The sequence below is a fragment of the Prosopis cineraria genome, unplaced genomic scaffold, assembly GCF_029017545.1.
Source record: "Prosopis cineraria cultivar Desert tree isolate PC_DT_omini unplaced genomic scaffold, ASM2901754v1 PC12, whole genome shotgun sequence".
NCBI lineage: Eukaryota > Viridiplantae > Streptophyta > Magnoliopsida > Fabales > Fabaceae > Prosopis > Prosopis cineraria.
Window position 1 is genome coordinate 8,601,102 of NW_026555343.1, and position 52,949 is coordinate 8,654,050.

A 52,949-nucleotide genomic window follows, 5' to 3' on the forward strand; every position below is an offset into this window, starting at 1 on the left:
ATAATTTTCTTAAGTCATCCTTAATCTCAAAATTCCAACATTTACAATACCTACAAAAATCACTGATAACAAACCTCAAAACCAATCCATTTTAATCATCAACATAACTCCATTAACCTAAAATAAACCATTAAAGTCAAAATACATAAACCATTAAAGTCAAAATACATCACTACCAAAATCATAAATCACAAAATTTCAACTAAACCCTTACTTTAATTCCTCAAGTGAACTAATTAGGCAAAATGTACATCATACAAACTCTTATTCCAACATTATTAGATCCATTAAAAACCAGATTTAAACCCTCGCATTCGGCTTCTCACTATTTCTTGCCCTCTATTTCTCGTGTTGCGCACAGGGAAAGAAGAAGAAGAAGAAATGATGCGCACAAGAAAGAAATCGAACAGGGGTACTAATCACTTAGTGGACTTAGCCCACGTAACCAATTGCATGCTTGATTTTGATTAAGGAAATTGAGTTCAAAATGCTGGTTGTTAATGGTAATTCCATTAGTCTTTGGGTAGATTTAGCTAGCAAAGTGCTTAAAGGAGGTGCTAGTCCCGTATGCAGGCCAATGTACGTGGAATGGACAGATGGATATCCACAAGTATTGTACTCATGCGTATGCCTATTTTGTGGGTTTCATGCTTGCACTTGTTTCATAGCTTTTAGCCATGCTTGATTATTTCATGGCTTTAAACCATGCTTGTCGATGACTTATTCTTATGGACTATGTGTCCACACTTGTTGGTAACTTACCCTCTAGACTATTTGTCTATACTTATTAATCATTCTGATTAAGTCCTACTAAAATATAAAATTTTGAAAACTTATTATTTTGAAATTTATTCTATTAAATACAGTGTTGTTTGATTGTATATGATTTTATATGGTAAAATCCTTCCTAGATTATATTTAAAAAATTATTTTTTTATATTAGCTATTTACAAACAATTTTTATTATATTTTCATTTGAATTCTTTTTGTAAATTTTTTTAGTTGTACAATTTTTGATAACATATAAAATTCCAAAATTATTGGTTCATTTCACGATTATGTCGTTGTGCAACTTTGTCGTTTATTGTTAGTTATCCATTGATTTATTTTAAACCAAATCTTATTAATTACTACTTTTACATGTCTTATCTATAATTTGGATCAGAACGCTACTCATTGAAAATTTTTTTAGTCTTAGATAATATAATTGACACTGTACAGGCTTACTGATCATTAAGGGGCTTTATTATTATTTTTTTGGACAATGGAAGCATGCTTCAATCATTTATTTTAATGCAAATACTCATTATATTATGTAGTGATAGTTAGTGCTTCACATATATCATAGGTAGATCCTGGTTTGAATTTGTTTGTATGTAATTTGCTAATATAGAGCTAGTCTTCTTTGCTAGATTGATTGACAGGTTTTGTTATTGTAAAAATTTTTTGGGGTCCAAATTACAGGGAAGTCTCTGCTGATATTTCTAGAGAACATTTAAAACTTTATGAATTTTATTATTTTATATAACTTATATATCAATATTTTAACTTAACCTTTACCTAATCAATGCTTATAGAATATGAGTTCACCTCATATTTTATGCCAATCATGCCCTTAGTGTCGGAGTGTGACACCCTACTCATAAGGGATGTTCTATTCTTCTATTAAACAAAAAAAAAATGAAGATATAACAGTTGAAGATGAGCCATTTGAAGGGATATCAAATCAAAGTAATGTTCTATAGATGATGCTTTATACATGAGAAATGATTACAATAAAGGCATTTAAATTTCAAAGAGGGGTAATGTAATGATTTAGGAATTTATGATTTTTTTTTTTAAAATGCAATGAACAATTAATGGACAAAGTAAATCGATAATTGTAAAATGAAAGAAAGAAAGAAAGAAAGAAATGAAAGAGAATGTAATAATCAAGAAATGTAAGTTAAAATTAAAAATTTATAAGGGTTTTAAATGTATTTTTATTAATTTTGGGCCACATATAACAAGAAAGATGTTGGCCATTTAATGGAAACTCTCTTGGTGTTTACTCTCTTGTCTAGGGTTCGAATCTTGAAAGATTAGTTTTATTTTGCTTTAGCCTATGCAAAATTACCATATTGCCCTTCACTTGAACTATCAAAATTTTTTCCCTTCTTTCTTCTTCCCTGATTTGGTTCACATTTGGTTTGTATGAGAGGAGGATAGTTTAGAAACTTCAAACCCTCCATTTTGCAACCACTACCTTCATCTTCATCCTCCATTCTCAGCATCACCGATATGGGTGGCAAGGACGCTGTTCACTGCTGCTCTTCTCCCTCTGTTTATTTTCCTTTTCAGTGTGAGTTGCTCAGCTCTCTGTTTCCTCTCGGCTCCTTCGCTTTCTGATCATTGTAGCTAGTTGAAGATCTTTCCCTTCTTTCTTCATTGGCATCATCCATGTGCTGGTGTGAAGCTCGACTTTCTTGTTCTATATGCGATGCTTAGTTCTTCTCTCCTTCTTGGCTATCATGATTATTCTGGGAATCAAGGGATGGAAAATATTTCAAAAGTGGCTAAATAAGAGTAAATTATATGTTTGGGAATGTCTCCAATAAGTGAATAGCATCCCAATATCTGCTAGCAATTCATTTTCTTAAAAATATTGATAGAGTTTATTCATGTGCCACTATTTTATTCATATAACCCCTTTGATTTTCAAGAGCAAATGACAGAGTATTTTTAATTTTATTCTTATTTAATTATTTATTATATTAATTCTATTCTCAACTTTTATGTATGGAAGTGTTTTAATTATATTAGATTTTGTAGAAAGAATTGGAATTATTGTTTTACATGAATATCTAAAGATATTTGCTATATTATAATGTTTGATTTTGTGCTTAAAGAATGATTAACTATCATGATTCATGCATGTTACACCCTGGTATTAAAGGTATAATTGGTATGAAATTTGAGATAAACTCACATTCTATAAGTCTTAACTAACAAGAGATTAAACTAATTATTGATAAATAATTCATATATAGTTATAAAATTTGTAAAGTCTTAAATGTTTTGTAGAAATTTTGGCAGAGTCTCCCTTATAATTTAAACTTTTCAAAATTTTTATAATAGCAAAATCTGTTAGCTAATCTAGCAAGACTAGCTTTATACCAACAGATTACATATGAACAAAATAAAACTAAGATTTAACTATAGTATACATGAAGCATTAAGTTACAATTTGTCTTATACACTACACATTTACATCACAAAATGACTAACATGTGCTTCCACCCTTCAAATAGCAATAAAGCCTCTCAATGATCAATAAGAGGCACAGGATCAGCCATAATATCTGATATCAAAGAAAGTTTTCAATGAGTAGCATCCCAATTGAAATTTAAGGGAAAAAATAAATAACAATAATAATTAAAAAGCTTAAATTAAGAAAATCATATATGTATGAATCCAATTAATAATGACATAGCATTAGAATTTCACTTCATACTACAATGTGTATTATAAAAAATTAAGAGATATAAAATTCTTTTCAAAATCTAAATATAAAAAATACAACTCATTCAACAAATATTATTTTGAATAAACGTAAACTCATTTTCATTTTCATTCATTTTCATTTTTTCATTTTTTTCATAGGATTTAATCAAAACAATCCATGTGCGTTTGCTTTCACACGAGGCTTGCACCTCTTACAAACATCTTGCTACCTAGGTGTACCATAGCATGCCAAGAGTTAACAATACTATTGTTATCATCCAGCATTCTAGACTCAGTCTCCTTAACTAAATCCAACATGCATGGAGTTGAAACATTTATTAAAAATCATTCCTTTTAAAATATAATATTTAACTATTAAGTTTTCTTGTCAATTTTTTCCATGCATGAATCATTGTATTAACAACTGTGATGTAAATTATAAAATTTAAACAATAGAAATGTTTAAAATAAATAATTAGTTAATAATGTACCAGATCCAAATATTCCTTAATAATAGCATAACTCTTAATGAAAATAAAACACATTCCATAATAGGCCAATTAATATAAAAGTAAGATAAGTAAGAAGAATTGTATAAATCATAAAAATAGAATTGACAAGAATATTTATACAACTTATAAAGAAATGCTATAAAAATTTAAATAAAAAATGTTATAAATAATTTGCAAAAAATTATTTGTGATACTACTAACTCACATGAGAGTTTCTAAATTTTTTTTATATAGCCCGATTCTCTTAAATTCCCATTTACACTCCAATGCCCAAATAATCTGGCACATAAACTAACAATCTTTGTGTCAATATGATTTCCCTTCTTAATATAGGTAGGTAAAATTAACATTCAAGCCTTTTAAAATAATTCTTTAAATTTTTCATTAACCCCTTAAACTCTTATTGAACCCTTCAACAACTTTCATCAAGTAGTTCAACAATATTTAGCAACATTCAACCTTAACCGTTAACGTAGCCCTTATTCCAAGCTTAACAAAAATCTTAATTATCATCTATTTTAATAATTTCCCTTTAAGTGCTACACAATTTCAATAAGTAGTTCAAATTTACAATTTGTATGTAAAGATATATATTTCATGAAGTAGCATTTATAATTCCTTTAGGTCGTATTATGAAAATTAAATAGTCATATTTCCATCAAATCCTATGTTCAAATACCTTAAAATATAATGTAAATAAAATCATATGCAACTTCATATTTCACAATATATCAACAATTGATTTGCAAGCAATAACTAAGATAGCACTGTCTTCATTTGAGTTTTAATTATACTTGAGTTAATTAAACTATTTGACAAATATTAATTCATCTTTATGTCTCTTTATAACCCATCCTCAATTATAAATTATAATACACTATATCAATTATTTTTATGCTTTATGTAGACTTAATAAAATACTATACAAGCATCATATATAATCTTTTCTCCTACTTTGCTATTTTAAAATTCCAAGCAGCAGCTTAAATCACCATACATATATAATCCTTCAAGTTATATTATGCCAGTTTGACAACATTCTTTCAAGCATTTTCACAAAAATTTTCAGGCATTCATCAAAGTTCAATTCACAATAAGCATCCAACACATTTAACCAATACCAACATTAATTTTATCATCATTATTCGGCCGAATATCCAAATAAAATGGTGTACAGCACCCACCAAAATAGCACCTCAATGTCCCAAACAAATCGCGACAGCAACAGTAAACAAAAAAGCAGAACCATCAACTAAAGAGGGAAGAGATCAAGCTTACGACACACAAACGCTCTACTTCCAACAGCTAAGGAGGAAGAAGCAAGAAGACAAGTGGCTGGATATAAGGAATTTCTCATGGCAGCCACGAACACGAAGCTAACAGACCCCAATTCAACAGGACTTCTGCACTTGAAGGAAATAGTGGCTGAATGAAAAATCAAGGGTTCGAAGGTCTCAGCTCAGCAACCAACAACAACGAAAGAAAGGAAGAACAACAATCTACACACATACTGAACTCGCACGACAGCAACTAAGGAAGAGAGAAGAAATCATTGGATTTTCACCTACTGAACTCCCAACGGCAGCACAACTTCGGCGAGTACAGGAGAAGGTTGATGGCGAGGAGGGAAGTCCGATGGTAGGGGCGGAGTTTGACGGTGAGGAGAGGAATCCAACAGTGAGGAGGGATGAAGAGCACGCTGTCGGTCGATGAAGGAGACTGAGGAATGGAATGCTTTGTTTTTTTTTTTTTTTTCACGGAGAGAAGAAAAAATCTGGTTATAAGAATAATTGGAAAAATTACAAGAAGGGGCATAACAAAAGTTACAAGAAAGGGAACAAAATTTTTTTATAATTTAAGACAAAATAAAACCTAACTTTTGCTCAATATAATTTGATACCAGGACCTTCAAGAAAATTGTTAGCATAAGTTCTAATAAACTACCACTCTTCACTTGCTATAAAAATAATTTAAATAAAATATTATTTGGAAAAAAAATTAATTTAATTTAATTTAATTTAAAATCTTGGATCATTACAACGCATGCTTAATTTATAATGTGAGATTGAATTAAAACACTGATTACTAATAGTAATATCATTAACCCTTGACACATCATGGTTAAATCTTAGCTAGCTTGGTATTCATGAGCATTGCACTCACGGTTATTAGTTTTGAGCTTAATACTTATACTTATTATTCATGAGTTACATATTTAAGCTTGTTTCATAGCTCCTAGTCATGCTTGTTGGTTATTTATTTCACACTCAAAAAATTAGACGTGACTGGCACGATATATATACGCAAACATACATTCCTTAAGCCTTAATCAAGAAATTTTAATCGAATATTTTAATTCATTTAAAATAAGATGGAAAATCATTATAACATTTTTATATAAACAAAAGATTCCTAGACTACACTTTTATTTTTGTTTTTAACATCTAAATAAAGCATTAAAAATTTTAAATAGTTATAAAATATAAATTATTATTTTTACAAAATAAAGTTATATTATATAATTAAATTTTTTTTAAAAAAATATTTTTATAAAATATAAAGTACTTTCAAAATATTATATTTGATATTTTATATATTAAAATGCTAAACACTATTGTAAAGTTAAAATTATTACAAAATAAATAAAAATACAAAAATAACAACTATCATACAATTTTCGATTATAAAATTTACAGATATTGTTAATTGTAAATTATTTATAGAAATAAAATACACATACCGGAACGTTTTATAATTGAAAAAGCTTTCATAGACTACACTTTTATTTTTATTTTTTAACATCTATAAGAGCTTTTCTTATAAAAAAAGCTCCTGTAGGATGACAGAACATGGGAGCGTTTCTTTCTTAAAAGCTTTCATAGACTACACTTTTATCTTGTTTTTTTAATTTTTGAATAGCTATAAGAGCCTTTCCTATTGAAAAAGCTCCTATAGGTTAGAGGATACGAGAGCATTTTGTCTCTGAAAAGCTCCCATATCTTTTTTTCTAGTTTATTTGTGCAGACCACATTTCTCCTGTACCAGATCCATTTATTCGACTCCACACTTCTTACATATCCTAAGCTCCATTTCTTCGACTCCACATTTCTTCTGTATCAGCTTCGGCCTTCTTATCCGTTTCATCCCTGGCTCCGTCATCTGCGTTTCTTCCTCCATTTCTTTGAATACCCAACTCCATCTTCAAATACCCAGTTCAGATATGGAGTTTGGTTTGCTTGATCGACGTCTATCGAGTCTAGGTTCGGCACCAAATTTCTAGATCCGGAGGTCCATCTCCCGTTATCTGTGTGCTGCTCAACTCTGAGTGGTTCGTTGTCTGCGTGTGCATGTGCTCGAGTCTAGATCTGGGTTCCGTGCTTGCGTCTCATACCATTTTCCTCACGGACAGCGCCGCCTCTATTTTCTGCATGATTCCTTGCTTTTGCAGATCTGAAACCAGGTTCCTCTTCAGCGCCCTGCGTCCATACAAACTTTTTTGACTTTTTCTTTTTCGGAACTAATGTCTAATGTTACCGTGACCATTGAATGGATTTCCTTTTATGCTGACCATCGAATGGATTTCCTTTTATGCTATCTATTTTGGAAGGAGAGCATTTGCTTGCTGTGCTTCACGCTTATTCAAATAAGAGCATAGACATGTTTAGTATTTGGAATCGAGAGGTGATGCTGTGCCCATATTACTGTTTCTTTTTCTTGTTTTTTTATGAATGCATTTACTGTTTCTAAATTCTTTCTGCACTCTCTTGAAATTGTGATTATAATCTCTTGTACATGTTTAAATATTGATTTAGATGTTTTATTATGAGAATTGTATTGTAATGACTTCAAAATTCAACTTAAATTAAAATCTATAATTATATGATTTAAGTGCATCTTATTAATTTTTGAGGAACTTCAAACAATGCAATAAATTTTATTTAAGCATCAAAAGAGGAGTTGGTGTAAATTCAGAAAAATTTAAGGTAAATAAATTAATTAATTAATTGATAAAATTTTTTTCTTGGTATTTTGACTTAAATTTTTCTAACCCTAGAATTTTAGTAGAATTAAAAATTTATAATAAGAAATTTTGAATGTATTTTATTTAAAGTTTTGGAGTAAATTATAATGACTTAGGAATTTAAGTAAGATTAGAATTAATGATAAGTTGTTGATTGTATTTCATTAATTTGTGGAACAAATAAGACAAGAGAAAAATTGTGTTAGTAATTCATATATTGAGTTGTTGGTTCGAGTTTTGCTGATGTTTGAGGGGTGTTTTATTTTTCTAGCCTTGGTGAGATTGCTATATTGCCCCTTTTGTAAACATAAAAAAAATAAAAATAAATAAATAATAAAATAATAATAATAAAAATAAAAATCTTATTTGGTAGATTTCGCAAGGAGTTTACTATATAATACTCTTCCCCCTCCTTGTCGGTTAGAAGTTGGAGAACAGAGTAAAGGAAAGCGTTCGCGTCCCTCTGTGTTTCTCTCCATCTTTCCTGTCGTGTAGGCTTCATCTTGCCGTCGGTGTGCTGGTCTCTTCATCGCCAACAAGTGTCCGTCACTTTCCTTGGCTATTCTTCCATCTCTGTCCAGTAAAGTAGCTGAAGTTCTTTGTTTATGCTCTGTTGCATGGCCGCCGAAGGTGTGTGCGTGTTCAATCTTTCTTCTTCCTTTCCTTCTCTGCAGTTGAACGTCCATGTGTATGTGCTTAATAAGCTTAAGTCCTTCCTCTTTTTGATCTGTAATTTCAGTTTTGTTTCCTTCTCTTGGGGCAGCCAAGCGGAAGCTCTTCTCCTCTTCTTTGTGTGGTCCGTGAAGTATGGTGTTGCATCTCTTACTGTGCTTTGGTTGAGGTAAAGTGTTGATTCTTTCTTCTTATGTGAGTATGACCCTAATAACAGTGTGAATCACGCTTATTCTTCCCTGAACCGATGCGTCCCTGTTTTTCTTGTTGCTGTTATGATTTCTTTTCCTTATAAAATAGAAATTATGTGGCAATTTCGGTTGATGCTGTGCATGATTTCAGTTGGTTAAGCTAAATATTGATGTTGAGAGATTTTGAAAAGGATGTTAAGGATAAAGAGGCTTGGTGTTTATTTGAATTTGGATGCATGTAAGATATTCGATAAAATGTTTAAAAGGAAATTGAAATTACAAATAGAGATTTTTAAAGAAATAACTTCTTTGACAATTTAAGTATTGAATTGTTATGTATGTATTGATCTTTGGAATATCTATTGAATGTTGTAGTAATGTTAGAAGGAAGTTTGTTGGAATTGTAGGAGGCCGGATAAAATTTTATTGTGTGTTATAAGAAGATTAGAAGAGAAATGAACTTGTTGTTGTGATTTAAGCAATGATGGCTATAAAATGTTTGATAAAGTGTCTGTTAGAATGAGAATTTTTAGATATTTCATTAACTTTTATAAGCACATAGTTGGTTTAGGTGTTAATTATCCATGGATTTAACTTTCAGTTTTGTGAAGATTTTTTTCATAAAGCTATTGCGAGACGAATTGGCTTTTGGAAAATTGCATGGCTGGTTATAAATAATAATGTTGTTTTAAGACTTGATTTTGAAAACACACCTAAGGTGTTCGATAAAACATGTGATAGAAGAACTTTAAAATTTTAATGTGATTAAAGGTGGTGTATATATGCACAAGTTTAGTTGTGTGTGTGCACGTGTGCGGGCGTGCGCTCGATAGAAGCAAAGTGTTAAATAGAGGGATATATATCTATATATATTAAGTTTAGTAGATATTAGAGGAATCTAGGCATAAATTATATTTAGTTGAAAACTTAAGTGATCTTAGTGGTGTTGATATTAAATTCAAGTAATAGATCATTGAATTATCTTATATATTGAATAGGTTGCTTAAAAGAAAAAAGATTTGACTGTAAAGAGTGAATTTACACTCAAGAACATTATAGGTAAGTGGATAACGTCCTAATCAATTTATATATTTAAAATTTTTTTTATCAACTATTTTTTTAATAATTTACCGTCATTAATATATGCCACTCTAGCATTGATTAATGTTGTTGATTAAGTTTCTTTAGCTCTTGAAGTTATTATGATTTATACTTATAAGATTGGTAGAAATGCTTTTATAAATTCTAGTATTCTTTTATTCAATAAAAACAATCATGGAAATGGGTGAAGAAGTTTATGAAACGTTAGTTGTGAATCTTCATATTTTAAAGGATTGATATTTTAAACAGTTTATGTGAGTTTGATATTGAGAAGAGAAAAGTTTATTTTGAAAGTGATGATATTCTCACATGTTTGAAAATAAATTTTAAGGGGACTTTATACAGAATACTGGTTGGTAATGGCAGTTCTGTTAGCTCTTGGTGTGCCATGGTACACTTGGCTAGTAGGGTGTTTATAGGAGGTACTAGCCCTCTACGACAATCAATGCACATGGAACGGAGGGATGGTTATTCGTGAGCATCACACTCACATTTGTTTCGTGGCTTTAGTTGCATTTGGTTACTTACCCTCGTGGACTATGTGTCCATGTTTGTTTCGTGGTTTCGCCTGCATTTGGTTATTTACCTTTGTAGATTGTGTGTCCACGTTTGTCTTCATGGCAAGAGCTGCATTTGGTTATTTACCTTCATGAATCGTGTGTCAATGTTTGTTAATTGTTCTGATGAGTCCTTATAATATAAATTTGATTATTTAATGATTTTACATTCTATTGATTTTTAACTGGTAAACTATTTACAATTATTTATTTTATTTATTTACTTTCTTACAATCAAGTGATAATAATATTTGATATGATATTTTAATAGTTCAAGATTTTATTTAAACTTTATAAAATTCTTTTATTTCTGAAGATTTTTAAATTTTTATGAAAATCATTGCCTCTTTAAATTGCAAAATTGTTTCAAACTTTTTTTTATTCAAGTTCAATTATTTATTGTTGAGACGTTATTCATTGAAAAAGATATTTTTGATCTTAGATGGTATAGCTAAACTTGTGTGTTGAGGTGTTTATTGAGCAGTTTTATTGCTGAGTTGAAGCGGAAGGATTACTTTAGACAAATCCTAATTTGAGGAAATTTTGAACCTTGTATTTATGTTGGAGTTTGATCTTAGGTGCTCCACATAAATTACGGGTAGGACCCTCATATTTCTTTTAAAAGTGAATATCTAATTTAATATTGTAAAAAAAAAAAATTAATCACCCTATTAATGTGTTCAAAGTATTAACCTAAAAGTTTCTCTGATCAAGATTTAAGGAATGTGAGTTTTGTACTCATATTCCATGCCAGTCACACTTGATTTTTGGAGTGTGACATGTATGACTCCCAACTTGAGGGATTTTCACAGATTTCTTATTATTCATGAATTTTGGCAGATTTCCTATTATTGGTTTTGGCTAGTTGCCTCATACCATTTTCCTTCCCAAAATTTCCTCATCGTCATCAAATAATGGCTCAAACAGAGATGCAAAGCAATGGCTGTGAAGTCATGGAGCCTTCCCCCAATATCCAAAAGGTAGAACACAACGGTGTCGCCTAAAATCCTCAAGCCTTTGTGCAATTATAACGCCTGATCCAGCTAGTTACTACAAGTGAATGAGAATAAAGGTATGTATCATTTTATTACTTCTAAATGATTGTTTGACTGATACTTTTAATATTTTTCTCTCTAAATATGTTGTCATGGGTTGTTGTAGAATTACTGAAATACTGCGTTTTAGGGGAGACTCTGCTCCACAATTTTAATTTGGTGTATTAATTAATACTTGTTTAATTTTAATTCGATCTATAACATGACAAAATTTGGACATTTGCTTTTTTTCTTTATTGTTTTTATAGGAACCAAAACAAGGGAGTGCAGATATTACATCATGAAATCCATGAAAGATGTTGTCACACATGGAGAAATAATCATTCCAGAAAACGTAAGTATCTTAAAATCAATTTTTATTAAATTTAATAACTAATTTAATTAATTATATATTATTTTATCTTACAGTTCTTTGAAGATGCTTCATGCAAGTCTTATAGGATGAAAGAATTAGATGAGTTTATAGAGGAGTGGTCAAAATATGTTATGAGATCTTTACAAGGTATTCAAAGTGGTTAGAATTTGTGGTTTAGGTATAAGTGTAGAAATATTATGAAAATTACATTGTTTAGTTGCTTATGAGTTTTGATATATAAAAGAAATACTTTGATCTTTACTTGAAGTCGTTCCTTAAAATTAAATGATAGTTGCCTTGTTGAAATTTGTATTGTCTTTTTAGATTGTTGTGCTGTTGGGTTTTGTCTAAAATATTGGTCATGATATACAATATAAATGGAATGGAAAAGAGAAAATGAAAAAATATAAAAAAAAATAAAATACCTACCGATGCATTTTATGGATAAAAAGCTCCTATAGATACCTTACAAGAGCTTTTCTAAAAAGAAAAGCTCCCGTATAAGGAAAGAGAAAATGAAAAAAATATTAAAAAATAAAATACCTACCAAAGCATTTTGTGGATAAAAAGCTCTTGTAGGTACCTTACAAGAGCTTTTTTGACAAGAAAAACTCTTATAGGGTCAAGCCTATCGGAGCCTTTCTTTTAGAAAAGCTCTGGTAGGCCTAACTTTTGGGAACTTTTCTTTCTAGAAAAGTTCATGTAAGGTATGCTTACAGGAGCTTTTCATCCTACAAAAGCTCTTATAGGTCTCCTCTATAAGAGCGTTTTACACGCTCTTGTATATTCAGGAGCTCCTCTTTTTTGAGCACTTGCAAAATGCTCCGAAAGCTTAAAATGGAACACTTTGAAAATCTTTTTTTTTTTTGGTAGTAGTGATACATATCTAACTTTTCTATTGTATAGTCGAGGGGAAAGAGCTTCCTGAAAGGCAAGGCATCGGACCATACTAAAGAATTATCCACAATTTCATAGCATTCAACATCAATACATGTTATAGAACACAAATTAAATATTGTGGCTCTCTTAATTGAGACTAATGCGATAGCTACAAGGATGGCCCGTCAAGTGGCGATTAATTGGGGATATCATCAATTTTTATGATGGGCTATATAGTAGAGCAGGTTAGTTTGAAGTCATTCGGGATGAAATGTTAAATGAAATCCTCAAGTATGAAATGGGAAGCACTAGTTTGATGAGTTTCTACTTGATGTAATTCTTCAATAATGCTAAGTTAATGACTTGAATTTTATATATGTGTGTGTGTGTGTGTGTGTGTGTGTGCATGCATGTGTGCGTACTAACTTGTTTATTTTTTCACACAAGTCATCTTTATACCTCATTTGTGGTTCTTCATGGTCTTGATTTGAGGTTCAATAATCCCTATGTCATCTCTCCCCATAATGATATTACTAAGGAAGCTCTTGAAGATCAAGAAAGTAAGCTTTTGGATCAATTCAAGGACAAGGGAGTAGATAATGATACCTTATTTCTCACTCCTTACTATCAAGGGTGAATTACTTTCTAGCTACTTTCAATATGAGTAAATATTTTTTGTATTTAATTGTTTGATAATACTTGTTATCTCTGGTTAGGGAGAACTAAATGCTTATTGTGATTAATCTTGTTGCTTTTAAAATATGGTATCTTGATCATCTTAATGGAGAACCAAACAACAAGTCAGATATGGTAGAACATTTTAATAAGTAAGTTAAATTTTTTTTTTCAGTTGTTATTTTTCATGTTATTTTAATTTTCACATAGAGAATTTCTCACATTTATTCTTTACTTCCTTCTTACAGTTATGATATTGTATCAGTCTATGACCAGCAAGACCTTATCCCACATATTGAAGGCATTGGACTCTTGCGATAAATGGGTCATAGTTAAAGTATTCATTTAATTTGCTAAGTTTTTAATCAAGAAATCATCGCCTGTTATACCATTCATTGATACGTGGTTTTTTTTTTTTACAATGCTTACTCCAGCCATATAAGAGCAACAATTGTGGTTATTTCCTAATGAGATTCACAAAAGATATCATTACCCATGCCCCTATCACATACTTAACAAGGTATATATTAAATTTAATCACACTTAAATTATAAATTTTAACCAACTTTAGTTAGCTAGCTATTAACTTGAATTTATTGTAACTCTTTGCATACAGTACTTTGAGGATATTTATTGCATATGGTATGTAGCCATACATGTAAAATAAGTTCTTGAAGAAGTAGCCTAAGCCATGTTAAATAGCAGAAATTGTTAGGCCCAGTAGTTAGTTTAGGTATATGTATATAACTTACACATCATTTGTTTTGCCAACTTTTACATCTTAGGCTACTTAATTTTGAAATTTTAGTTTGCAAATTAACCAAGATTTTAGATTTTTTTATGGTTTTTGGTTTAGGATATAGGAATAATATAGGAATTTTAATGTATTTGAATAGTAATTTTAATAGAAATAGTGATTGATTTGTTTATGGTTGTTGGCTAGCTGATACATAGTTGGTTTCTTTGTAAAATTTGCAGGGGGTTGCTTGCATAAAAAATACCACAAATACTTAAAGATCATAATAGCTGTCAAGTATTTAATAATACTTTATAATTATTTTAAAATAACCATCAAATATTAGCTTTTAAAACTGGTCAAAGCCTGAACCTAAAAACTAATACTTGATAATTTTTAACCATCAAGTAAGGGGGCCCTAATATATGGCACCCCCTTACTTGACAGTTTAAAATTGTCAAATATTGGTAAAAATAACTATCAAGTAATTGGACCTTTTGTGATAGTGTTGATTTGTTAAAATGGCTAGGAGGAAATTTTAACATCAAGATGTCGCGTTAAAATGAATGGTTAATGTGTTAAACTAGAAGATACCTAATGACGAAGTCTTGAAATCCTTATGATGCGTTAAAAGCATCCATTAACACGTTAAAAGAAAGGCAACGAAAAATGATAATTAAAGGGTCATTTTAATAACATGATAAACTTATGGTAAAAAAAATAAAAATAAAATAACATGATAAACTTAACTGCAACTCAGTCCCTTCATCCATTCATGCAAATATCTTGCTTTTGGGATCCTTGAATGATATTTTCCCTTTGACAAAAGTTAGATGCTATGTAAAATACAAAAATATCCATGTTTTTCTGCATTATAAACTAAAAGTAAGAAGCTTAGAGAGAGAGAGAGAGAGAGAGAGCCACTTGAAGTGCAATTTTATTTAATTATCACAAAGTGCAAGGAACTTGCTAAGCTTAATCCTGCGCATTACTTATTCATAGTTGACTACACTTCACATGATAGAGGCTCTACGTGCATTATATGATTCAGCTTTGATGAACACAGCAATAAGCAGATAATCATCAGTGATAACTAAAAGCGAGTTTCCATCATTGCCTCTGGCAATCCCAAGATCTCTGCAAGAATCACCATTAAGGGGACAGAACACAATCTTATAAGCGAAGAGAGTATATGGTTGAATCCTGAACGAACCCTGCAGAGTTTTCTCGTACCCACCACTGATTTTCACGGACTTCACCCCATCTTCTTCAACAATAGTCCACTTGGACGGCACAAGAACACAGGATGGTACCTTTCCCTCAACAGAGAAGAAGTCCACATTAATGCTTGGTGTGATGTATCTAATTTTTAATGGGGACGTAACTATCCAAGGCAAGCCGTAGTCGGTATCAATGGAATATGGAAGTTGCACAACACTATAAGGGCAAGTTTCATTTCCAGTCTTGGCGAGATCCAAGCCACCGCCTATTGGCCAGATATGTGGAAGGATGTAGTATGAGCCACCATTCTCAATGGGTTCGCCTTGACTGTCAAGGAGAAACTTGGCTGTTGTTAAAGAAGTGAAGAAGGCAAAGAGAACGAAGAGGGAAAACAAGGAAGGCTTCATTAAATTGAATGTAGAGCTTTTGTTTCTTGGGATGTGTTGTGTGGAAACGAGAGGATGGAGGCTTCTATTTATAGACCTTATTTCTACCAAAAGGAGGGGTAGTTTAGATATTCATCGATGCAAATTGACCCAAATAAAAGTAATATATCACATTTTGGAATAGGCACAGGCAGTGAACTCTATCTAGACTTGTGGCTTAGGATACAAACTAGGGAAGCAAGATGAGGAGATATATTTTGGGTGAGTTGGACTGACACAGAAGGCTGACTAATATAATAAAATTGATATTAATACCAATATTTAATAAAATGAAAGTATCCATAACCTCTTGCTGATTCCACTTCTCAGGAATGAGGAGCAACTATTCAAAAATAGGAGAGAGAACAAATGATTGAAGAATATTGAAAAAACACTACATCTTAACTCAAAACTTTAAGGTTCAAATTGATGAGTCCTTTCTTTTTATTATATATTAGTCATCAAGTTCAACTTTATCCAATGAATGTGGAATTTTCTATATCAACTCAAGTCCACTCATAATTGGACAATCTAACAATTTTAAGTGAGTGGGTGGAAATAGTTCTTTCAATTAAGAAATAGAGTGGAAGGACAAGAGCATTTGCAAGGAGGTATTTGTGAAATTATAATAAAAATGTTAAGAATTTTTTCTTGCTTAATGTAAAGTAAATACTTTTTGTGGCAAAAAAAAATAGATAACTTTATCTTGTAAAAATATCCGAGAAAGTATAACTTATAGTGTGGATGGAAAGGCCAACCGACAATTGTGTGGAAGGAAGAAGAGATTACATAGAAGCATCTCAGTTGGGAATAAAAATTTCTTCTTGTTTCATAGCGAAGCTTATCCTCAAATAATAAATGGAAACAAATAATACTTATGAGACAAATTATGAACATTGATTGTGAAAGAGAAATATGGAGAAATGGTCCTCTGTTTATTTTGTCACGAGCTTATTCACGTGGGGAACTGAAAACTACGTGTTTGTCTGCACCTACACACTTCCTTCCAGCCAACACGTTTAGGGACTAAAACTTTTTGTGTTATTTTTTGAACCGGTAAATTCCACCCACAAGCGAGAAAAAAAATCGTCTATAATATATTGGGATATGTTTTTTTTTTTCTTTTTGGGGGGAAAAAATGAAAATTGGAGTATCACAACTTCCTATATAATGTTGGTATATCCTGACACCAATGTGAGCAAGTGGAGAAACATAACTTCGCAGTATCAGCTTTCGGATTCTCATGCATTCGGTAGAATGTATTTTTCGTTGAGACCTCCATGTTGTTAAATTCTTTATATTTAATATGTTTGAGGGTAATTTACTTCACTAAAATAGTTTAAGTCATTTAGTTAAATATATTCTGACTTTTATATATTCTTAATCTATCTTCTAATTCATAGATGTGAGACTTTTTATTTCTTTATATATAGTATACTCTCTATTACTTTTCTTTTCTCGTTTTATTCTTGCCTAGCTTGTATGTCTATTCAATTTTTTTCTTTCTTTTTTGAATATCTTTTTTTTTTTCAGCTTTCATTCATTCTTTTTTCTCTCTGTTTTTTTTTGTCCCCAACTGAATGGCTCATGATGCCGTGCTAATGCTAATCTCTTTATATTAAGTAAAGTTGAGGATAGTCTACTTCATCAAAATAGTTTAAGTCATTTAGTTAAGCATACCCTAAACTATATACTCCCTCCGTTCAAAAATATAAGGCATTATTAACAAAATCTCACTCCTAATAAAGTAGTTACTTACTTTTAAACTAATCTTATTTTTTTATATTTATTCCTATTAAACATCCTACAATAAATATAAAGTCATTATCAATAGGGGCATATTTAAAACAAAGCCAATGATTACACCTCAAAAGATTAAAAATATTTTATATTTTTGAGTATCCAACTTTTCAAAAAAATACCTTACATTTTTTAACGGAGGGAGTATATTCTTAATTGATTTTTTAATTACTAGATGTGAAATTTTTTATCTCTTTTTTTATATAATATGTGCAACCGTTCCGTCCACAATTCAAGAAAAATGGAAATATTATACTTAAAAGCCCATCTTAATTACACTTAAGAACACAGACTTTCCCTATACGCCGGTAAGGCTCCATACCATAATTAGGCTTATATATGGACTGGATCCACCAACAATAGATAACCCAATAGTTAGTAGATAAGAAAATAAATGATAAATAATTATATAGAACATGAATAACCTTATAACAATTTCATTATTTCAAACTCTGATAAAATACATGTATCTTCTTTTATCTTTTCATCTTTTACTTGAAAAAAAAAATTAAAAGCAAAACAATCTCGTTATCTTCATAAAATATGTCATATTCTACTAGTTTCATGCTCTGATTGCCTCTCCATGATGACTGGGACCAAGTCTCAATATATCTCAACATTAATTCACCAAACATTTTATTATTGTTATCTTCATGAAATTTGATTCCAAAGAAGCGCCGCTTATATTATGATGTATGGAGAGCCTATATACCTAAAGTGTATTCTATAAATTTTTCATTCTAAGAAAGATAGAAAATTTAATGTTTTATAAAAAATATAAAAAATTTACATAAATTCATGTATACAATTTTGGAGGATTTGCTCTCATGTGATCAACTATAAATCAATAAAGTGCAAGAAACTCTGAAACTTCGTTAATTCCTTGCACTTTATCATAAATAAATGAAGGGCCCATTTGTTCAAGTATTTTTTGGGAAAGAAGAACCTTTTTTTTGTGAAAAATAATCACTTAAAACCAATTTTAACATGTTTGTTTAAGATTTAAAAAAATCAGATATTTGTTTATTTGGAGAAGTTAAAATGAATAAGTTTTTAAAATAAGCCCTGGGCAAGATGGGAGAAAATCTAAAAAACCACGGCTATTTTCACGGGGTCCTTTTCAATGTTTTGTGATTTTGCCCCTTCGCATCGTCTTCTGTCTTCTCTTCCTCTCAAGCCTCAACGTTAGTGATCTTCTCCTCCCTCTCCTCCAATCTGCTTCACTTATAGATGTGCGCGCGCGCGCACACGCACACTTCAACCATAACTGCTCGGCTAAGACTGATTCATATTCCTGACTTTGCCATATTCTATTCAAGAGGGTCTTTGCACCTCTCTCTCTCTCTCTCAAATCTGCTTAAATTTTTTATGTTAGTTTCTTAATTTATTGAGTTCTTATTGTTAGAAATGATAACATATATAAGAAAAGGTGACCTGGGTGTTTATCAAATTTTCATTACTTCAAAACTTCTCTAGAAAACAAAGTATAAGTGCATACTTGAGCAAATTTAAGTTATAAGCCTTGTTTTCTATCCAAGAATACTTAAACAATTATTACAAGATTGACACTTGTATGAATGATGGAAATCAAACTTCAAGTGAAAACTTAGAGTATAAGAATCAAATTAATCCTGGTTCAACTCTATACAACTTTAGCAATTATCACTAGTTAAAAAAAATGACTTTTTACAGCGGTTAAAAATGACTTTTTACAACAGTTAAACAGGCAATGTTATTCCAGAGGATGTAAAAAGTCCTCTTTTTACATCAGTTATAAACTCGATTATAAAGCCGATGTTGAAAATTATATACAAAAAAAATAAAAAAATTACTTTAACTTTTAACACCAGTTGGGCTTCCAACCAATATTAAAAGTGAACTTTTAACACCGATTATTGCCATAACTGATGTAAAAAATATTATATTCTACAGCGGTTATGGTAATAACCAGTGTAAAAAGTATTTAGTTTTTCTATACTATATTTATTTTATCGATTTTACCCATTCCTGTGCATAAAAATTGCCAAATCAGACAGCTCAATTCATTTACAATTGTTTATCAAGTATTTATCAACTATATAAAGTTATTTAACTACTAAAAAAACTAACAATTGTCTAAATTATCAAAATTGCCATTCCTGTGCCAAATCAGATAGCTCATTTCATTTACAATTATTTATCAAGCATTTGTTAACTATACAAAACTATTTAACTATTAGAAAAACAAATAATTGTCTAAATTGTGTCAACTATCAAAATTAAAACATGTCTAAAAGTAACAAAAAACCTCACAAGTTCTCCACAAAATAGGTTGCCCAACGTATGTAAATGTCTTCAATTTTAATTTTAGAAAATGCCTTTGAATTGTCGAACATCTAAAATTTGATTCATAAAATAGGCGTATTAATCAATCTCAAATAACATAATAAAATAAAAATTTTAAAAATATATTTACCTCTTTTGTAAATTCGATCATGCTTAATGTGATAATATTGAGCATGTGTCTCATGACATATAGATCGCACAAGTTTATCCTCACCAATTGTCTATGACTTTGTATAAGAACAAATCATAAAAAATTAGTAAGAAATCTTAATAATTGAACATATTAATAAAGTATAGCATCACCTTTGACTCAATTCATGTGGGATCCTTGAACTCATGTCTATGCTTTTGTAAGACTATATTTTGATATGTTTTCATTACCCTATGATCAAGATCACCAAGTTAGTAAAAATATTCAAAAAAATTAAATTAAATAGTATAGTAAAAGTATTCTTACAAGTCTATCGTCTTCTTCATTTCTTTCCTAAGTTTGTAATGGAGGGAGCATAAAAAGATGATAATGTTGCTCTTCATTGAAAGAACAAATAACTATCAATGGTCCCTGCTAAATATGATACAATTTAAAGTAAAACCATATTGAAAAAAGCTATTAATTATAAATTGATCCTTACGAATGCACATATGGAGCCATAAAAACATCTTTTTTGACTTCACATATTCTTTGTTGGAGGTACGCGGTCCTTAACTTTGGAGTATTACCTTTCTTTGTCATGTGATGAGGGCAAAGGAATCCAAACTTATCACCTTTGCCTGATGTAATGCACAAATGATAAAGGTACCTATAACAATGCAATTATATTAGTTTACTAAACTTGATGATTAAGTTTACTTACAACAATGCAATTATATTAAAGAAAAGCATACTTACATTATAAATAGTTCAATGTGTGGTGTGGTAAGTTGATTATTCGATAAAATTCAAAACCAAATCTTCTTGTTCAATTGTCACTATCATGTCTTTCTTACCTATAACCTCCGAATCCATTTCTAAACTCTTGAATTCGAATGATAAATTATATGCCATTAAGATCATTCGCTAATGCGGAGTCAACGAGGGTTGTAGAAGTTTCGGGAGATTCGGCGAGGAAAGCTTCTACATAATAAAAAGGCAAGAAATAGTTAATAAAAAACAAATATTAGGAAGTTACTACGTAATAAAAATTCATGAAATTTCATACCATAGCTTGAACCAAATTCACAAGTCTCTTAGGCCATAGGATAAAATTGCTAATAGCTTCAACCACAGTCTTTACCTTATCAGTAGGGAATGGAACCAAAGCATTTGGCACTTTTAGATCTGCAACCACCACTCTTACTTATCATCTTGAATTTGCTTATGGTGGATGGTTGACCCCAAGCTGTAGATGCTACCAAGAGCAACCAAGCGTTTATCAGGATCTTCTAGAAATATCTCACATGGTTCACCAATGTTGTCACCAAAAGGACTCTCTAACACACGCTCAAAAACATTACTCCCTTTATACTATAAAATGCAGGAGACGTATGAACTGGTTTAGCAGTTGTCTCCTGTCGTGAGCTTATCATGCTCATAATCTCTTCCTTCATTTTCTCTTTCATTTGTAGAAGCCGAGCTGCAAATGAAGCTTTAAACTCATCCTTAGTCTGCTGCTTCACAGTGGATATCAATGTATCAAGCTCTTCTCTAGTTACTATGCCTCCTGAATTGGGACGTGCAGGTGCTCCAAAGTAGTCCTTAATGCCTACACCATATCCAACACCCCTCACACGACCCAGATGCTCTGGCTTGCCTGTAGCAACTGTTAAGATATCATTTCTGCCCTCTGAAATGAAGCTTCCTTGGGCTTGTTGTTTCTTAAGAGCATCCTATAATATAAAAATAACAATATTAATGAATAATATATACAATTGTATAGAAATTTAAAGGGACAAGGAATAATAATTTTACTTACAATCCTCTCGGCAATCTCTCGTGCTATCTCACTTGTATAGCCCCCTTTCTTGTACTAATGTCCATATCTTCATTTCTCCTCTTGAGAGACAGGTGATGGTGGAGAAAGGAGTATGGAAAGATTAGACTTAGCTTCTTCTTCTCTCTTTTCTGTTTCTCTGTCATCAATATATCATCAGCTCTAGCATAACTTCCACGAGACAAGGTGTGGGGGCATTGATTCTGCCGAGCAATTTCTTGCCCTTTAGCTCATTTTTCCTATTAATAAATTGAATTTTAAATTTTATAATTGAAGTAAATCTAAATAAAAATTAAATCAATTAAAAATCAATAAACCAAAGCCTTTTCAGAAGTCTGAATCCTAACAAATTCTTTCCAAGTATCTTCATCAAGAAACTGGTATGTATCAAGAGGATTGAGACGAGCCTGACCCTCTAGCACCTCAGCAAAGATATATCTTCTAGCAAGATCAGTTTTAAAATTTCTCCAACATGTTCCACAGTAAGAAATCAACTTGTGTTGACAATCTTGATTAGATGGAACATTGTATGTGAGCTACAATGAAGACATAAGATAATAATCAGTAATTTTCCAATAATATATAACCATAAAAAATTTTAATTTTTAATTATTTACCTGAATACTTTCCCAAATTTGTTCCTTCACACGTTCTAGCACATCAGGCCAGTCCTCAAACATAATAGAAGGCTTGGAGCGCGATAGGAGGCCAAGAAAACTAACAAACTTGGCTTTATATGGCCCTATCGGATTCCATCTCTGGTTAAATTGAATTGGTAACCTACGCCCAGCACTCCTACTTAAAGTCAGATCTCTCAATCGTGTGCCATGTCTCCCCCTCCTCACAGACTGGCCCTGACTCGGCTCCTCACTAGGGGTGCCCTAACTCGGCTCCTCATTAGGAGCAACATCACCAATTGATTGGCTTGTAGTGGGCTGGCTCTGAGTGTCATCACCTTGATTCTCCATATTCTTATAAATTCAAATAAATGAAATTAATTAAAAAAATAATCAAAGATAAGATAATTAAGAAAAACAATCCCACAACATAAATTTAATTAAACTAAATTAACATACTTTAATTTCAAAACTAAACTCATATAGGGATATTCTCTTATATCCCTTCATGGTGATTACTTCTTATAGTATGTTCATCATTTACTTCATCTACCACATCTAAAATTAGTAGCCCACTTGAAAAGTTAGGAGTTTCAAAAATATCAAAATTTGATTCATGATTATCATCACTATCAATCATCTTTTTTCCTTTAAGTGCTATTGACCAATTTTTATTTGTTGGATCTATGACATAGAAAATTTATTTAGCTTGGCCTGCCATAATAAATGGCTCATCTCTAAAAGTTAGTTTTTTAAGATCAACTATTATAAATCCAAACTTATTATCACGAATACTATTGACGTCAACCCACTTGCATTTGAAAAAAGAACTCTAAATTTTGTATAATCAACCTCCCAAATCTCTTCAATAACCCCAAAGTAAGTCCTGGATGCTAGTTTAGGTTTCTTATCTTTTAAACTAGAGAAGTGTACAGCTTCAGCCATTATCATAACTCCACTATTTTGCACCGTACTCTTCTCATCCAAGGACTTTGTATAAAAGGAATAACCATAAATATCATAGGCACTCCAACATATAACATTATAGTTAGGACCTCCATCCAATCATTTAATTATTTCAGAAACACCACTTTCATTCAAAATTTTCTGCTTGAACTAATCCACAAAAGTCTTATTATGCTCTTTCAACAACTTTTATTTGTCATTCTCATTCGATAATGTTTTGCCTTTAGAAGTTCTTTATGAGAAGATATGTAATCTTTAACTTCATTAATATTATTCAAGATATATAAATGTACTTCTTGTAATTCATCATGATTCATGCTCTTCACTGACACTCCACGTGTGCCTTGACCATATTGCCTTTTCTCATGACGAGATCTAAGAAGTCCAATTGATTCTGTACTTGACAAGTAATGAGAACAAAACTCCATAGCTTCTTCAATAATATATTTCTCAACTATCGATGCTTCAGGTCGATATGGATTTTTGAAATACCCTTTCAGTATTATCATGTATCTCTCAACTAGGTACATCCATTGCAAATAAATAGGACCACACAATTTTACCTCCCTGACTAGATGCACTATTAAGTGAACCATAATGTCAAAAAATGTAGGAAGAAAGTGCATCTCAAGTTGGCACAAGATAGTACAAGTTTCTTATTCTAACTCTTCTCGTTTATGGGGATCAATAACTTTACTGCATATAGTATTGAAAAAGAAACAAAGTCTAGTTATTGTAAGTCTTAAATCTTCTTTTAATATGCCTCGAATAGCCAAAGGTAATAGTTGTTGCATCAAGACATAGCAATCATGAGATTTTAAGCCTATCAGTTTCAACTCTTTCACAGATACAAGCTTCATAATATTTGAAGAATACCTTGAAGGAACTTTGATTCCATGTAAACACTCACAAAAGCTTGTTTTCTCATATTTGCACAATGTATGAGAGGCTGGGGGACAATAAGTTCGTTTACGTTTTGGTCTTGGGTATAAGTCTTCCCGTATTCCTATTTCTTTTAAATCCAATATTGCATTCACACCATCATTAGTCTTACCTGGTATATTTAGAAACATTCCAATAATACTATCGCACACATTTTTCTCCACGTGCATAACATCAATACAATGCCTTACTTCAAGATTGCGCTAATATGGGAGGTCAAAAAAGATAGACCTTTTTTTCATATGCTTTTTGCACCAGTATTCTTTTTAGTCTTACCGAAGACAATATTAATGTTTTTCACATGTTCATGCACTTGATCCCCAATCAAAGCATTCGGAGCATCATTGTGTTCTTGGTGATCATGAAAAGCTTTTTTCGATCTATGATATGGGTGATCTTGTCTAAGAAACCTCTGATGGCCAAGGTAGACTGTCTTCCTTCTATGTTGAAGTTGATGATAGTTTGTGCTTTCTTCACAAATTGGACAAGCTTTAAGACCTTTCACGCTATAATCAGATAAATTTTCATATGCAGGAAAATCATTTATAGTGTAAAAGATCATAACATGTAACTTAAAATTCTCCTTCTGATTTGCATCAAATACTTCCACATTGACCTCCCACAACACTTTCAAATCTTCAATTAGAGGTCTTAGGTAAATATCAATATCATTTCCAGGTTGTTTTGGTCCCGAAATTAACATGAATAGCATCATGTACTTCCGTTTCATGCACAACCTAGGTGATAGATTGTAAATCACCAAAAAAACAGGCTATGAACTATGTATACTACTATGACTATCATAAGGATTCATTCCATCGGTAGAAAGTCTGAGCCTCAAGTTCCTTGGTTCATTACCAAATTCGAGAAATAAGTGATCAATTTTCTTTCATTGAGGAGAATCGTCTGGATGTCGAAGTTTTCCATCAAATATCCTCTTATTTGCATGCCATATCAAGTTCTTTGCATCATTAGTATTTGCAAACAAACGCTTGAACCTTGGTATAATTGAAAGATACCATAAGACCTTTATATGAGCCACTTTCTCTTTGTACCGTGGTGCCTCACATTTTGGACACTTCTCCTCCCCTTCAAGCTCTTTTCTATACAATACATAATCATTAGGACATGCGTGTATTTTTTTATATTTCATACCCATTGGACATAAGATCTTCTTGGCATCATAATAATGATTTAGTAGCGCATTGCCTTTCGAAAACATTATTTGAAGTAACTCTAGCAACCATGTGAAACTTTAGTCACTCCACCTAGCTCTTGCCTTTAAGGTAACCCATTTTAACACCCCAGATAACAAACTAAAATTAGTGCACCTCGGGTATAGAGGCTTCTCTGCATCAGTACACAAGTTATCATACACATGTGCTCATTCAAAAGCCTCTTCCCCAATATCAAGGATCATGATTATCAACTTCCACACATTAAGATGTGTTACTATAATTTTTCAATCGTTCACCATGCCAAATCCATATTATATAATTTTTGCAAATCCCATCACAAACTAAGTGCTCTCTTATTTCAGCAACACCTAGTCTCCTTTCATTCAAATAATTAACACAAGGACAATAGAACCTTTCACTATTGTCAACAGCATTTTTCTTAGCAAATTTCAAAAATTCTTTCACCCCATTATCATACTCATCACTCGTTCGTCTAGTATTCATCCAACTACGATCCATATGTCACCTCCTAAAGAATATAACTAATGTTATTACCTTCAAACTATTTCAAGAAACTAAATTCCTAATTAATTTAAGATTTGAAAAAATTTTGGCAGAGTCTTCCCTGAAAATTAGATCTCCCAAGACTTTTAAAAAAAATTTACAAGAGAAAATTGACAATTTTAAACTAAATAAATGATCACATGCAATAACCTGAGGCCTTATGAAGCCACTAACAGCATTCCCAGCAACAATCATATCATTAAAAACTAAATTTAAACAATTTAGATGAAAGAATGAATTCAAAAAAAAATTTTGACAGAGTCTCCTCTAAAAATTAGCTTTCCCAACAGGTTTAGAAATTTTACACGAGAAAATTAACAATTGTAAAACCAAATAAACGATCATATGCAACAATCTGAGGCCTTATAAAGCCACTAACAGCACTCCCAACAACAATCAATACCATTAAAAACTAAATTTAAGCATTATAAAATTTAAAAATTCATATTCAACACATACCTGAGTGGTAGCAGCAACGACTCAGCACTAAGAGAGTGAAGAGGGGAGAAGGAGTGGTGGCAGGGTAGAGGCACTGATGAGGGAGGGTAGGGAGAGGGAGAGGGGGGCAAGCAAGAGGGAGGGAGAGGGGGAGGGGGAGGGGGCGGGTGAGGGAGGGGGAGACAAGGGGGAGGGGGCGCCGAGGGAGGGGGGCGGGCGACAAGGAGAGGGTGACGAGGGGAAGGGGCAGGCTAGGGAGGGGGAGACGACGGGGAGGGGGGCGGTGACGGGGCCGAAAAGGGAGGGGGAATGGGGCGGCGACAGGGAGAGGGAGGAGGAAGAGGGCTGCGAGAGGGAGGAAGCAATTGAAAAAGGAGCAAATGAATAGAGGAATAAGACATTAAGAAGGAGGGAAAATTTAAAAATATTTTCTACATCGGGTGCATAGCCACCCGGTGTAGAAACCATATCCACCCGATGTAAAAAGTTAAAAAGTGTCCAAAACTTCAACATAATTACAAAAATGCCACCACCTATATTTTGACACCGTTTGCCTTCCAACCGATATAAAAAGTACTTCGTAAATTTTATATTTCCGGTGTAGAAACCATACTTTTTACACCGGTGGACTCACCTGGTGTAAAAAGTTAAGTGTCCAAAACTTCAACATAATTACAAAAATACCACCACCTATATTTTTGACACCGTTTGCCTTTCAACCGATGTAAAAAGTACCTTATAAATTTCATATTTTGTACTTGTGTATGTCAATTCCCTAGCAAATCACTTAAGATTTCCTTACTATAATTCATACTTTGAATCAAGCAACTGTGAGCCAACCTTAATTCTGAAGAGATATCTTATCCTTATTGTTACAATAGATAATTGAAGAAGATTCACTCAATAAAATTCTCTCAAGGAGTATGATGAATATAATGAAATTCTAATTCTTAATGATAAAGAGTGAAATATTTCAGCTCAAGGAGATGATTTTCGTATAATAGAAGAAATAATTAAATTTCATAACTCAACATTTTTTTTATTGTTCAAGTTAGTGAAACATTGAGTTTGTAGCGGTGTTGATATAGGCATTAGAAACAAAAATTAGCAATTTATGATTGTTGGGAAACTTTTTTCTGATTCATTAACCCCTTAGAATGGAAGTTGACTCGTTAAAATGGCTTGGAGGAAATTTTGTTAAAATGAATGGTTAATGCGTTGAACTGGAAGATGCCTAAAAACAAAGTCTTGAAATCCTCACGGCGCGTTAAAAGAATGCACTAACAAGTTAAAATAATGTCAGAGAAAATGATAATTCAAGGGTCATTTTAATATCATAATAAGCTTAATTGCAACTCAGTCCTTTCATCCATTCATGCAAATATCTTGTTTTTTTTTTAATCCTTGAATGGTATTCTCCTTTGACAAAAGTTAGATGCTATATAAATTACTAAAATATCCATGTTTTTCTGCATTATAAACTAAAAGTAAGAAGCTTAGATATATATATATATATCTATATATATATTATAAATATATATACATATATATATAGAGAGAGAGAGAGACTTGAAGAGCCACTTGAAGTGCAATTTTATTTAATTATCACAAAGTGCAAGGAACTTGCAAAGCTTAATCCTGCACATCACTTATTCATAGTCGATGACACTTCACATAATAGAGGCTCTACGTGCATCAGATGATTCTGCTTTGATGAACACAACAATAAGAGGATAATCATCAGTGATAACCAAAAGCGAGTTTCCATCATTGCCTCTGGCAATCCCAAGATCTCTGCAAGAATCACCATCAATGGGACAGAACACAATCTTATAAGTGAAGAGAGTATATGGTTGAATCCTGAACCAACCTCGCAGAGTTTTCTTGTACCAACCACTGATTTTCACGGACTTCACCCCATCTTCTTCAACAATAGTCCACTTGGATGGCACAGGAACACAGGATGGTACTTTTCCCTCAACAGAGAAGAAGTCCACATTAGTATTTGGTTTGATGTATCTAATTTTTAATGAGGACGTAACAGTCCAAGGCAAGCCGTAGTCAGGAAAAATGCTAGTTGGGTGTTGCACAATACTAAAAGGGCAAGTTTCATTTCCAGTCTTGGCGAGATCCAAGCCACCAGGTCCTGGCCAGATAGGTCCAGTGATGTAGTATGAGGCACCATTCACAATGGGTTCGCCCTGACTGTCAAGGAGAAACTTGGCTGTGGTTAAAGAAGTGAAGAAGGAAAAGAGAACCAAGAGGGAAAACAAGGAAGGCTTCATTATATTGAATGTTGAGCTTTTGTTTCTTGGGATGTATTTTTGTGTGGAAATGAGAGGATGGAGCGTTCTATTTGTAGAGCTTATTTCTACCAAAAGGAGGGGTAGTTTGGATATTCACCGATGCAAATTGACCCAAATAAAAGTAATATATCACATTTTGGAACAAGCACAGGCACGTGAACTCTATCTAGACTCGTGGCTTAGGATCCAAACTAGGGAAACAAGATGAGGAGGGAAGCGCGGATCCCCTGCGCATCTCTCCCCTCCGCGGCCCTGCGCCGCCTCTCTATTTCTCATTTTTTTTTCCTTCTCTCTTTTCTTTTTTTTTTTCTACATCTCATTTCTATCCCTAGATAAGACAAAGAACATCCATACTAATCTTAAACCCTATTATATTGAATTGTTATTATCAATTGTCATATTTATTTAATGTGTCGCATATTTCAAGACTTGAATTCAATATTATATTGATAACTTAATTTAACTCTCTCAACCAGTTAAATCAAATACATCTCGATAAAATAAATAAATAAATAATTTTGAACTATCAAAAATTAACTTACAATGTTGAAATAAAATAAATAAATAAAAATTTCATTTATAACAAAATTAATAATGATATATAACTGTGAATTATGCAGGTCAAATTTTAACAATCTAAATTTAATTATTTTTTTATGATAAGTACTTTATAAAATAATTAATTAAATTTTTTTAGTAAAAAAGGTTAAATCTGAGCCATTCATTTTATTATTCAAGGGTGTAGATGAGATGAGGGGAAGAAAAGGAGAGAGGGGATTATGAGAAGATCGGGACTGATAAGGAGATACATTTTGGGTGAGTTGAACTTACAGAAGGCTGACTAATATATAATAAAATTGATATTAATACCAATATTTAATAAAATGAAAGTATTCATAATAACCTCTTGCTGATTTTACTTGTCAGGAATGAGGAATGACTGTTTGGAAATAAGTAAGAGAACAAATGATCAAAAAATAGTAGAAGAGCACTACATCTTAACTCAACACTTTAATGTTCAACTTGATAAGTCTTTTTTTTTTAATTATTTATTTGTTGTAAAGTTCAACTTTATCCAATGAATGTAAAATTTCCTATATTGACTCAAGTTTGGTCATGACTAAACAATCTAATAATTTTAGGCGAGTGAGTGGAAATAGTACTTTTAATTAAGAAATAGATTGGAAAGTAGATACTTTTTGTGGCCAAAAAATAGATAACTTTATCTTGTAAAAATATCCGAGAAAGTATAACTTATATGTGGATGGAAAAGGCCAACCGACAATTGTGTGAAAGGAAGAAGAGATTACATAGAAGCATATCAATTGGGAATAAAACATTGGTCTTGTTTCTCAGTGAAATTATCCCTCAATCATTAAGTGGAAACAAATAATACTTATGAGACAAATTATGAACATTGATTGTGAAAGAGAAATATGGAGAAACGGTTCCCTGTTTATTTTGTCACGAGCTTATTCACATAGGGAACTGAAAACTACGTGTTTGTTTGCACCTATACACTTCCTTCCAGCCAACACGTTTAGGGACTAAAACTTTTTGTATTATTTTGTGAACCGGTAAATTCCACCCACAAGTGAGAACTAAAATCGTCTATAATATATTGGGGTATATTCTTTTTTAGAAAAAAAAAATTGAAAATTGGGGCATCACAATATTTTATATAATTTTGGTATATCTTGACACCAATATGTGTAAGTGGAGGAACATAACATTGTAGAGTCAGCTTTCGGATTCTTATGCATGCAGTAGAATGGATTTTTGGTTTAGATGTTCATGTTGTTGAACTCTTTATATTAAGTATATTCGAGCAGAGTAGTCTACCTCATTAAAATAGACTAAGCTATTTAGTTAGATATACCTTTAACTTTATATATCCTTAATTCATCTTTCAATTACCAGATGTGGGACTTTTTATTTCTTTTATCTCTAATATTCTATCTGCTACTTTTCTTTTCTCATTTTATTCTTGCTTGGCTTACACTTTTTCTTAGTCTCAAGCCCTCATGTTTATTCAATTTTTTCTTCTCTTTTTTCTTCTCTCTTTTCTAATCTCTTATTTTTTTCCATCTTTCATTCATTCTTCTCTCTGTCTCTCTCTCTCTCTCTCTGTGTTTTATGTGGCCAATTAAATGGCTCCTAATACCATGCTAAACCTTTTGTATTAAGCATGTTTAAGGAAAATCTACTTCACCAAAATAGTTTAAATGATTTGGTTAGACATACCTTAAACTTTATATATTCTTAATCCATCTTCTGATTTGGTTAGACATACCTTAAACTTTATATATTCTTAATCCATCTTCTAATTACTAGAGGTGGGACTTTTTATCTGTTTTATATACAATACACCCTCCACAATTCAAGAAAAAAGGGTTGATATTATACCTAAGTGCCCATCTTAATTACACTTAAGAACATATACTTTCCCTATATACTGATAAGGTTCCATTTTATAATTAGGCTTTTATATGGCCTAGATCCACCAATAATAGAAAACCCAATAGTTAGATAGAACATAAATAACATCATAATAAACAATATCTCATAACAATTGCCTTATTTCAAACTCTAATAAAATCCATGTATCTTCCTTTATCTTTTTATCTTTTCTAGAAAAAAAAAATAAAAAAACAAAACAATCTCATTATCTTCACGCTCTACTAGTTTCATGCTCTAATTGCCTCTCCATGATGACGGGACTAGGTGTCAATATATCTCAACATTAATTCACCAAACACTTTATTATTGTTACTTAACATATAAAACTATCAAAACCTGCTCGTCTGAAATGGAAGTGGCACTCTCGCGCACTAGGCATGCCGAAAAGAGTGTCTTGTCTTCAGTCAACATGTCGATTTCAAGATCCTTTACCTCTTCTCTCTAGCCTTTCTGCTCCATGTAGTCCATTGGGCCTGTCTTGGATCTATCTCCCTTATTTACCGAGCCCAATATCTGCTCCAGGACCAACACACATTTAGACCCAACATTGTCTCCCACGTGGAAGGATTGCGTGCTCTCGATCCGTTTAGCCACCTCCGAGTGCTCCGTGGTTCACCCTAGCTTGACACGGGTCAAAGATGTGCTCACGTTTTTGGCAGCTCATCGTTCTCTTGCGTCGGGCACTTCATCACCTCAAAAATTTGGGGTATTTTGGTACATAACTCTATAATATTAATACTGAAATAAATTTTCCCTTATAGTACAAAAAATTCCAAACTCAAGGCCTGAAGATGATGATGATGATGATAAGTATATATAAACAGTGACGGTGCTTGGATCGTGAGTTAATGATGCAATATTTTTTAAATTAATAATTTATAAATAATTTAAGAATTTCAAAACAAAGAAAGACATGTCTATACCTTACAATTGTACCTTGCATGATTTTATGTTTTGAAATTGTTGAATAATTATCTCATTTTTAATATTAAAGAAAAAATATTTTTAATATAAATCACTTGACAATTATTTATTAATGAATCTCTCATGTATGATTCTGTAATTAATTTTTTTACAAATTTTTTAGTAGAAAATGTTCTTTTCTCATTTGTTGTGGCAACCGATAATATTATTGCTAACTTTAAAAGGGAAGGGATCACACATTCCAAACCCGACACCAACAAACAAATCACTATATCATATACAATTTTTTATTCTAAAGTGTTGATGACAAAGTGTGCCAAGATTAAGAATATTTACAGCGTTAATTCAGTGAGATACTGTGGTAGCTTCTTTCTTCATCTCCTCCTCTTTCTAATTCTTTATCGCCCTCTCTCTCTTGACTCTTCCATCAGCAGCGTCGGTGTTTTGCGTGTTTAGCTTCAGCGTAGACTTCGTTATTCTTCTTTTCTTTCCGCAGCGAGATACAAAACAGAATGGCAGAAGCAGAACGCACAGCCACTCCCCTCCCCCCAACCCTCAAAAATCAAGTATTATTTAATTTTTTTTCTAAATCCCAAAAAATAATATCAGTTTATGTTATAATAAATTTATCTTTAATAAAAATAAGATTAGTGTTTGGGTTGTTAAATTTTTTCAGGTTTCAGCTAAATATATTTAAGTTTTTTTTTTTTGGAATCTAAACATCTTTAAAGTTGGGTTAAGAGGTACAGAATATTTACACCAAGAGATGCAAAGTAGTGAAATATATGAACTCTCTTTATAATTTTCTCCAAGTTATGAGGCTGCATTTGCCCCTTGACTTGTACATAGTGTATATAAGCCCACTAGGCCACTATTATTTATTTGTTTGTTTGTTTGTTATTATGAGCGTGCATTTTATTGTATTTCATTGTTTAAAAATAAGAAAAAAATGATAATAAAATTCTCTGAAATATATAAATGATAATTTGGTCTATCAAAATGCAATAATTCTCTTGAAGTCTCTACAAGCTTTTCTGTCATTAATGAATTTATATAAATTATCAAATTGCCTTTGTTGAAAATAAATGATTTACAAATTTTGTTTAAATATTCACAACTTTTCTTCTTATATTTGCAATAATACAGTAGCAAATTACAACTTCACATGTTAATTCTTTATTTGCTATTGCATTTTTGCGAATGTATAAAGGAAAGTTGTGAATATTTAAACAATAGTTGTAGATCATTTATTTTCAATAAGGGTAATTTGATAATTTATATAAATTTATTAATAATAGAAAAGTCTCAAAGAATTTTAAGGGAATTATGACACTTTGAAGGACCAAATTATCAATTGCATTGCACTTTAAGTTTCGAAGGTTTTATTCAAAACAAAGAAACTCAACTTTTTGAAGGTATTTTCATCCTTTTACACCTGATTTGGCATAAAAAGAATCTTGCCTTACACGATGGAATCAGGTTAATTGTCTCCAAAACAAGTAATTTGGGTGGACCTCTACAGTACACAGACCAAAGTAAGGATACAAGTGTTTCAACAGGACGAACAATCTGCAAGCATTCATTCACAAAAGAATCATCATATAAATCTGCTCAACTGGGAAATCAAGATCTGTAAATTCAAAAGAAGGAAAATTGCTTACTGTGCTGCAAAAATCCTGCTAAAAAAAAAAAACTGGAAGTACGTGCAGCGCTCTCTCTTCTCCAGATCTGTGACTCTACTGCCGGAACACCCGGTGGTTTCTTTCATTCAAAGCTTACTTGGAAATTTGCATCAATGTTCCATTGATCTAGATATTTCAATTCTCCTAAAGCTCTTCAGCAAGTTTACTCTCACCATATGTGGCACGAGTCAGCCTTCGGGTTATGTTTTACTTTTACTTTCCCCTTCCCTTTTCAGTGACTTTAACTATATAGTTTTGTTATAACATTTAACTATTTAGTTTTACTTTTTATTGTAAATTTTTTGACTTTTTATAAAAAAAAAATTAAGGTTGAGAGATATATTAGACTTGGTCTTGTCACCATGGAGAGTCAAGCAGAACACTAAACTAGCAGAATATGACAGATTTTGTAAAGATAATGCCATTCTTGGGGATTTATTTTTTTTTTTCAAGTAAAAGATAAAGAAAGATATATGGATTTTATCAAACTTTGACATCACAATATATAAAGTCAAGGGTCATTTTTACCCTCTAACTTTTCACATCAAAATTATATAGGGTCACTTTTCTATACCAAAAAAAAAAAAAACAGAGAGTCACTTTTGCATTCAAAGTATTTGCTTAGGGACACTTGGTGTGATCCAGTGATAGAAGGTTATTTCGATTATATATTTGACAGGAAATTGTTGTTAATATTTTAACATACTTACTTTGTAATGTTAAGGCGTGCTTTTTGACAATTTGTAAAACTTTATTTTACACATTGGAGTTAAAAAATGATTTAAATATCTCTGTTAGAAAAATTTATGGCAATTGGTTGTATATTTTTTTCTCAATTGAGAGACTCTAAAACTTAATTTGAAATTTCTTGAGACATTTTAATTACTTAACATGATTTTGAAATTTGGGCATTTTTTTCAAATGCAATTGAGCCTTTCAAGCCTAACTAACATCATTCTCATTTGAACCCCTTTTGAGAGTTGAATTGAAAGCCATGTTGAATTGCTAAATTTGACTTGATAATTGTAAGAGAATTATTTTTTTTGGACAAATAAATGTTTCAAAATTGTTGAAAAGCTTGATCTTAATTTGTAAACTAAGCATTCCTCTATATTCCACTATTGTTCTTTTTGATTTGCATCTTGAGCAACTAGTAAGAACTTTTTCATGCATGCTTAGTAGGTGAATAATTGATCAATCTAGATATTCTAGTGCTTGTTTTACTTGAGGATGAGCAAAAGTCTACGCTTGTAGGGATGTGTTAACTTCTAAAATTTTATATCATTTGATCACATTCTTCTTAGATTTTGATATATTTTGGCACAATGATATATATTTTGACTATCCAAATTGCGAAAATGTGTATCAAAGAGTTTATACACTTGGCTTTAATTTAATACTTTTGGCTAAATTTGTGCTATTTTGTTTTAAGGTTAGGGTGAAACTAGTTATAGACTTTTAATGATGCTTTTGGAAGGCTTTGAAGGTTGTGGATGATTATCAGTAATTAAACACTTTGCTCCGAAGACTTTCTTAACATCTTATAAATTATACTTTGCTAGTGTATTTTGCTCAAACATAATTTCTATTATTTTTATATGATTATGATTTCTTAAATGGGAAATAATTTACATATTTCTATTTAATCTTATTTAAAAGATATAACCCGTCTCAATTTAGTTCTTCTTACTCAAATAATTATATGAGAAATTCCAATTACCATGAATTAATTCCATTAAATTCAAATAAATACCTATAAATGTTTTAAAAGTATAATTAGAATCAATTTATCTTGATTAGGGTTTTTCTCAATTTCATATTATATTTATTAAATCACAATCTTATGTGTGTCTAGCCTCAGACAATATGATTTATTTACCTTAATCTTCAATTTACTTGATTAATCATATATTAATATCACTTAAATTTTATGAATAAAAATAGGATGTTACACAAGATGAGTTCTCCATCATTGAAAAACTTGTAAAAGTAGGCACCCGTTTGGTGAATATATATATATATATATATATTGGTGATGTTAGGCATGTTGAGTTCTAGGGACTCATGAAGGCCAAGATATGCCTCCATTCTAAGAGAACTTATAGAAGTATTGACAAATCACCCACAAATAAGACCCTTAAATTGGTAGTGAAATTTGATTCCATGATGATCCCATAGGTTATGGGTCAAATCTTAGAGTATAAGAATAAAAAAAGTAAGAAGCTTAGATAGAGAGAAAGACCCACTTGAAGTGTAATTTTGTTTAATTATCAAGTGCAAGCAGTTTGCTAACTGAATCCTGCACATTACTTATTCATAGTTGATTACACTTCACATGATAGAGGTTCTACGTGCACGATGATTTAGCTTTGATGAAAATAGCAATAAGCGGATAATCACCAGTGATAACTAAAAGCGAGTTTCCATCATTGCCTCTGGCAATCCCAAGATCTCTACAAGAATCACCATTAATGGGACAGAACACAATCTTATACGTGAAAAGAGTATGTGGTTGAATCCTGAACGAACCTCGCAGAGTTTTCTCGTACCCACCACTAACTTTCATGGACTTCATCCCATCTTCTCCTTCAACAATGGTCCACCTGGACGGCACAGGAACATAGGATAGTACTTTTCCTTCAATAGAGAAGAAGTCCACATTAATGCTTGGTGTGATGTATCTAATTTTTAATGGGGACGTAACTGTCTAAGGCAAGCCATAGTCTGGAAAAATGCTAGATGGCCGTTGCACAACACTATGAGGGCAAGTTTCATTTCCAGTCTTGGCGAGATCCAAGCCACCGGGTCCAGGCGTGATAGGTGAATGAATGTAGTATGAGGCACCATTCACAATGGGTTCGCCCTGACTGTCAAGGAGAAACTTGGCTGTGGTTAAAGAAGTGAAGAAGGAAAAGAGAACCAAGAGGGAAAGCAACGAAGGCTTCATTATATTGATTGTTGAGCTCTTGTTTTTTGGGATGTGGTGCTGTGTGAAAACGAGATGATGGAGGGTTCTATTTGCAGAGCTTATGTCGACCAAAAGGAAGGGTAGTTTAGATATTCATCGATGCAAATTGACCAAAGCAAAAAAGTAATATATCACATTTTGGAGGAGGCACGAGCACACGAACTCTAAACATTCGGCTTAGGATCCAAATTATGGAAGCAAGATGAGGAGATATATTTTGGATGAGTTGGACTTATGGAAGGCTGACTAATGTATAATAAAATGAACATAGTGTTAATGTTTGTGAAATTATACTGTAATTTTAAAAACATTAAGAAGTTTTCTTGGTCCATGTAAAGTAGATATTTTTTGTGGCAAGGAAAAAAAAAAAGGATAACTTTATCTTGAAAAAAATATCCGAGAAAGTATAACTTATAGTGTGGATGGGAAAGGCCAACTGATAATTGTGTGGAAGGGATAGGAGATTACATAGAAGCATATCAATTGGGAATAAAAATTTCGTCTTACCTTATAGGGGAATGAGGGTATTTCTGATTAAATTGTCGGGTTGTTTTACTTATGCAACATGCTTTGCTTAAAAGTAACTTTTTAAAAAAAATTTGGAAAATAAAGTATGTAAACTTTTTCCCCTTTGGATTTTTGGAGATAGATTTGTCTCTGTATAGCATGCAGAATTACATATACAAACTTGGTGCCGGTTCTCTCTTACTGTCAATATCACCATAATATATATATTTTTTTCACACGCGTTGCCAAGTTGTTCTTATCTTATATACTAATTTTTTTCTGGATAATAAGCACGAAGAATATGAAGCACAGAATATTGTGGTAGCTACTTTTCACTATGTTGTGTTTTATCAATTTACTCATTGTCGTAATGAATCAGGCTCTTTGAAGGCACTTGCCAACAGTCACGTGAGGTCGAGTCACAACCCAGATGGAGCAGGGACCTCTGTTTGTCTCCCCCTATCCTTTTCTCTTCTCGCTCTTCGTGTTTCGCATTTCCCTCGTTGCAGATATTTAATTAATTAAAAGTGTGCTCCATTCCCAATTCTCACAATCTCTATGCTGATTCATTTCTCAGTGAAGTTGTAGCCAAGCATTTGCTCATCCCCAAACAATAAATGAAAACAAGTAATGCTCCCTTTGCGTCGCTATATATAAAGTATTTTTAGTTAAATTTTGTATAGCAATAAAAGTTTATTATTTAGTTGAGAATTTAAAATCATAACATATATCTAGTTTTGCCACCCAACAAATGTCACAATTAATATCATAGCGGTGGGTAAAGCATGCAATTAATATCTGTTTTTATTTTCAAAACAAGGGTAAAATTGTTCAATTACTCACAATTATTATGATACCCCTTGTATTTAAAGACAAGAAAAGTTTTTAAAAAATACCTTATATATAAGAACGGATGTTAGATATGGTAAGATACTTAAGAGGTAGGTGAATTGGGCGCTAATTAAAATTTTGGGTTCTTTTGAATCATTTTTATCAAAACAATGTATAAGGGAAAGTTTGAGTAAATGTGAGTTCAAAACTTTTGTTTGCAAGAATGTCAAAGTAATTTTTGCAAGCCTAATATATGTGAGAATGTTTAAAAATAATTTTTAAGTGAAAGTTAAAGTACAAACTGTAATTGCTAGAAATATAAAGAGTTGAAGGAAAAGAGAATGCAAAAAGTAATTTATCCTAGTTTAATTCCATCACCTAAACCTATATCCAGTCTTCAAGCAAACCACTTGAGATTTTTCCACTATCTTTCACAATTTTGAATCAGGCATTTGTGAGCCACTACAATTCTACAAGTTTGATATAGGAACTTATGAGCAGTTAGAATCACTCATTACATCAATGAGCTTCTCTCTTAAGGGAATAACCTCTTTTGATTATAAAAAAAATCTCTCCATCACTTTTACAATAATTTTAAATAAGTGAATCACTCAATAAAAACTTTTTCTAAGAGTAGAAATGAGTATAGTCAAATATTTATATTCAAACAATAAAGATATAGAAAATATTAGTTCAAGAACAATGTCTTTCACGAAGTAAGAGAAATATGAACTTGAATTTTATAACTTGATAGTTTCTAAGCATAATCTCATAAGTTTGGAATATTATATTTATAATTAGGTGTTTATATGTGCAATGACCCAAATTTTTTTCTAAATTAACGTAAACTAAATTTTTTCTAATTGATAGTTTATTTAAATTAATTTTATAGTAAGTGGATGGTGATGGTTTATAAAAAATTATATATATATTTTTTTAAGGTTCAGAATTTGAATTTTACTGAAAAAGTGTGGTTTTATTTTATTTTAAATTATGAGAAAACTTTGTGCCCTTTGTTGTAAAATTTCCTTGGGGCATTTCTTGTAGTTTCCCAATTATTCTTTTTGTTCAAAATTTATATCTGCTGCGCGAAAACAGAGCATTCGTCCAGCTCATTCCTTTCCTTCCCTTCACCGATATAAGATCTGATTCTCCACCGGCATTGCACTTCTCCCCTGTTCTTCACGTCTACGGTGGCCGTAGTGCTTGTGCTGTCTTGCAACGCCAGGTTCTCCATCATCCTTCCCATCTTTTGATTATTTTTCATGCTGCTACTCTGTTCTGCCGTTCACGGACAAGTCGCTGGTGTGCGTGAGGAAATCAGTCGCTAGAGCTGGTGACATTTGTTGTGAGTTCTTTTTCCGCTTGGTCTAGCGCTGTTAATTTTCGTTTGCTTCCTTTCTTGTGCATCAAGCTGGATTTCTCCCTCGTCCAGCTTTAATCTCGTCTTCTTCTCTCCCTATTCTGTCGGCAGCCGCTTGGTCTTTCTTCTCTGTTGTTATTGATTTAGGTGAGAAGCTTTAAACTTTTCTTCTTACTGTTCTGTGTGTGTGTGCTGAGGTGAATAAGGTTGTGAGTTTTATTTTTCCTTTCCTGTACTGTCGTGTACATCGCGTTTGAAGGACCTTGATTGAAGCTGAAATTATAGAGAACAAGAGGATGATGGTTTGACTCTGAACTTTATTTGAATTTGATATAATTATCAATGCTGGAAAAAAAAAATTTAGACAAGTGGTTAGGGTTAAGAAGCTTCATTAAATGAGTTAAGGAATTGTTATCCAAGTATTTATTGAAAAGTCTAAGGGAGGATCTTATTTCTGTTAAATAATTTAGCTTTGGCCTCAAGTAATTTGAGAAAACTTTGTGATATAATTGAGGATATTTTGAAAAAATTTAAATAATTTGGATTGACCAAGTTGTAAAGTTAGAAAGAAGTTTAATAAAATTTTATTGCTTATTATGAGGAGATTAGAAGAGAATTGAAATTATGGTTTAAATAATAGTACTTGTAAAATGTCTGCTAATACGCATATTAGAAAGAGTTTTATTTGATTATAATTTTTTTAAAAATTTCATTAGCTCTTATGGGGACATACTCAATTTGGGTATTAATTATCGATAAATCTAACTTAAATTATATGAAGAATTTTGATTATGAAACTATGGTGAGACAAATTGCATTCTATGAAATTGTATGGATGATAATTATAAATGATAATATTTAAAGATTTGATTTGGGAAAGCCTTTGAATTGCTTGATAAAAGGGGTGATAGGAGAACTTGGAATTTAGAGTGATTAATTATGGTACGTGTATATATAATATTGATTAAGTTTTGTTGCTTGCATTTGACAAGAGTTGGAAAGAGTTTATCAAACTTGAATATGCTATTGAATTTTCTTTTTATATTAGATAAGACATTTAGAGGAAGGAAGGTTTGATTAAGTTCTAAGAAGTGAATTTAAGTACTCAGGAACATTTCAAATAAGTGAATAATATCCCAACTGCTTTACCATAAAATTATTTTCTAAAATATTATATTTATGTAAATCATTTTAATAACAACTATGTTAAGTATTGAATATTTTGTTATTTAAATTCTTATATTGGGAAATTATAGAGAAGTGTTGAAAGATAATTGTGTTATGGCACATGTATGTTTTTTTTTTTTACCTTACAATGAATACTTTCAAAATTGATGAGAATATTTTTATGAACTTTGGTTATTTTGAGTTATGCAATAAATGCCAAACATTGACTTCAATTATAAAATTTTATCTTAGCAAGTTTTAATGCTCAAAATTATTCATGCGAGTTTGACTTTGATAATAGAAACTATATTTTATAACGATAATTTTCTCACATGTTTAAAAATGGATTGATAGAAATTTTATATAGGACACTGGTTGCTAATGGTAGTTCCATGAGCCCTTGGCACCTTAGTTAATAACTAGTAGTTTGAATTTTATGAGCTCTGTTTTCACATTTGTTATTTGTGGGTCTCATACTTACATTTATTTTTGTGGCTTCGAGCCGTATTTGGTTAGCATTACTCTTGTGAATTGTGTATCCATATTTGTTTTGTGGCTTTAGTTGTGTTTGGTTACTTATCCCCATAAACTGTATGTCCACGTTTGATTTTGTGACATAAGCCGTGTTTTGTTATTTACTCTCATAGACTGTGTGTTCATATTTCTTACTTATTTTGATAAGTTCCCATAGTTATGAGATTTTAATTATTTGATGAATCTTTTTTTTATTGGTTTTGATTAACGATATATTTATAATTATGTAATGCAATTATTTGCTTTATTAAAAATAAATGATAATAACGTTTGGTATGATGCTTTAATGAATCAAGATTTTATTTAATGTTATATAGAACTCTCTTATGCCAAATTTTATTAAATATTTAGTTGTGAAAATTATTATCTCTAGCACTCATAATTATTCTATATTTTTCTTTTATACACATTTAATTATTTATTGTTGGGATGCTATTCACTAAAAATTTATTTTGGTCTCAGATTAATTAGCTGACATTGATCCCATTGCTGACCTCTAAAGGACATACAATTATTACGGGTGAAATTTTGCTTAGCATTATCTCTTTTAATGTAAATATTTGAATTCATGTATTTTATTTTGAAAGTAAGGATAGATGTTCCGCATAGCCTATAGATGGGTATCTATTTTGATATATGTTGTTTGTTGGTTGGAAAGAGTTGAGCTCCAAACTAATATTATATTTTGTGTAAAATATTGTATTGTAGAATTTTTGGGAGATCCTATTTATAGGGAAGGTTCTGTCAAAATTTCTATAAAAATATTAAATATTTTATTATAATGATTTTTTAATACATTATAATTTGTACTAATGCGAAAAGATTTTCTTCAATTTAAGGCTTAAAAAATGCGTGATATAATTCATATCTCGTGTTAGTCACCTTTTAATTTTGAGACATGATAATATGAACATGAATTTCATAAACAGGGCATGTCATATTTGCTCACACAAAAATTATAATAGAATATAGATTATTTTAGGGCCTTATAAATTTAAATTGGAAAAACCAAAAAAAAAAGTTAAAAAAAAACTTGGGCCTAACCCACCACTAGATATTTGGGTTGAACGGCACTAAAGAGATAAGCTGAAATTTATAATTTCTCAATTGAATGAATTTTTTTTTTAAGAAAAAATTTTAAGTGAGTTGAGTCTTAAAAATTTACCAAAATCATAATATACTTTTAGGTTTAAGGAGCACTTACAAAAGTATTCACATAGTACTTACCAATAAGGTACTTATATCAGTATTTTTACCAACTAAACCAACATTTATTAGTTTAATAGAATGAAATTTGATTTCAAAGAAGGGCAGCTTATATCATGATGTGTGGAGAACCTATATATCTAAAGTATGTAATCTATGAATATCATAATTTTTTCAAGAAAGAGAGAGAATATCTTATGTTTTACAAAAAAAAAAATTAAAATTTTTATATAAATTCATGGATGTCAATTTTTGAGGATTTGCTCCTGTGTAATTGACTATAAATAAATAATGTGCAAGAAAATTAGTTAATTCCTTGCACTTTGTCATAATTAAATAAAGTAAAGGTTCAAGAGGCTCTTTACTCCAACCCTCTAAAGCTTATTAAATTTATGATGTTTTTAGTTTCTCAATTTATCGAGCTCTCATTGTTAGAAATGACAATGTATATAAGAAAGGAGGTGAATTGGATGTTAGTCCAATTTTTTATTTTAAAATTGCATATATAAGTGTGTGCTTGTGCAAAAATTTAAGTTATAAACTTTGTTTGTAAGAATACTTAAACAATTATTACAAGCTTGACACTGGTATAAATGATAGAAATCAGATTTCAAGTGAAATCTTAGAGTATAAGAATCAAATTTAATCCTCATTCAACTGTATACATACTTGAGCAATTACATCAATTTTCAAGAAAATCACTTGAGATTTCATCACTATAATCCGTAATTTTGAATTAAGCACTTGTAAGCCTTTTTTTTTTTTTATAGTGAAGTCTTCGCTTAGGAGATATCTCACTCTTGAATTATATTTCTGAGGTTACCACGCCCTTAGTTCCTAAGAGATATCTCACCTTACTATCACAACAAATAATTGAAGAAGATTCACACAATCTCACCCTTACTATTAAAACAAATGATGAGTATTAAAAAAATTAATAATCCAAAAATTAAAAAATTATAAATAAGACTCTGTCTCTACATTTGTCTCTAGCTACTTTGAACTAGAGAAATATTGAGAACCAAAAATTATTTCATCTATATTATATTTATTTTAATCATCTCATATTTCATCTCTAAATTAATAAAAATAAAATTATAGAATTTAAAAAAAATATTGAGAGGGTATTAGAGATGGTTAAATTTTTGTCCCTAAATTCATAAAAAAAAGTCTGTCTCAAATTCAGTCTCTAAATTTAAAAAATGTAAATTAATACGAGAGATGGATTTGGAGATGACCAGCTTAGGGATGAAATTTATTCATCTCAAAACTTGTCTCTAACATTTTTATTTTTTTAAAATTAAATTTTTAATGAATATTGATAGAAGTCAAGATGAATTTTGCCTTGCTTTTTTTAGATATGCATATAAGCCATCTATAAATCTATCTCTAGAGTTTAAAATATTTTGTAAATTAATTCCATCTCTAAAAATATAGTTAATCTCTACTTTCATCTCTATTAGAGATGATAATTAGGCTATCTTTAATTATCATCTTTATTGTTATAATTTTTTTTTTTTGTAGTGGATAGAAATCAAATTTCAAGTGAAATCTTAGTGTATAAGAATCAAATTTAGTCCTAGTTCAATTCTATGCATACTTGAGCAGCTACAACAATTTTCAAATAAACTACTTGAGATTTCTTTGCTATAACCTGTAATTTTGAATTGAACACTTTTGAGCCACTACAATCTTTCCCTTTATATATATTGAAGTCTTCTCTTCAATTATATATCATAGGTTACCACACCCTTAATTCTTAGGAGAAATCTCACCCTTACTATTACAACAAATAATTCAAGAAGATTTACTCAATAAAAACTCTCAACTCTCAAGAAGTATGATGAGTAAAATAAAACTCTAATACTGAATAATAAGAATATAGACATATTTTCGGTTAAGTATAATTATTTTTGTATAATAGAAGAAATAATTTAAATTTCATAACTCAGCATTTTTTTATTGTTCAAGCTAATTAACAATGAGCTTGTAGTGTTGTAATTATAAGCCATTGAGTAATATAGGAGTTAGAAACAAAAAATGAGCAATTTATGGTTGTTGGGAAACTTTTTCTGACTCATTAACACGTTAAAATGGAAGTTGAATCATTAAAATAGCTAGGTGGAAATTTCAACGTCAAGATGTCACGTTAAAATGTTGGTTAATGCGTTAAACTAGAAGATGCCTAAAAATGAAATCTGGAAACCTTATGACATGTTAAAAGACTTCTAACGCGTCACAATAAAGGTGGAGAAAAATGATAATTCAAGGGTCATTTAAATGACATGATAAATTTATCTGCAATTCAGCCCCTTGATACTTTCATGCAAATATCTTGATTTTGGGATCTTGAATGATATTCTCCCTCTGACAGAAGTTAAATTCCATGTAAAAAACCGAAATATCCCTTCATGTTTTTCTACATTATAAACTAAAAGAAGCTTAGAGAGAGACACACTTGAAGCGTAATTTTATTTAATTATCACAAAGTGCAAGGAAATTACTACAAGCGTAACCCTGCACATTACTTATTCATAGTCGATTACACTTCACATAATAGAGGCTCTCCGTGCATCAGATGATTCAGCTTTGATGAACACAACATAAAGAGGGGTGTCATTAGTGATAACTAAAAGCGATTTTCCATCATTGCCTCTGGAAATGCCAAGATCTCTGCAAGAATCACCCTTAATGGGACAGAACACAATCTTGTACGCGATACTAGTATATTGTTGAATCCTGAACCAACCCTCCTGAGCTTTCTCGTACTCAGCGATTTTCACAGACTTCAGCCCATCTTCTTCAACCATAGTCCACACCGACGGTAAAGGAACACAGGAAGGTACTTTTCCCTTAACTGAGAAGAAGTCAACATTAGAGTCCAATGGGAGGATTCTAATTTTTAATGGGGACCTAATTGTCCAAGGCAAGCCATTGTCGACTTCAAAGGGTGACTGCACGACACTAAGAGGGCAAGTTTCGTTTCCGGTCTTGGCGAGCCTTAAGCCACCACCTAAAGCCCAGATATGTGGAAGGATGTAGTATGTACCACCATTGATAAGCTCGTTGCCCTCACTGTCAAGGACAAACTTGGATGTGGCTGAAGAGGAGAAGAAGGCAAGGAGAACGAAGAGGGAAAACAAGACAGGCTTCATTATACTGTTGAGATTGTGTTTCTGGGGATGTGTTGTGTGGAAATGAGCGGATGGAGGGTTCTATTTATTGGACTTATTACTCCCAAAATGAGGGGTAGTTTCGATATTCATCCATTGATGCAAGTTGATTAAAAAAATCTTTAAAGATATATCACGTTTTGGAAGAGGCACAGGCACGTGATCTCTAGACTTGTGGCTTAGGATCCAAATTATGGAAGTAAGATGGGGGGATACATTATAGGTGAGTTGGATGTATGGAAGGCTTACTACTATATAAAAAGTTAGGTTTAATAACTAATATTTAATAAAAAAAAATAGACTCATACATTGTTGTAGTCACTAGCTAGTCCAAGTCTCATTTTGGGCAAGTTTCAGGTGGAAACTCGCTCTGATTTTATTTGTTATGAATGAGGAGTGTCTACTTATAAATGGGGGAGAGAAAAAATGGGCAAAGACCAACGATATGATACCACATTAACAAATGAGGTGCTTCAATGATTTTTAGATGCAATTTCCCTTATAAATTACTCATCAATAAGATTTTAATGTAGGAATAAGACTAGCAATTATCATCAAAATAATTTGTAGAGAAAATTGGGTTTAAGGAATAAATAGGTGAAAAAATTGAGAGGAAGAAGTACATTGAAGGTTCTTAGGTGTATTGCACATCTGCAGTTATGCTTCAAAAATCATCTAGCCAGGGCCAGTCCCATTTTGGGTGAGTTTTGGGTGGAAACTCGCTTTGATTCTATTTGTTAAAAATGGGGAGTGCTAGAAATAAGGGAGAAGAAAATGTGTAAAGATCATTAAAATGATATCATATTTTAACTTAAAATCTTAAAGATCACATTTGTAGGTCTTTTTTTATTATATATTAATTATTAAGTTAAACTTTATCTCATGTGAAACTTCCTATACATCAAATGATATCATATTTTAACTTAAAATCTTAAAGATCACATTTGTGGGTTTTTTTTATTATGTATTAATTATTAAGTTAAACTTTATCTCATGTGAAACTTCCTATACATCAACTCAGGTCCATAACCTAACAATTTTAACTAAGTTGACGAAAAGAGTACACCTTTAATTGAGAAATTGAGCGGAAAGAGAAGAGCATTTTCAAGACGGCATTTGCGAATTTTAAAAACATTAAGGATTATAAGTTTTCTTCGTTTTTGTTAAGTAGACAATTTTTGTGGCCGAAAAAATAGGCAACTTTATCTCGTAAAAATATCGGAGAAAGTGTAACTTTTAGCGTGGATGGAAAGGCAAACCGACAGTTGTATGGCAGGGAAAAGGGACCACGTAAAAGCATATCAACTGGTCTTATTACCTCTTTTTTTTTTTTTTTTCCCCATTGGCCTTGTTACCTTGTTTCTCAGTGAAGCTTACAGTCAAACAATTAACGGAAACAAAAAATGCTTATGAGACAAACTGTGAGCGTTCATTGTGAAAGAGAAATATGGAGAAATGGTCACTCTTATTGTTTCAACAGGACAAATAACCTGCCAGCATTCACTGACACAAGAATAATCAACATATAAATCTGCTCAACTGGGAAATCAAGATCTGTAAATTCAAAATAAGCGAAATTACTTATCGTGCTGCAAACATCCTGCTCAATAAAGAGGAACTACTGCGCTTTCTCTTCTCCAGATCTGTCACTATATTGCCTGAACTCTTAGTGGCTTGTTGCATTCGAAGCTTACTGTATTCCATTGATCAAGATATTTCATTTCTCCTCAAGCTACTCTTCGGCAAGTTTACTGTTATCAGATGTCATCCGAGTCAGCCTTCGGATGATGTTTTACTTCATACTTTCCCTTTACCTTTTTAGTGAATTTAACTATTTATTTTTACTTTTTATTGTAAATAAATAAGGTTGAGAGATATGCTGAGATTTAGTCTCGTCATCATGGAGTGTCAAGCCGAACACGAAACTAGCAGAATATTACAGATTTTATAAAGATAATGAGATTGTTGTGGAATTTTTTTTTCAAGTAAAAGATCATGAAAGATCCATGGATTACATCAAGGTTTGATATTATGATATATTTGGCACAGGATGATGTGTTATTTCTGTTCTATATAATTATTTATTATTTTATTAACTAATAACAATGTCTTTCTATAATAATTCAAAATTTTTAAAAAATATCCTATTTTAAATTTGTAATTTTTTAGTGTAATATCTAGGATCTGAATTTAAAAGCATACATATATACATCAATTTTCATATATACAACAGTGCACAAGAAAACGAATAGTTTTAGTCCCCTAACTTTAAACGTGAAGCTCGGTGTTGGAAGTATAGTTGCAAACAAACACGATATTTTCAGTATATATGCCCTACGTGAATAAGTTCTCCATATTTCTTTTTCACAATGAATGCAATTAGTTTGTCTCGTATATGTAAGTAGTATTTGTTTCCATTCTTTGCTTGAGGATAAACAAATGGTTGGCTCCAACTTCAATGAGGAAAAAAAAAATACAAGAAGAGATTTTTATTCCCAATTGATATGCTTCTATGTAGTTTCTTATCCCTTCCGCACAATTGTCGGTTGACCTTTGCCTCGACAGTGTAAGTCATACTTTATTGGTTCTTTTTATAAGATAAAATTATTTACTTTACATAAATTAAGAAAACTACTGATCTTGGTAGATACAAAAGTATTTCCTAGAAAAAAAAATAAAAAGATAATGTTTTGAAGATGAGAAATTCTTGCATGGACACAATATACTACATTATCCATTCTCCATCTGATAAAAACATGTTAGATAACATTAGTATAAATTGATTTTGTTATCAATGATAATAGGTTAAGAAAAGGAAATAAATTAAATAGGCATTCTTTAAAGTAATTAAAAATAATAACAGATAATATTTATTTTATCTGTTTGAATTGGTACAATTTTATTGGATGGAGCATGTATGATGTGATGCATGGGTCTATGCAAGAATTTCTATATTAAAATTATATTTTCTTTCTACAAATACTCTCTTGTAATTAAATGCTCCTCTTTCCATTTCCACTCTCTTTAAAACTTAAATATCTTATTTATAATTAAAACTCTTAAATTTATAATTATTTAAACCAATATTTTTAACTTAATTTTTTAGAGAATTTTATCGAGGCCTTACTAGTTTGGGGACTTGACTGTCATTCTTCCTAAATTTTATTAGAAATAGAAACACAAAAACTTCTAAAAGGAAGCCAATCGAAGCAAAATTTATTTTAGTCTAGTGACACAGATGGCGATAAGGAAGGCGCATGAAGCATTATTTCACTTATTCTTCTCCAGTGAATGTAACAGTTTCGATAATAGGCACTTCAATCAGCTGGTGATTCAACTTTGCGAAACACAACTACGAAAGGGTCGTCATCATCATCAGCGATAACCAAAGGCCTATTATTTTCTCGTCCTTGGAAAGCCCAAGAGCTCTACAAGAATCATCATCAGTGGGACAATGCACATCTTATAGGTCGTACCATGATATGTCTGAATTTTAAACCAACCTCGTGTGCTCGTGCTCATGATGGTGTCTTCAGGCTCATACTCCTCAAGTTTCACTTGCTTTGTCTCATCTTCTCCCCCAACAATCGTCCACCTTGCCGGAGTGGCTGCACAGTTTGGCGGCGACTCGACGATGAACTCCATGATAAAATCTGTAGGGAGGAATAAGATTCTGTATGGAGAAGAAAGTCTGGTTGGCCAACGTGGGCGAGTTCAGAGAAGGCTTGAACAACGGTAAGAGGGCAAGTTTCATTGCCTTTAGCTGCTGAGGCTGACGGGGCCGCCGCGTCCCAGAGGGCCGGGAAGATGTAGTATGAGCCACCATTTCTGATGGGGTCACCATCGGTGTCCACCAAATCAGCTTTGGCTGATGGCATGAAGGCAAATACAAGGAAGAGGGTAAGCAAGAAGGTGGTCTTCATTTGGTTATGTCGAAACGAGAGGATGTGAGGGTTCTATTTATTGATTCACTTGATCCTTTGGAGGGGTAGTTTAGGTATTCAATTATGCAAGTGAGACAAATTTAGTTAATGAATGAAAAAGATGTATCAGATATTCAGAACTTTGGAGTGGCACGAGAGAACTTTGTGTGTGTAAGTGTTGGATAGAATATATATTAGGGACAATTGCATACAAGTGCCACTCAAGATAATTAATTACTTTCAGGTTATTAACAACCGACTTTAGAAGAATGACAACACATCAGGGAGTAATTAATTATCTTGACTAGGACCTGCAAGTAATTCTCCTAATATATTGTGATTGTTTTGCTGTACTATACAGGGACCACTATAAGTGGAAGCATATTCTACAAAATTTGGTTTTAATGTTTTAATTGGGTTTGTCATAGGAAAAATAAAAAACACACACAGAGGGAGAGAGAAACAGATATTTTATTTTTTCCCTTCATTTGATCTTATCTTTCGAATTATATCCCCCAATTTGATAATATTGCGGTTAAGATTCTAAAAAAACATATCTTATTTTTGAATTGTCTTCCCCATTTTGATTATATTACAGTAAGAACTCTAAAAAAACATATTTAAAAAAAAACACGAAACTTGATCGTGGTTTAATTTCCGCTTTGAGCTATGTTTTATCAAATAAGGTAGTGATTTGGTTCATGGTTTTATCTTTAAGTTGTAGATCTGTTTATAGCGAATTCCCTAATTTACACATATTGTAGTTTTAAAAATCAATAAATTTTTGTTTCGGAAGAAACTAAATTAAAATAAAAAATTGAAGAAAATATTTGAAATTTCATTTGACGCATTGAAAAGAACTTTGAAGATTATTTTCAGTTTATCCAAACTGTTCAATAATTTTCTAGACAAGTTTGTATGAATTGCGCTTTGAGACAAATGATGTGATTCGCTTATATATAATAAGAGTCTAAAATCTAATATAAATTAACATAATTCAGGCCTAAATATGGGCTATTTAACATATAAAACTTGCACGTATGACTGTGAGTGTCACACTGTTTAAGAGAAACACTGCTTTTAAAGATTAAAATAAAATAATGCAACGCACAACAGGCCATTCGCGAAAGCAGGAGGAGAGAGTCTCATGTGCTAGGATATGAGGCTGCTGGAGCCCTTCACCACAGCACGTAGAGCTCACGTGCCCCCAAGGTGCATGGGAATGATAACTAGAATATGCTTTGCTTTTTGTAATCACGTGAAATTAATAGTGTTGTTTCGGAAGGTTGATAAGTCTGAGGTACCGGTGACACAGTTGAGACCACCAAATATCCTCATGTACCATACTGTGCAAAGTGATTTCGAAGATAATTGTGAGCAAGTTGAAACCATTAGGTCCAGTTTTGTTATTATAAAAAAATGGAATGGAATGGATTAAAAATATAAAAGTAAAAATAAGATGATTAAAATGTGAAGGGAGAAAGGTGAATTCATAAGGGAGAAAAGTAATTTTAGTACATGAGATTGAGAATTATTATTCATTAGATTTTTGGAGATGTGATGATTCTCATATTTGTAGTATATAAGATTAAGTTTTATTATATTTTATGAAAGAGAAGAGTGATGTACGTGAAGTGGATTGGGAATGTTGAAAAATCCAATGGAAATATAGTTCAAGTTGTGCCCAAGTACATGCTGTCATTAAGAGTTATTTACTATCTGGTTAAATCGCAGCAACTCTCTTAGATTAAACGAACCTTTCTTGTAGGAAAATAGGGTGACGAAAAAATAAAAGTATAAATAGTAAGGTAGAATTCGGGAGGAAGAAGAGAAGACTCAGGAGCGGTGTGTGTCTGAACAAGCGGTGGTCGATAGCTTATATAAGCAAAAAATTCTTGGATGATTTGAGGACGATTAAATGCATAGCCTAATGGGCTTAAATATAATTAATATGGCTTAGTAACCATTAAAGAAAACTATTTCTTAACATTATAATAAAAATTAGTTAATGGTAATTAAAGTGCCCGACACAGCATTTAACTTGTGCACAGGGAAAAAAGCTGGATCTTAACTATATTAGCCTGTTGTTATGTGCGCGCAAGCCTTCCTTTCTTCTTAGCCCACTTAATCAAATTTTCATCTTAGTATAATAAAATTTTCACCCTAACACACACACACACACACACACACACAGAGTCTTTCTCAAGTTCGAGCAAGGAAAATTTCTTTTGACACACTGATAATCTCTAGAATTTCATATTATTTGAGCACATTTTTCTTAGATTCTAATATATTTTGGATCAATTATTTATATTTTGATTGCTCAAATTAAGAAAATTGCATCTTGGTTTGGGTTTGCACAATTATTTTTAATTTAATACTTTTAGGCTAATTTTGTGTTACTTTGGTTTGATTATATTCATTTCTACACATTTGTAATGCTTTTGGAAGTCTTTGGGATGAAAAAATCAAGTGTGAAAAGGATAAGTTTTGTTCACTATAAAAAACTATGCAAAACTGTCGAAATCGTGTCAAAGTCATGACTTTCACTGCTATTAGCAAAATACTCCATTTTATTTATTAGAAAATGCTTGGGTAGGATATATATATATATATAATATATGTATGATATGAATGTATGTTATATGTATTCTGAGAGCTTGACCCAGAAGGCATTCCACTCACTTTAAAATATTTGGATCTTGGTTGTGCTAAGGTTCGGGTATTGGAAGAGCTTGGAGTAAGGGATTGGAGTTTTGAAGACATTTGAAGCTCCTTTTCTTTGATTTTCCTATTCCTATTCCCTTTCCTCTCTTTGTAATCTAAAAGGGTCTAAGTATTTTGTGTATTTGAAGCTTATGGATGATTATGAGTAGCTAAATATTTGTTCTAAGATTATTTGGAACCTTGTATGGATTGACACTAAGTTTCTCCTCTCTTTTTGTGATTATAAATGTGTTTATTTTATTTTTTCTTAATGTTTCTAAGTATTTGGCCACTATTTAGATGTTAAGTTCACTTAATTGATGCTTGAGAGTGCTAGGTTGAGTGTAAACTTGGATAAAATAGTGCAAAAATTGACATTTGCATGTTGAATGGATAGTTTTGCTAGTAAGATAGAGATATACTTGTAGCCTTGCATAGTACATTAAGATTGGTGTTTAAAATTAAGGTTATTTATTCTAATAAGAGATTGGGTAATTAATTTAGCTAAACACTTAT

At 31.6% G+C, this 52,949-nt stretch overlaps 5 protein-coding genes and 1 long non-coding RNA gene across 6 annotated transcripts; 1 reads left to right on the plus strand and 5 right to left on the minus strand.

Moving 5' to 3' along the window:
- The first annotated feature begins 8,419 nt into the window (after nucleotides 1-8,419).
- Nucleotides 8,420-12,834, plus strand: LOC129287496 (uncharacterized). The gene is made up of 5 exons (XR_008587721.1): nucleotides 8,420-8,646; nucleotides 8,756-8,857; nucleotides 11,378-11,609; nucleotides 11,841-11,926; nucleotides 12,001-12,834. It is a non-coding gene; the product is annotated as an uncharacterized LOC129287496 (long non-coding RNA).
- Nucleotides 12,835-15,150: 2,316 nt separating this feature from the next.
- On the minus strand, nucleotides 15,151-15,916 carry LOC129287416 (trypsin inhibitor DE5 alpha chain-like). The gene has a single exon (XM_054923563.1). It carries the CDS (start codon nucleotides 15,863-15,865, stop codon nucleotides 15,251-15,253), a length of 615 nt encoding a protein of 204 aa, XP_054779538.1. The 5' UTR covers nucleotides 15,866-15,916; the 3' UTR covers nucleotides 15,151-15,250.
- A 12,335-nt stretch (nucleotides 15,917-28,251) lies between these two features.
- On the minus strand, nucleotides 28,252-29,021 carry LOC129289665 (kunitz-type elastase inhibitor BrEI-like). Its single transcript, XM_054926473.1, has 2 exons — nucleotides 28,554-29,021; nucleotides 28,252-28,477 (listed from the first exon to the last, which is right to left on the minus strand). The coding sequence occupies exons 1-2, from the start codon at nucleotides 28,966-28,968 to the stop codon at nucleotides 28,329-28,331; spliced, it is 564 nt and encodes a 187-aa protein (XP_054782448.1). The 5' UTR covers nucleotides 28,969-29,021; the 3' UTR covers nucleotides 28,252-28,328.
- Nucleotides 29,022-36,402: 7,381 nt separating this feature from the next.
- On the minus strand, nucleotides 36,403-37,002 carry LOC129289052 (trypsin inhibitor DE-3-like). Its single transcript, XM_054925877.1, has 2 exons — nucleotides 36,774-37,002; nucleotides 36,403-36,692 (listed from the first exon to the last, which is right to left on the minus strand). The coding sequence occupies exons 1-2, from the start codon at nucleotides 37,000-37,002 to the stop codon at nucleotides 36,403-36,405; spliced, it is 519 nt and encodes a 172-aa protein (XP_054781852.1).
- Nucleotides 37,003-45,084: 8,082 nt separating this feature from the next.
- Nucleotides 45,085-45,812, minus strand: LOC129287462 (trypsin inhibitor DE-3-like). Its single transcript, XM_054923623.1, has one exon. The coding sequence runs from the start codon at nucleotides 45,784-45,786 to the stop codon at nucleotides 45,181-45,183; it is 606 nt and encodes a 201-aa protein (XP_054779598.1). The 5' UTR covers nucleotides 45,787-45,812; the 3' UTR covers nucleotides 45,085-45,180.
- A 3,309-nt stretch (nucleotides 45,813-49,121) lies between these two features.
- Nucleotides 49,122-49,727, minus strand: LOC129289053 (chymotrypsin inhibitor 3-like). Its single transcript, XM_054925878.1, has 3 exons — nucleotides 49,562-49,727; nucleotides 49,308-49,457; nucleotides 49,122-49,213 (listed from the first exon to the last, which is right to left on the minus strand). The coding sequence occupies exons 1-3, from the start codon at nucleotides 49,725-49,727 to the stop codon at nucleotides 49,122-49,124; spliced, it is 408 nt and encodes a 135-aa protein (XP_054781853.1).
- Between the last annotated feature and the right edge of the window lie 3,222 nt (nucleotides 49,728-52,949).

What these genes read in the sequence shown, in the direction of transcription:
- LOC129287416 (XM_054923563.1), bottom strand. Translation starts at nt 15,865, where the DNA reads ATGAAGCCTTCCTTGTTTTCCCTCTTCGTTCTCTTTGCCTTCTTCACT.
- LOC129289665 (XM_054926473.1), bottom strand. Translation starts at nt 28,968, where the DNA reads ATGAAGCCTTCCTTGTTTTCCCTCTTGGTTCTCTTTTCCTTCTTCACT. An exon ending in GTACAAGAAAACTCTGCGAG is followed by an intron (nt 28,478 to 28,553) that starts GTTGGTTCAGGA and finishes TGATTCTTGCAG; the next exon opens with AGATCTTGGGATTGCCAGAG.
- LOC129289052 (XM_054925877.1), bottom strand. Translation starts at nt 37,002, where the DNA reads ATGAAGCCTTCGTTGCTTTCCCTCTTGGTTCTCTTTTCCTTCTTCACT. An exon ending in TAGCATTTTTCCAGACTATG is followed by an intron (nt 36,693 to 36,773) that starts GCTTGCCTTAGA and finishes TCTCTATTGAAG; the next exon opens with GAAAAGTACTATCCTATGTT.
- LOC129287462 (XM_054923623.1), bottom strand. Translation starts at nt 45,786, where the DNA reads ATGAAGCCTGTCTTGTTTTCCCTCTTCGTTCTCCTTGCCTTCTTCTCC.
- LOC129289053 (XM_054925878.1), bottom strand. Translation starts at nt 49,727, where the DNA reads ATGAAGACCACCTTCTTGCTTACCCTCTTCCTTGTATTTGCCTTCATG. An exon ending in GTCAGCCTCAGCAGCTAAAG is followed by an intron (nt 49,458 to 49,561) that starts GCAATGAAACTT and finishes TCCTCCCTACAG; the next exon opens with ATTTTATCATGGAGTTCATC. An exon ending in CATGAGCACGAGCACACGAG is followed by an intron (nt 49,214 to 49,307) that starts GTTGGTTTAAAA and finishes GGGCTTTCCAAG; the next exon opens with GACGAGAAAATAATAGGCCT.